Below are 60,948 nucleotides of genomic sequence, written 5' to 3' on the forward strand. Positions count from 1 at the left end.
AGATGTTGCACTGTCCCAATGCATCTTAACTACTCAGAAATCATATGAACCACTTGATCACCACCAGCCTCTGTCTCCTCTATGTAATGAGTGGTTGGACTTGCAGCCCTGCTTTTTTGTTTTTAAATGCAGTTCAGGTTGTTTATCACGTGTGCTATTTTGCTTTAGGATCTATACCTGTAAATGGTTCATCTAGTAAAATAATATAAGGATTCCACAGCATACTTATTGCAAAACATAACTTTTGCTTTATTACCAGTAGTTTCTTTATAGTTTTCTGAAGTTCTTTTAATCAAATGCATTTGTTATTTGACTTATTACTTTCACGTCACTTGCATTCATTCTTTCATAGGTCCATAAATTTCAAAACATTCTATATCTGACCATAGTGGGTTTATCTGAGGATAGTAACCTATACACTTAATCAAGTCATCATCTTCAGTTGTTTCTGAAGTATGATCTCTTAGAAACACCTGGCCTGAGTTGGCTAAATATTACCAATAGGAATATTAATAATTGGGCTTTTTTTTTGCCTGCATCATTTGGATCCAACAGCCCAAAGAGTTCTTCCTCTTTTTTTTTCTCCCACACAGAAAGAGATGTACTTAGTTGACAGTTTCTTTATTTTTCTTAGATTAAAAAAAATCTTTCTTGTCGTTATACTGAGCATGATGATTGGTTTCTCCTCACAATACTGGCAACTCATTAGCTCTTTGATCTTTAGTCTTTCAGCTTTGATATTTTTATCTTCATCCATATTATTTGGTGGTTCTGGAAAATTCTTGGTTTTGAACTTTGTTGAAAAGGTCCTGAGAAAGGGATCTTTTCTATTGATTTGCCCCTGTGCTTTTTCTCATAGTACTGTAAGAGGAAATCCACAATACCTACTGCAGGTAAGGTGTTATATCAGTCCCTAAAAGCCTATCCTATGGATTGTGTACATTGTCATTTTTTTGTATATTCTTCCCAGAAACCTTTATGAAGGAAATCAGTCAAGCTGGGCACAGTGGCACATGCCTTTAGTAATCCCAGCAGCTTGGGAGGCTGAGGCAGTAGGATCACGAGTTCAAAACCAGCCTCAGCAAAAGTGAAGTGCTAAGCAACTCAGTTTCTAAATAAAAATTTTTTTATTTTATACAAAATAGGACTGGGGGTGTGGCTCAGTGGCCAAGTGCCTCTGTCTGAGTTCAATCCCCAGTACCTCCTGCATCCCCACCAAAAAAAAAAAAAAAAAAAAAAAAAAAAAAAAAAAAAAAAGAAAGAAATCAGTGAAACTAGAACTGTTTAGACTGGAATGGCTATGCAAAAGGTATGATGAAAAATGGCTATAACTGTGTATCACATAGAAAAAGTTATTTTAGTGATTATAATACAAGCCAATGCTGTCACAGAATAGATAAGTAACAAATTTCTTTGGTATTTCAAGTTTTCTAAAAGGTGAATGAAGTAATATAAGTGAACAGAATAACTGATGGAACATAACCAATAGGGCAAAAAGCCACAACAAGGAATTTTACAGCATAACAATATAATCCATAGTGCAATGCAAACAGACTTCTTAGCATCAAAATAAGAACAATAAACAAATCAGGGGTATTAACAATAGCTTGTCCAATTCAGTATATGGATGGTAAAAGACCTGAAAGTTTGACTATAAGCTTTGATCTTATGATTCACTGCATTTTACACACACATACATATACATATATGTGTTTATACACACACACACACACACACACACACACACACATATATATATATATATATATGTATATATATATATTTAGTTGGACACAATACCTTCATTTTATTTATTTATCTTTATGTGGTGCTGAGGATTGAATCCAGTGCCTTGTACTTGCTAGGCGAGCGCTCTATCATTGAGCCACAACCCCAGCCTGTCACTGCATTTTTTACAGCAATATAAGGTAGAATTGCAGTAAATAATGCCAAGCACAGTTGCTTGAAAATACAGCTCAGTTTTAAACATGATGTCAGTAATTTGTTGAAATATTAGGATACTCCAGATATGGATGGTTTCAGTCACATTTAAATGAGAGAGATAATAGTTATAAATGATGTTCATCAATACAGGTAAAAAATAAACCATAGTGCTATTTAAAACAGCTGAAAAACAGTCATTTCTGAATGTACCACATTTAAGTCTTCGCTAGAGGGCGCAGCAGATACACAGTCACTGTCATGAAACATTGTCACTGTTCTGTTGAGATGTGTGAAAAAGTTAATAAAATCACTGATACTGGAATCAGTAGAATTTTGAAGAACCAGTCTTGTTTTGTATTTATGAAGTTTACCTCCAGGTTTTAGAAAATATAAGTTTGGAAAAGTTTGGTGGAAACCACAACATTTTTTAAAAAACATTTATTTTTTCATTGTAGGTGGAGACAATACCTTTATTTTTATTTTTATGTAGTGCTGAGAATCTAACCCAGTGCCTTATGCATGCTAGGTGAGCACTCAACCTCTGAGCACTTGGAGGTTGAGCACTGCCAGACATTTTTCATTAATTTTAATTCTTTTAAAACTGTGTGTGTTGTCATTATTTCTGAAACATACTAAGGTTATACAGCCAAGGAATAGGAAAACATAATATTCAGTTAAATATTATCATTTAATAATTCATTTCTTCAGTTCTAATTATGGTTATTGGTAACCCACCATCAATTTTGCCTGGTTATGAGTAGTAAGGTTGAAGGAAAACAAAGGGATTGCACTGATGTTGTACCGTCACTCTGTGGCCCTCACATCCATGGATGCCTGGTAGTATCATTGATTGATGCATCATGTCACTCAATTTTTAGTTGTAGCAAAATTGTTGTAAATTGTTGGTAGTATCCAAAATCTCTTTTGTAGTTTAAAATAGCAGCTCTCGGTTAGCTTTTTCTAAAACAATAATCTTCATTATAAATAATATCAAACAAATGTAAATGAATGAGAAATAAGAATGACAAATTCCCAAGTTTTTTGAGGGTCAGGAGGGAAGGGGTATGAAAAATGCATTCTTTAGTCTATCCACAATGAAATTTTGTGTCATTTTCATAGGCTCAGGAAATGATAAAGCAGCAAGAAATCTTACAGATTTTCTATTAGTTGTGGATCTTCCTTGATACTTCCCTACTTTTTTAGAAAATAAAAGGCTATTTCACCCAATTTTTACTCTCTGCATCACATAGCAAAAAACTGATAGAACAATTTCTGGATTACTTTTATATGCATGTCAAATATATTGGCTGCATCATAATTATTTAGGATCAAATTTCTCCCTCTCGTACCACTAAACACTAATTGTGCAATTTATAAAGTATAAGAACACAATCAAATAACTGAATTTCTTGATCGTTCATAACACTTGCAATTGGACATGTATCCTGCCAGTACAATTTTTACAGTTTTGGACATCAAAAATTTAATTATGAACTGTGAATGAAGTTGAATAAATATATTTGTTTTGTAAGTGAAAAACAACTTTAAAGTCTAAAAGTTTAATGAGATAATATATTTATATACATATAAATATATAGTATAATTTAAGTTTATATATTATATATACATTTTTATATATTTAATAATATTTGAATATATATTTAAATTTTATATAATATATGTAAATTTAAATTAATATAAATACATTTAAATATATACTATATATAATATCATTTAAATTAATTATAATTTTACTTTATCAAATGTTCTTCATACTAAAGTTTTTTTTTCATACTAAAATTTAACATGCTTAAATCTCTTGTGTTTACTTTAAGACTTTCTTTTCAGTTAAAAAATATTAAAGAATACATAGATAGCATTTATGCCAATTGAAGTAAGGTTTTCTTTGATTGTTCTTAACATGAATCTATGCTTCTGTAAATGCAATGAAAATTAAACAATAATGTTTTATAATTGGAGGCCATTTTATGGTGGGAACCACAACATTTTTAAGAGTGATGTACCAAAAACATAAAAATCTGGACTGCAGGAAAAAAAAAAAAAAAGAAAAAAAGAAAGTAGGAACAACACTGATTTAGTGTCGTGTTTCAAGGTAAGGAAATGAAGCTTTGCTATTGTAGACACCTGCTATTTCCAAAGGCTCATGGTGCTCATTAGGGAAGCTTTGGTTTTGGAAAAAGTAAGCTCTGTTCCATTGTCATCAAAAAATTCAAATTCATTTCTTCCTCTGGAGGGTAGTTTTAGTGAAATTATTGTAATTGTGTTATAAATTGTGTAAATACACTGTAATCTGCTTGATCAATTTCTGCTTCATCTTCTAGTTTTTAAAATATATCTTCCAAAGATGTCTAGAAACATCGTAAGGAGTAACACCCAAATTTGAATGAATGTCTAGAGCAGGAAACAAACCTGAAAATTTGTTCATGTCTTTCAAAGGCAAGCAATATACCAGCCGTTGTTCATTCTGTTGTAGTAAAGTAGCTCCAGGTATATGTTGTTTAACCCCTGAAGAAAGAGATCATAAGGCACAAAATCCGTCTATGTGCATGACCATGTGCTAGCTGCTCCTGCATTTACTTTCAAAAAAATTTGAAGAACCAATACATCACAATATTCCTTGTGATATGACAGTTTTCCTATTAGAAGGATGTCAGCTTCATCCATGAAGTGAATATTAAACACTGTCACCTGATTGGCTTCTCTGTATTTTAAAAGATTCTAAATAATATGATAAGAACAGGGATTCATTCCAGCTGTTGGTTCATCTAGCAGTGACCACTTTTTTTTTCTGCTACAATATTAATTGCAAAAAATATCCAAAAGATGAAAATGCTATAACTAGGTATATTAAAACTACTTCTCCGAGGAAAGGTATCTATTTCTGCAACAATAATTTCTCTCATAATCACAGTTTTCATTGACTCCAGCTCCTACTAAAGAGAAACACTGGTCTTAAACTGTATGATGGCAGCATCTATGGTTGCCTGTTAAATTTGTGAACCCTGAGGACCAGTACTGAGCAGCCTCACATGATTTTGAACAGCCAGCTCTTGGATGCATACAAATAGAAGTTAATAGAATCAAATCAGGAAAAAAAAGAGTTTCATAAGACATGAAGTCTTTCAAAACTGCACCATCAGGAATGATGACACTCTTTTCATGATATTGCTTGTAATATTAGTCATTGGAGCATACTCAAGAATTAGGTTAGAAAAAATAGATTTGTCCTTAGGATTAGGATCTGTATCAGGTGCTTCTTCACATTTCTTATCTGGATGCATTATGCTAGTTAATTTAACCAAAATAAAGCCCATGTGCTCTTTTGTGGAGATCTGGTGAGTGACAGAGGTCTGAAGTGTGTGTGAGAGCCCAGTTCCCAGAGCATGCCTGGGCATAGGCAGGTGGGCAGCATGCCCAGGAGCGGCATGCATGGTGCTAAACTTCCAAGTTGGATAATATAAACTTAGTTTCATTAGCATAAAGACACTGCTTTTATAAATCTCCTTACCTTTATGTTATTACGTTTTGAATCATTTATTGTATTTTGTATTCTATTATTTTTATACATTGTGTATCCATTAACATAGATTTATGATTTTCATTTTTACATTTGCCCTTCAAATTATACAGGAAGGAAAATGATTATAAACCAAAACTAAAATAATATTGGCCTTTACAGTTTTCTGTGTAATTTTACTTATTCATATAGCTTCAAATTACTATTTGAAGGTATGAAGACATGAATTGATGTGAACATACTTTATATACAACCTGAGATGAAAAATTGTGCTGAACATGTGTAATAAGAATTGAAATGCATTCTGCTGTCATTTAAAAAAAATAATAAAAAATAAAAAATATTACTATTTGAAGTACCCTTTCATCTCAGCCTGAAGGACTCCTTTTAGCATTTCTTATAGGGCAGAATACTGGAAGCCTTGGGGGAGCAGTGGAGCAGCTGAGCATCAGAGTGGCTGCTCAGACGGACTGCAGCATGAGTGGCAAGCATAGCCCATGGCCAGAGGAACCTGCCATGCAGGCGTGGCAGGTCTGAGGCATGGTGGTGGGGCTAGTGCCTATGTGATCCAGGGCAAGCAGATCTGTCACCCCATGACAGCCCAGCTTACACCCAATGAAGATGCCTACTGCGAAAGCACATTCTGTGCAGGCTGCAGCTCCAGACACACCGTTGAGCATGCACAATTCAAGTACTTCAATCTCTTTAGATGTAACCTGTTGTTTTTCTCAAGCAGCCTTTTAATTTTTATCCTTATTCTGAATATTGGACATTTTTATAATAATGTGCCTTGGTGTGGGTCTATTGTAATTTTGTATATTTGGGGTCCTGAAAGCCACCTGTATTTGATTTTCCATTTCATTATTTAGGTTTGGGAAATTTTCTGCTTATTATTTCATTGAAAAAGTTGGGCATTCCTTTGGTTTGTATCTCTGAGCCTTCATCTATCCTGATAAAATCTTAAATTTGGTCTTTTTTGTGTTATACTATATTTCTTGAAGGTTCTGTTCATGTTACTTAACATCTTTTCTTCATGATAAACTTTGTTTTCAAGGTTATTTATTTGTCTTCATTGCCTGAAACTATCTTCCAAGTGTTCTAGTCTGCTGGTGATGCTTTCCGTTGAATTTTTAATTTGGTTTATTAATTCCTTTATTTTAAGAATTTGATTCTTCTTCAGGATTTCTGTATCCTTATTGAAGTAGTATTTCACTTCTTGGGATTTCCTCTCTGATTTCGCATCTTACATCATCTTTTACTTCATAGATCAATTTAATTATGAACTTTCTCATTTCCTTCTATGATATTTCTTTTACTGTGATATCATTGGGTTCTGTTAATGAGTTGTTTTGATTTGTTTATGATGGTTTGTTCCCTTGCTTTTTCATGTTTGTATGTCTACCCATTTATCAGTAGAATCTGAGATGGCAGAGCTTCATTCTATGATTTCAGTATGAAATCCTTGCCCTCTTGCCTGGTCACACTCCATGGAGCCATTTGGAAAGTAACCTTTTTTATTCTGTCATCTTGCTTTTTTCGCTAAAACTTTTTTTTTAAATAAGTAAATAAACATCCAGTGTATAGATCAATAATCCAGTCTGTGTATCTGTATTCTAGGGGCTGGAATAAGGAATTTTTGGACCTTGAGAGGCAAATAAAACAATAAAACAACAACAACAAAAGACAAAAATGAAAACCCAAATTCAGGACTTATGATTTGATTCTAAAGGTTGAAGTACTTATGCCAACATGTTTGTGTCAGTTTTCTATTATTGATTAAAAGATTGCCATTCTGATTGAAGTGAGGTGAAATCTTAGAGTAGTTTTGATTTGCATTTCTATAATTGCTAGAGATGTTGAACATTTTTTCATATATTTATTGATTGATTGTATATCATCTTCTGATAAGTGTCTGTTTAGTTCCTTGGCCCATTTATTGATTGGGTTATTTATTTTTTTGGTGTTTAGCTTTTTGAGTTCTTTATAAAGCCTAGAGATTAGTGCTCTATCTGATGTGCAGGTGGTAAAAATTTGCTCCCAAGCTGTAGGCTTTCTATTCATCTCACTAATTGTTCCTTTTGCTGAGAAGCTTTTTAGTTTGAATCCATCCCATTTATTAATTCTTGATTTTAATTCTTGCATTATAGGAGTCTTATTAAGGAAGTTGGGGCCTAATGTGACATGATGGAGATTTGGGCCTATTTTTTCTTCTATTAGGCACAGGGTCTCTGGCTTAATTCCTAGGTCCTTGATCCACTTTGAGCTTAGTTTTGTGATGTAGAGAGAGAGGGATTTAATTTCATTTTGTTGCATATGGATTTTCAGTTTTCCCAGCACCATTTGTTGAAGAGTCTATCTTTTCTCCAATGTATGTTTTTGGCACCTTTGTCTAATATAAGATAACTGTAATTATGTGGGTTAGTCTCTGTGACTTCTGTTCTGTACCATTGGTCTTCCAGTCTGTTTTGGTGCCAATACCAGAGTGTTTTTGTTACTATTGCTCTGTAGTATAGTTTAAGATCTGGTATAGTGATGCCAACTGCTTTGCTCTTCCTGCTATGTGTTGCTTTAGCTATTCTGGGTCTCTTATTTTTCCAGATGAATTTCATGATAGCTTTTTCTATTTCTATGAGGAATGCCATTGGTATTTTGATTGGAATTGCATGAAATCTGTATAGTGCTTTTGGTAGTATGGTCATTTTGACAATATTAATTCTGCCTATCCAAGAACAAGGTAGATCTTTCCATCTTCTAAGGTCTTCTTTAATTCCTTTCTTTAGTGTTCTGTAGTTTTAATTGTAGAGGTCTTTCATCTCTTTTGTTAAGTTGATTCCCAAGTATTTTGTTTTTTTGAGGCTATTATAAATGTGATAGTTTTCCTTGTTTCCTTTTCAGAGGATTTGTCACTGATATACAGAAATGCCTTTGACTTATGGGTGTTGATTTTATATCCTGCTACTTTGCTGAATTAATTTACTAGTTCTAGAAGTTTTCTGGTGGAATTTTTTGGGTCTTCTTGGTAAAAATCGTTTCATTGGCAAATAGTGCCAATTTGAGTTTTTCTTTTCCTATGTGTATCCCTTTAATTTCATTTTGTCTGTCTAATTGCTCTGGCCAGTGTTTCAAGAACTATGTTAAATAGAAATGGTTAAAGAGAGCATCCCTGCCTTGTTACAATTTTTAGAGGGAATGCCTTCAATTTTTCTCCATTTAGAATGATGTTGGCCTGGGGCTTAGCATAGATAGCATAGATAGCTTTGACACTGTTGAGATATGTTCCTGTTATCCCTAGTTTTTCTAGTGTTTTGAACATGAACGGGTGCTGTATTTTGTCAAATGTTCACTCCAGTCAGAATGGCACCTATTAAGAATACAGACAACAATAAGTGTTGGTGAGGATATGGGGGGAATGTCCACTCACACATTGCTTGGTTGGACTGCAAAATGGTGCAGCCAATGTGGAAAGCAGTATGGAGATTCTTTGGAAAACTGGGAATGGAACCACCATTTGACCCAGCTATCCCACTCCTTGGTCTACACCCAAAAGATTTAAAAAGAGCATACTACAGGGACATAGCCATGTCAATGTTTAATGCAGCACAATTCACAATAGCTTAACTGTGGAACCAACCTAGATGCCGTTCAGATGAATGGATAAAGGAAATGTGGTATATATACACAATGGAATATTATTCAGCATTAAAAGAGAATAAAATCATGGCATTTGCAGGTAAATGGTGTTGGAGAAGATAATGTTAGTGAAATTAGTCAATCCCCAAAAACCAAATGCCGAATTTTTTTTTTTTTTTAATATATATAAGGCGGCTGATTCATAGTGAGGTTGGGAGCATGGGAGGATTAGAAGAACTCTAGATAGGGCAAAGGAGTGAGAGGGGAAGGGAGGGGGCATGGGGGTAGGAAAGATGGTGGAATGAGATGGACATCATTACCCTAAGTACACGTATGAAGACATGAATTGTGTGAGCTCTCAGGCGTCCAGCGAGGAGGATCACAGAACAGGGTGGAGGAGAGTGTGGCTGCGGGGTCACTAATTAAGACCTCTGGAGACCAAGCAGGAAGCAGGTCTGATTTTATTGCGCAGTTACCATGTATATATACTCAGGTGTAGCTAAGCAGATTACAGGCAGCCACCAATATAATTTCTGGCTAGCTGTCCTTGCAGTGACCAATGGAAGAGTGGGCCATGGGGGAAGCACAGGGACTGCAACACGCAGCTCACGCCCACGGCGGTGTCTACGGGTGGCAGGCTGCCACTCACACGCCTAGCACGAGGGGAGTCGCCTGCCACTGAGATGTCCTTAATGTATGCCATGTATGCAGTACTCCATGCACTTGTCCCCACAATGAATAGTGTGACTATACTTTGTATGCAATCAGAGATATGAAAAATTGTGCTCTATATGTATAATATGAATTGTAATGCATTCTGATGTCATATATAACAAATTAGAATAATATTTTTAAAAATTATGTGCTTAAAACAGCAAGCACTTATCCAACATAGAGATTTGACACAATGTGACTGAATTCACTTTACTAGGGTTTAGTAAAATATTCACTTTACTAGGGTCTACTTGGGCTATGGTTTCTAGTTTCTAGCTGCTTGTAGTTATCTTTTAATCTCTTTGGTTGTTGGTAGAACTTAGTTTCTTGCTGTTTAAGAACTGAGGTCACTGCTTTCTTGACATATATTTCCTTTTATCCTTAAGTCAACAACATGTCCAGTCTTTTTTGTGCGTCAAATCTCTCTGACTTTCCAATTAGTGAATCTCTCTATCTTCTAATGGCTCATGTGATTGCACTGGATTCTCTTGGATAATACACAACATTTTCCCTGTTTAAGATCCAACTGCAAAATTTCTTTTGCCCCGTAGTGTAATATATTCATTGTAAGGAATGAGGGTATAGGGCCTACTGCCTATCACAACCATATAAAGAAACCATGTAAAGGAATCACCAGTGGAATGAGATAAATTCTACTTTTTTATTTTGGCTCAGTCTGGAAACAGAACTAAATATTGCTTGAACTTCAGAGTTCTTTGAAGTTCTTAGGGAATATTACCTACACCTTCTGCCAAACTCAATATTTTCAGTTTAGTGCCAAATGAAAGCTTGGATTCTAGGACTGCCCCTAGAAAGTATCATGCTCGGAATCTCCCTTCTTACCTTCTTTTTCACTCTTTCTGTACAATTACTGGAAGCTTCTGCTTCTACTTTCATATAATATTTTAGTATTGACTGCAAAGGAAATAAGATATCTTAAAAAAACATGAGATTTTGGATTTTGGGAGCTCTGATTTTTGTATCTAAACATCTTTGTACCCCAACACTTTGTATCTATGCTTTAATCCTGACTCAAAGTTCCAGAAGAAGGCCTAATATAGTACTCCTATTTGACTTTGTACCATAACATATATATTCTCTTTTCTGAGAAAACTTGCTTATACATGTATCACTTCAACATTTTTAGTCTGTTGTCCATTATTGAATCTGATACCCAAAGCTGGTCACCCTTAGCAGTTGGCAGATTCTGGTCTAATTTAGGACATATAACCCCCAAGCAGGTCAGGATCTGATTTGTTATGCTGCTTTCCAATATAACCTACCCAATTTTGTATTTTACTTACTTCCCTTTAAAAAGTCTCCTTTAGTCAAGTCTATCTTTTTATTTTCTCATAAAAATACACTCATTGTTTTTTCCTTCAGGCATTTCTATAACCAAACACACTATAAATTCTCCTCATATATAATCCAACGCTTTTTTTCTTTCTCCTCTGTGAAGCTTACTCAGACCAACATTGCTAAGTTTTTTCATATTCTGAACTCATTCAGCCATCGATTGCTGTTAATTTTTGTCTCAGGTTTCTATTTGGAATCATAGAAAAGGGAGAAATGATTATTGAATGAATGAGGAAGCAATGAAAGAAACTGATAAGAAAAAAAGGTTTATTTATCAAATCTTTGAAGATGCAAGAAGAGTTTCTTTTCTGTGAAGTCCTGTGAGCAGAGACTATATAGCAAAGTATTTTTTGTTCACGTAGTTCTCAGGCATTTCCATGATCTGTGATAGTGGAAAGAAAAGGAAATTAAGATAAACTTGGATTTCCATGAAGAGAAAACATTCCTTTCCTTAAATTTGAACATCATAGTGCCTAAGGAAACCCAATTAGTAGGAAATGAAATCTATTATATATAATTATCCTATAAGCAGCCTTCTAAGCCATCTGAGATTTGACAGAGTCCTTGGTTCTTCTCAAATGCATGTTTTTCTGCAACAATACACAGTGTGAGCAATATAATACCTATGAAGAATATTTAGCCAGAATTTTATGAAGGAAGAGATTTGGGAGACAAACCAGAGAAATTCTGACTTCATTTTGAAGGAGTATGAATCATTTACCTTTGCTGCAAGGAGCACTGTACTCAGCAATTGCAAACTCATCTGAAAAAACAAATATGAAGTCAGTGAAAGAATCTTTGCTGTTTGAAGAACTTCATTGTATCAGAAATGTCAATGTCATTCACTTGATGCACTACTTACTACCTTATATTTTGTATGTATCAAAGACAAAAAGGGGAGAATCAAACTTGGAGACAAAATGAAGTGATAAAGAGAATTTAATGTAATAAATCACCCCTATACATTTTTTAAACCTATGTTTCTGATGAGGAATTTTAATTTCTATGTGAAAGTTGCCCACACTTACCTGTCTCATAGTAATCATAGACTTTCACTATGGCTGGTTTCAGATCTCTTACTGTAATATCTTGCAGAACTGTGAAGGACAAGCTCAGTGTCTGATTTGACACCTATAAAGCAAAAGAGAGTTAAATGGACTTTCCAGGAAGCTTTCTTTTCTCCTTGGATGAATAAGCATTCATCTGCTTTTTTTTGGGGGAAAAAACCCTTTATCAACTAACTGCATACTACAAGGTCCTTAAATTGTACAAAAGTCCTTAGACTAGAAGGGAAATTTGCCAAAACATTTCTTAAATAATGAACACAATTTATATAACTTCCATCAGTGCCATCTTGTGGCTCTGTGCATGGGGGAAATTCTATATGCTTTTTGTTGGTTAACTGGCTATGTCCTTTCTTTTTTTTTTAACTATTCAAAGATTTGGTATAGTTTTGCTTTTCCATTTTGTGGAAGTACTTGTGTAGACTTGAAGAGGTATGTAAATGACATACCACTGCTGGTTTGTTTAAGTTTGTTTTTGTTTTTAATAGTGATTTTGCAAAGTGTGATTCCTATCAATATAGGCATGCATAAACTATGTTGCCATACCTATCTATAAAATCACATTGATTTATTGGTGAACTGATTATCATTGGTGAACTGATTATCATTATCTTTATTATTATTGGTTTTTATTATTTTATGATCCAAGTCTAGCTGAGATTGACAGTGTTTTCCCCTTTTATATTGTTGATGGGGATGCTGATATAATAATTGACTAATTGCAATTGGTTACTTCCTTACATTATCCAGTATCTTCAAAATAACTTGTGGACATAATGAAAACATTTTGTAGAAAATCTCTTGCTTATAGGGTTCAAGAAATATTTATATCCAAATATTAGAATAAGCTACTTCTACTCATAATCCCAGGTTTAAATAAAAGAGAAGAAAAACATTCATTGGAGTTCTCAGATTTCTAGTTTAGAAGGGATGTCTACAAAGTGCATGAACTTACTTCCAAGGCAACATCTTTAGAAGGATTTTTATCTATATTTTTTTCAGCTACACTGGCAGGGCTCTCACCTTATCCAGGTAAATCAAGACATGATTGTTGCTGACTTCAGTCCGGTTCACATGGTTCAGTCCTTCAAGCTGAAGAAAATTAAAATAACACAATGTTAATAAAATAAATGAGACCCCTAGAGGATCCAGAGGGGGGAAAATTCTTATTCCCAATTCCTTCAAATGCTTTTTGTAAGTAAAAACATGTAGGAAAAATAAAAGTTAAAGGTAATTTGGATGAAGAGTTTAGTAGTAGTATGGCACATGACCCATGGTAAAATTGATTTATCTGAAAGGAACTAAATAGCCTAAACTTGGGAATTACTCCTATTTCATATTGTTTATTTGTGATGGAAATTTTTTGTTTTATTTGACTTAGAGCAATCTCTTCTCTTAACTTCTGTAATACTTATGATAGTTCATGTCAGTCATTTTCATGTTTTTTCATGCGTTTATGTTCATGTGCATTAAGATTCTAAGCTCTGTGCAAGCAGGAACCTATGATATTTTTTACCTTAGCCATCATGACTTCTGACAGAATACTCTGCACTTGGTGGGAACTCATACAAACATGCCAAATTGTAATTGTGAGTCTGGAAATAATATAAATCATTGATAGAGGTTGATTTAATATTGTTTTAATAACAGTATTTTCTTAGTGTAGGGATACATAAAACATTAAATAGAACAGAGTATCCTGGGCTTATAATAAACCTACCATTTTCACTGTTGGCTTCAGGGGGATGAAGCCAGAAACCATCTTTATATCAGCAATGACCATGTTGGAGACAGGACGACTCCCAGTGTATCTAAGAACCCAGCAAAGGAAGGGATTAGGGTTTTCTATGTTATTAAATATTCCCGTTTTTCTATGTCATATTAAGTACTCTACAAAGTACACATTAAATCCTCCCAAATATGCCATCCCAATGGTTAGAAAAGTGGTAGTGCATAAGAATTTTTAATAGGACCTGTTATAGCTATAGAGACCAGCCCTACTCCAGAACTGATTGAATCAGAATTTCAAATGTGTGGATTCTGAGGATCTGTGTTTTAAGAAAGCACCACAAGTGGTTCTCTGACTGGGGGCCTCTAATCTATGCCAGATGTTTATTACGTACACTTATCTTAATCTTTTCCCAGCCAAATTATAATATTCTTACAGACAGATACTTTTTTTGTGAGGCCGGTAGCTATTTAAATGTATATAAATATATTTCCCTCCCAAATTGATTGTATTGTATGTAACTTGAGATTTATTTATTGCCCGTTGGAATTACAACCAAAGATTCACTCTTTTCTCCTATTCAAGCTTTGCAAGAATTCTCTCTTTGCCATAACTATATCAAGTACAATAGGATTTCAGGATTTCATTAGATTGAAGGAATTCAGTAACTTTTAAGTAACATTAGACAATAATAGGTCCTAGAGGCAGGGGATGGACAATTTAAACTTCATCACCAAGAAATTCTATTGCATCAATATGAAAGAATACATTACCTTTTAAATAAATGCAGTGTGAGCACTTACTGTCACAATGTTTAGCTTGATGAGGAGTCCAAGTAAGAAGACTGGTTGTTACTCCTAGATTTAGGTGATATAGTCAAAAAATCTTACCTGATATTCATGGAGATCTGGAAGGTGGTGTGGCTTTTGGGTCCATCACAAGTTTGGGGAAGAGTCAGTACCTCTAAAGCAAATGGGAAGTCTTCCTTGTCTGGGAGAATATTGTATTTCAAGGATGTCTGTGGAATATTAAAGACAGAATCTCTTTTTTCCTCTTATTCTTCCTCAGTTCTGATTTGCCTCCATGGTTTGCTGAGCTAGGATTTTTGGGTGATAACAGATACTGTGTAAACCCTTGTCTTCCTTTACCCTGAGAGTCTCACCTGGAGATAGACACATCCTTCTCCCGTCACTCTTGCACTGTATTCCCCAGGCACTGTTGGTAAGGAGACCTGCTGTAGTAACAGGCGGTTGTTGTTGTCCACTTGGAATTTTGAGGAAAATTTCCCTGAAGACTGGATGGTGACCTGTGCACCTTTCCCAGTCCTAGTAAAAGTAGCTGCTCCATATTTGGATAAAGCATGGAGAGTCACCACTGTGTCCTGAAAGAGGAGTGGGAGAACCCACTTAGATATTGCAATGGTTTGGAAATGGTTTGTCCTTTTGGGTTCACGTGTTGAATGTCTGGTCCTCAGAGTGGTGAAATTGAGAGGTGGTGGAATCTTTTAAAAGATGAGGCCTAGTGGGAGGTCCTTAAGTCATTGAGGGCACTGCCCTTGGAAGGGATGAAGGTAGTTCTTATAGGACCCCTTGGTAGTTCTTGTAAGGTGGGTATTATTAAAAAAAAAAAAAGAAGCCTAGCCCCATCCAGATATATGGCTTCCTTGTTTTGAGATGTTATCTCATCTTCATGTTTAGATACATGGTTATATAGTTAGACTTAGGAAGTTGGATGGGTAAAAACAATTCCTTATGCTTCTAAGAATGAATGTGTACTAAGAGGCAGATGGGGGCCATGAAATGTGTCAGAGGACCTGAGAATGGAGATTCTCAAGGCAAGATGATTGTATTTAGAGTTCCCGTGAACAGTTGTGAAGGGATTCCTAAAACTGGAGAAGAGCTGGTAGGAGACTTCCTCCTTGTTCTGCTGATGCCACACCACTACTTTAGGGAGGCAGAGTTTTGAAAACAGGAGACTGTGATAGCACAGGGACAGGGTGCCAGAATTCTATGCATTTTCTTTTTAGTCATCTTTGATTTATATAATTATCCCTAGATACTGACAATCTTTCAAGGTATTTTCATTTTCATTTTTTTCTCCTGTGTTTGTCTTTATCTACTTGAAGGTTAATTGAAGATTCTGGCAAATAACCAACCTGGGTGGAGGAGAAACCACCATGGGAATTCTGTTGCTTTGTGATCCACTTTACAATGGGCACTGCAGAAGTCAGGTCCTCTGAGGTCGGGGCCGGCTGGACTGTGAGGAGAGTGAGGAGCACATAGGCCGTCATCTCCACCTCAGCAGAGGGAGCCTGGGGTTGGTACAAAAGTCCCTGTGGTGCCTTGGGTTTCTGAGGCCGTGTCCAGTGGATAGTATTATCTGGGTGGGAGAAATAGATACTCATAAGTGACTAAATATTCATATTTATTTTAAGATGAAAGTATCCAAATTGGAGCTGAAGAGAGGGTTTCTTTCTGATTGTAATATTTAAAACCTCATAGAGACACGTTCCCCTCAATGAAAATATGAACTTGGTGTATTTCATCCAAGTTAAGGCAGCTAATGTTGCCAGAGTCAGAACCTTTTGCCATCTGTACTTTGAAATAGTTACTACAGTTGGGATGGCAGAGCAAGTTCTCTCACTGGTCGCGGCTATTTCCTATTTCTGATGTTGTTTAAACCATATCTAGAATATGTCAAGATTTTTGTCAGGCCTGTCCTTAGAGGTTTCTTGTGAGTATCACAGATCACATGAAATAATACACTTTACACTCATTAGATTTAAAAAGAAAAAAAATTAATCCTTAAAATACTAAAAATTGAACTACTACATGAAATACCACATGGGTGTGAAACATTGGGAGCAGTGGGAGCTGATGTTCACTACTATGAGATGTCGACTGCTCCTTTGGAGCAATTTGGCAATATTCAGAAATGGAGAAAGTGTGTTTAGCTTATGATCAAAGTATAATTTTTGGAAACACATGTACAATGAGATAAACACCTGAATATTTACTGTAGTGTTGTTTGTAATAGCAAAAGGTAACAAAGGATTCATGAGGAGAAACTCAACATATAAATTATAACCTAATTATATATTATAATATATTGTACAGCAGTGAAAAGTAATGAACTAAAGTTACAGGGACATGTGTGGAGATTGACATTAGTATAATGTTGAACTTAAAAAATAAAAGATGAACAAACATAAATGTAATACTGCATATCTAAAGGTGTGAAATGTGAAAATTATAATATTACTTAGGAATATGTAGCAGAAATATAAAGAAATCCATGAAAATTGTAATGAAAAATTCAGGATAATGACAACCTCTGATAGTAGAAGTGGTAACATAGGGATTTTTTTTTCTGCATTGGTAATACTTTATTTCTTACACTGGGAGAGAGTTATATGGGTGTTTCTAAATATTCTTTATGCTTTTCTTGGTATATCTGAAACATTTACCAAATATTAAAGTACACTGCTAAAAGACAAAGGTAGAATACATTTTACTGGCCATTTAATATCTGCATTTTATTTTCTATTTCTTTAATACCTCATATAGACCACAGTATATGTAGAAGAATTTTGTGAATATGAATAGATTGGTCAACATTATTGGTATTGTGAAATCAGATTAAAATATCAGAATTTGTTCATGGGGCAAGTCCATGAATCTTTTCTTATGTTTAAGATGATATGATGGCATTGTGTAAGGGTTGGGTATAAGGAACTGATATCTTTGTAATAATAGCTAGTACTTTTATAGAATTCTCTTGGCCATATATTCTACTAGTGTTTTCCATGTATTCATTTATTTACTACAACAATCTTATGAGATAAATTATATTATTAGCCTCATTCTACTGATGAAGGAACTGAAACAGACAAGTTGCTGACTTGCCCATGATCACATACATAAGATACTTTGAAGCTAGTCTCCAGAGGCCAAACTTCTCACTACTAAATCTATCATCTCTTATATTTTGATGTCTGATTTTATTAAGGTATCCTGAATCTTATAAAAATATGATGTGGAATATATATAAATATGATGTGGAATATATATGTATATATATATTTATATTTATATATAGTGTAGATAAAAGAAGAGGGGATAAGGATCATAAGAGGTAGGAGTAGGGAAGTTTTGTAATGTAGTTCTTGATACAGAGAATGTGGGATGAGAGAAAGATATCAGGTGTTCTCTCACCTTCTTTTACAGCTTCCTCATCAAGTGAGTTCAATATTTCTTTCCTCTTGTCCTGGTTACCTGCCAGGGCAAATGCATAGGCCAACAGTGTCTTGGTGTAGACATGGGTGCCATGGGCTCCTTCCTTTGCCGACTTCCAGGCTGAATCCAGGCAAAACAAGGCATTGCGGACAACAGGATGCTGTGATAGGAGAACAAAAAGTAAAACTAAGCTATGTGAACAGGGGTGCCAGCATTCCCAGGTTATCACACAGTTTATGAAACAGGAGATAAAGAAGTTTTTTGAATACATTTGTTCATCTGTTCCTCATTCTAATGGATATTGAAAGAATAGATTTTGCTCTGCCATTCTCATATACACACATATACACATATACATTTTTTGTGGTACTGAGGATTGAACTCAGGGTGTTTGACCACTGAACTACAGCCCCAAGATTTAAAAATTGTTTTGTTTTGAGACAGGGTCTTGCTGATTTGCCTAGCCTGTCCTGAAACTTATGATCCTCCTGCCTCCACTCCTAAGTAGCTGGGATTACAGGCATGTGTGACTGTGCAGGGTGCTATTCTTACCTATGCAAGCCCAGAAACATAGACCATATCTTTAGGATTCTCTGGAGAAAAATCCTAAAGGGGGATATAGCCCAGAGGCATGACTGGGAAAGTACAAGTGTGTCTTAATAGATTGGCCAAATTCTCTATTGGTCTAGAAGTCATTGACACTGCTTAGATGAAAGGCTGACAGTTGGGTTTCGGTAGGTTAGTGTTTCAGAGAGCAGGTAAGGGGTTTTGTTGCATGCAGAACTACTCTTTACCAGGGAAATGAGGTGGTACCTACAGTGACTGAGAGTGGAATCTCCAGAAGGGCTATGGTGATATAGGCAGAGAGGGTGACTTCATCTTTTACTCCTCCCTGTGAATATGGAAAAGGAAAAGACTTGAATAATTTAACTTTTCAGAATCTCATTGAACAGCTTGTTCTACTGAGCTGTGTCATGGAATTTATTTTTATTCATATCCATCCCCAATGACCTAAAGTATCACAAAAATTCTAAGTTCCATTCCCTCTTTCTTGGTGTTATCCAGGTTTTATTTTCCTTGGATGACTTCTGCCAGGAATTTCTACATTGTCACTTCTTTTCTTCATCCTTATAGATATCCTAATGGACACATCAAAACTAGCCCTGGAATGATTCACCTTTATGGCATTGTTGAGCAGTGACCCAGAGCTCCTGAAGCAGCCATTGTCCTTCTGCTTCTGGGAGAGCCAGGTGAGGGCTTGGGTAATGTGTGTTTCATCAATGAAGATATATTTTCGAGCCTGGGCAAAAGTCTTCAGTACAAAGGCTGTGAGCCTGTCGGGGAGCAAGTGATGATGATGTTATATTGTCAGGAGGATTTTATAAACACATACCAGCAATAGGCTTCCTATGACACTTCTCTACGTAGAAGAGTAACATAACAGGAATTTTTGTGTATTTAGAATTCCTCTCTCCTTTAGTCTCCTTGTATATGTAGGTCTCATTTTTTTCCTATAGGTCTGGTATTTGCCACAGGAAGTCTAAGCATTTCTAACTTACTTATTTTTCTTAGTTATTTCAGGAGGAAAGGTTTTAGATCTCTCTTTTCTTCAGAGATTTTCTTCTATACCTGACAGAATCTTCTATAATCAGCTTTTTAATGTAATAACTTTTAACTGGTTTTTGCCTGAGGGATTTAAAGCATAATGTCTCATATCACAGTGTCCTTAATTCTTTTCTCCTTTTAGTGATATTTTTCTCAGTCAAGACAAGCATGATCTAAGAAAACAATAAAAATTGAGTTAACATGGTTTATCTGGAAGTAATATGTTCACTGACAATGTCATTTAAAAACTCATGGTTATGGGAGCCAATTTAGAAAAAAACACTATGTATATTATCAACAGGGTAAATTTGGGGAACAAGTCTAACACATTGTATTTAAACATCAGATTTTTGGCTTGTTACTTTGCTAATTTTTCTGTATTTATCTAGCTAGTATATGTCTAGAGTTTCTGTGAATACAAATGTGGTAATATATGAAAAAAATTGGTACAGAAATGAGAGTTCATAAAATTGCCCTTCACTTACCAGGTGTTGCCCTGCTTCCTGCCATATTTCTCCCCAAAGGTGCTATAAGAGCCATCGTGGTGCTTGTAGTTTAACTGTCTTTGGTAACCTGGAATGGAAGGTTAGTGAAACAATATGACAGATAAATGTGTATTCACAGGCTAGAGACATTATTAAAATGCTTTGGCCTCTCTTGTACCTTTTGCTGAATATTTCTGTCATACTTTAGAAGGTTTTGAGTGCTAAAAATTTTATTGGAGATTGGATAGTTTTTGTGAAATTAACCATCAGAGTATTCATACCATAGTAGCAATCATGGTAGGATAAACTGATGTATAATACATAGCATTGATAATTAATTCAAGCGTACTGGGAAATAAACTGAAATAATATTGTCAGCTTTCCACTCACTCATTCAGTAACTCACCAGTGTTGAGATAGCCAATGGCTTTGGATTTGATCTCTGGAGTCAGCTGCTGTGTTTCATTTAGATAATCCAGAACATAGATGTTAGGAGCAAAGAGAACCATATTCTGTTCTCCACAACCATAAGGCATCTGGAGGAGATTCTGTGTGTTTTGCATTGCAGAGCCCAATATATCTCCTATGAAATGGGAGAGAGGGAAGTCATAAAGTTTAGAGATTATACTCTATCTGAAGTATTAAAAGGAAAACAGTAATTAGCTGTGCTTGAAAATAATTAGGATTTTTAGGAAGGTGTATTTCATAGATAGAAGTATGATCGGAAGCAATAAACAAACCCAAAGAGGGAAAGAAGAAAAACATTAAAATTATATCTGTTAATTTAAATAAATATTTATGGAAAAGAAATATAGTAGAAGCTGTTAATATCCAAGTTCACTTAGGGACTGGAAACTCACCCAAGACTGAGACAGAGGCTCGGGCAGATTCCTCTACTACATTTGGTGGCAACTTCAGGGATAATTGTTCAGATACCTCAGTGCCTAAGGGAAGAAACAAATCAGTCATAGGGAAACTATTTCTGCAATATATGTTTCTGAAGATGCAATATATATATTTTATGATCCCTCAGTTAAAATTATGACTTACTCCTAAATTATTCCTGAAAAGTTGGTCTTCTTTTTTGTAGAACAGTTTTCTTTAACATCTTATACATGGCTATTGGGATTCTAAGATATTCTGAATTTCATCCCTCAATACATTTTTTCCCCTGTATATAGAGTTTCATTTCAAAACAGATTGATAAGACCCTTGTAATGTTGTGGTTCAGTTGCGTTCATCCTATGGCTAGGATAAGATCATCTATTTTATTTTTGGCTGCCTTCACTCTCCTTAATCAATAATGCATTGTATAAGGAAAAAAATCCCCCAACAAAACCTGTATATATACATAAGCAAAGGAAAATTCCCCCAAAGCACTCAAATTCTACAATAATCTTATATTCTTTCTTCAATTTTCACCTTAATGATTATAGTATTTTTATGAAGACCTAAAAATGGGTATGAGGAGATGAAGATGAATAGCATTTGACTTCTTGAAAATAAAATAATTACTAAAGATGGATATATGTTTCTGTTTAAATGTTGGTGGATTATGTGAAGATGAAAATAAGAGAAGTATAGTATTTGCTTTCATATTGCATCCCTTATCATAAAGTTAATATTGAAAATTTTGTAAGTCAACAAACATCATTAGCAAACTGAAAAGAAAAATAACCAAGAGCAGGACAACATTTTGACTCATTTAAAATTAAATAATTGCTAGTGATGAACATATATCTAATGCTGTTTTTAATCTTGGTGAAGTACAAGAAGAAGAAAATTAGAGAAGTGTGGTATATATCTTCTCTTATTCATAATATTTAAGGCGTATATAAGAAATAAGATATCATAAGAAAAATTTTAAAAATAGCCACATAAATGAAAATATATGCAATATAGTCAACTGATAAAAAATCCAGTGTCATGCAAGTAAGGCTAAAAAATTAAAATATTCAAAACACAAATGGTCAAGTGATGTAAAGGCAATTTATAAACATGCAAAACTAAGCTTATGTTCACTTGTGATTAGGGAAATATAATTTAAAACCACAACAAAATATTTTTAATACAACTTTTTTTTGCAAAAAGGTGGTAATTAATGATTAAGTATACATTATGGAAATGTATACTGTTGGAAGTATAAATGTAAACTAAAGAAGGGATTGCTTTAGTTCCATTAAAACTAAGACTATAGCATATATCCACCTTTTCCATAGAAAGTTGAACTAGCAGATATCTGGAGACAAGAACAGCTTTTTGAAACCTCTGATACTTGGAAATAAGTCTGAGAAAACTGTGTGGTCCAAAGAATTGAATTAAAACCAAATTAGAAGGATAAGACGAATTATCTCACTTTAACCACATCAACTCACTCCTCCAGGTAGATACAATACTAGAGGAGAAGTTTTCCCTGAGTCCGTGGTTTCTACAGGAGGAAAAGAATCAGAGGCAGTTATCCAGCTCCCTTGGCATTCCAAGATGCTTTCCAGGGAGCCCACTCTGGCTTCACCTCCCTGGGAATTCAGGGGATAATATTACAGCTGGACCACATGAGTCAGGCAGAAATTAAAAAAAAAAAAAAGAGAGAGAACTCATGGTGAAAAGCATATGGATCTTGGTGCCACGTATGTGTTTCTGTTCCAAAAGCTTTTTATGCGACAGCACTACCCATACCAGAAAGAGGTATTACAAGAAAAGAAAATTATAAGCCAATATCTTTTATGAACATAGATGTAACAATCCTCAAAAATCTACTAGCAAATTGAATTCAACAACTCATTAACAGTATCATTTGCCATGATCAAGTGCGATTTATCTCTAAGTATATTTTAACAAAAACAAATCAATAAATGTTACATATCACTTTAATAAAAGGGAGAACAAACACATGATCATTTCATTGGATGAAGTAAAAGCTTTGACAAAATTCAACATCCTTTCATGAAAAAACTCTCATCAGATTAAGTACAGCAGGAATATACTTCAGCAAAATAAAGGCAATGTGCCATAATCAGCAAGGCCAGACTTGTGGTTGCAGCAAAGGGCGATGGAGGATTAGAAAATAAAAGACTCACACATGCAGAGTTTGAAATAAAGCTGGGATCAGGTGGAGTGCTGCCCTCTGATGGAGAAGCAGATCTAAAAAGTTATGCCAGCCATCTTTATATATATCTCAGTATCAGGTTAAAGACTATGCAAGCATTAATCTTTGTACTTAGGAAAGTTACAGAATTAGAAACTTTATCAGGTATTACCTCACAGTGAAAGGGACAAAATATACAAAAATTCTTTGGACTTCAAACATTATACAAGCTGTATTTAGTGCTATTTTAATCAAAATAGTTGACTCTTACCTGAGGGACAAAGGAGTGAGTTGAATGTTACTTCCTTCTCTAGTCCTTCAGGCTTTAGGGAAAAGAAAAAGAAGTTAGAGATAATCATAAACTGACTCTCAGAGCATGTGTACTGATAAACAACAGAATTTTGAATACTAAAGAGAAGGATTTGAACTGCATTATATTATCAAGTTAAATATAAGCATTATGAAGGAGACATGTTGATAGGTGACAGCATGAGGGAAAAATACAGAAAACATGTCATGAGAGAGAGACAGACAGACACACACACACACACACACACACACACATACACATACATGAGACAGAGTCTGAGATGGGGATGATAGGTAGATAGGAATAGAGAAGAAAAATTTTAAGAAACCATCATATATTATTATTGTAATTATTAATTATATCCAAATATGTGTAGTATGAATGTTATTATGGATTATATATTATCCATCTCTTCTTCCCTAACCTGATTCAGTGCTGTTTTTGTATGACTTATCAAATGGACAGGTTTACTTACTTCAACCAACAGTAGCTTGATGATTGTGTCTTTCTTTCCATATTTAGGGACCATAGCCACTTCACTCCCACAGAGCTCCTGAGACTCCAGTGCTTCTGCACTCACAGTGAAATTCACATTTCCTAAAAAAGCAAAAACAAAAAAGCAGTAGAGATAAGTACCATCTTTCTTTTCCTCTGTGCTTCTGATTTCAAGATTTATAAATGTTTAATGCTCTGTAGGCTTATATTTCATAAAAAACATAAGAGCAGAAATAAAGCAACATAACCTAGAGGCCTCTGATACTGAGAATATAAGGTGGAGATGGAGGTGAGGAAGTGAGGGTATTCTTCTAGGAATCCTAGAATTACAGACCTCCTACCATCTGGAGGTCTTGGCTTGAGGAAAGTAACACTGAGACACACAATCCTTGAGTAGAGAATTAGAGACTCCAGGAGTCTGTTCCTCACCTAATGACTTTGGAGTTACTTCCCAGGACACAGTGTGCCGCCCATCACCACAGACGCAATGAGACCCTTGCCCCTTTTCCACTGGGACAGCTAGGAATGTGGGGGAGGTTTCCAGCTGTATGCGGACCTGAAACCACACAACAGACAAAAAGTTTATAAGTAGGAGACCAGAAGGATAATGGTATTGAAATAAAGAATATTGAGGGAATGGTTAGGTGTTGGGGTACTTAGGCTTAAAGATTTTATCAGTGAGCACTGAATAACTTTAGAACCTGAGTCAACTTAATCTTAGTAATGTTGGTTGATCTCAGTATTCTAGGGGAGCCTCTTCTTCCAGATGGTGGGACCAAAGGTGAGGCAAGGTAATGCTGGCTCCTTGTCTGTATGAGCTCTGCTTCTGTGATCTGGAAGCTTGGTCATTTTTCTAAGCTCTCCCAGCAGAGTTTACAAGTCTATAAATAGTTATGGTTTCAGCACAGGTAATGTGCTCACAAAGAACTTTTAAAATGAGGTTGAGCATAATGAATAAAGTTAACTATGTAGGAATATAGAAGGTGAATCTTAGAAAATCTGACATGAGCAGGAACAGCATTGGTATTTGTTGTCTATGTCAGAAATCTCCACCCCCGCCAAGTGTTGGAAATAGAATTCAGAACTTTGTACATGGTAGCAAGTACTTGACCACTCAGCTACACTTCAGCCCACCTCAAAATCATTATATTGCCCAAACTATCTAGCTTTAAAGGGTTATAATAAGGGTTAGAAACTTGTTTTTGCAATTCAGTACTTAGAGATAATAGCAATTATAATATATATATAAGATATGAATATCTCTCTGATGGTATTCACTTTCTGTTGATCACATCTTGTATAAAAGAGTTTGTCAGTATTCCTAGAAATGCAATTTTTAATTTACTTGACTGCTGCCTTATATTCAATTTAGAAAAGACATCCTTACCCGGATGCATTTGGGAAGGTAGTTCAACACAGTGGCCTTGAGTGTGAAGGCCTCTCCACGGACCACAGAGTAGGGCATTGTGAGCTCCACAAAGAAGGGCTGGAAGACTCGGAGAGAGGCAGTGGGAGAGAGACCAAGCCCAGTGTCATTGGACAGGCAGAGGGCCCCTGCCTTCCACTCAGTGATGGTGTCAGGGACAGTTCCTCCTACTTCAGCTACACCCGATGAGCTGGGAGGAAGGTAATGTGAAGAGCAGGAAATAAGTGAAATAAATTCTTCAAGGAAGAGAGGTCTTAAAAAATGATTCTGTTATCATGATTTGAATGCATTTAATAGAAATACCAATAATGAAGAGCATAATTCAGACCACGCATTGAAAAATATAAGGCTTTTCTTCCAACCCTGTTTTTTTCAAGGCTTGTCTCTATCAGAACCTCCTATAGATATATCATTGTAATATACTTTTTATAGACAATATAATTATAGATTAAATAAGTAATTGAAAAGTATCGTTAAATTTTTTTCTATAAAATGCAGGTTCAGCATGGGCAGATTTATCATTTTTTATTTCTGCTATTACTGTGCCTATTTGGCCTGATTTTGTACTTAACCTAAGATTGCTGACCAATAAAGGATCTCATAATTGTTAATCCGCTCAATGCTTGGTTATATTTAGAACCATTCCTTTTTTTCTGTAAATCCTAGAATTAAATTTTTGTAAAATTTCTTAGTTTTGATTTAATTATACCAATGATACTTTATAACATAGTATGTTAAACCTCTCCTGAAAACAGCAATAAGCTTAAAAGTGCTTGGATTTTGAAAAGTTAGCTGAAAGTTCCTACTTCTCCCTAAAATGGGTCTATCTACATGCTTTCCCAGTTATTCCTGAGGGTTGGGTTTCTAATTGGCCTTGTTTGGGAGAGAAGGGACAGGTTAACAGTAGACTTCTGGAGTACAAAATTAGAGTGTGGGCACTTCCCATGCCTTCCACTCCTGGCTTGCTTTAGTGATAAAACTGGGTCTCCAGCTTCTTCCTGGAAGAAATTGTTCAACACATCAAGCACCCCAACTTTTACAGCTCCTATCCAAGTGTCTGGCTCCTAAATCATCTACCTCTAGATGATTCTAGGATTGGATGGGTCTTTCATTCTCAAGTACTCTGAAACCACAGAGAACAAAAAGGTGGTTTTAAATGGGGTACATGAGCACTTTCAGCAGCTCTTTCCTAGGGCTCAGTGCAAAGTGAGCAGGTAAAAACTTTTCAGCACCCAGCTTTTCCCTGGAGAAGGCTTGACTACATACTTAATGCCTCAACTTTCCCAGAGGCTCTCTGTGGATCAGGCCTTCAATTAGCCTGCATTTAGTAGCCGAAGGATCAGGCAGTCAGTCTGTCTCTAGGGACATGAATGAGTATGTGGTTCCTTCCAATAACTCTTCTGATTGGCTGGCTCCCAAGATAAAGCTAAGTGTCTAGCTAACTTGCCTGTCTCAGGGAGCAAAAAATAAAGAACAAAGCATTAAGTTGAATATATGTGTAGTATGAATAAGAATGGAAGCATTTGCCACAGATCCTCTTCCCAGCTTTGAATAGAGTGAATGAAAGATATATTCTAACTCCCAGCTTCTCCTTGAGGATCAATGTAATTAAAGTATCTACCTAATATGCTAACTTTTTCTGCTGCAGTTCAAGAAATTAGCTTCTGTCTTGCTAATCTCAAGACATTGACAGACTTTGTTATACTTTAATCTCCTTGGGTCCATTAAGAATAAGACAATATGGATAAATACAAACGTTTAAGAGGCACCTAGAATATCTGGTTGGGCTTATTAGTGAGGTCCTTCTGCTACATGAGGCCACTTTGACAAAAGTGAGGTATGGTTGCTTTTCCTAATACAGAGAAACCAATATAGAGGGTCAGTGAAAAGGAAGAAACAGGAAAAATTTCAAACAAAAGAAAAAGATGAATCTCCAGAAAGTGACTTTAATGAAATAGAGGCAGATGATACACTCAACAGAGAATTTTAAAGAATAGTCATAAAGCTATTAATTGAGATTGGAAGATAAATGCATAAACAAAGTAAGAATTCCAACAAAGAAAAATATAAAAACTACTAAGTAGAAATCTGGTATCTGAAGAATACAATAATTGAACTTAAAAATTAATTAGAGGGCTTCAACATCAGACTGTATCAAATAAAAAAAAAGGACTTCACGCAAACTTGAAGTCAGGTCTTGTGAAATCATTTGATCTGAGGAGCAAAAGAAAGAATGAAAAGATAGTTTAAGGGAGCTGTGGGACACCATCAAGAAAATAATGTATACATTACTGGAATCTCAAGAGAAGAAATGAGAAAGTGATAGAAAGTTCAACAAATATATAAAAAATGCTCATCATCTCTAGAAATCAGAGAAACGCAAATCAAAACTATTCTAAGATATCATCTCACTCCAGTCAGAATGGCAGCTATTATGCATACAAAAAACAATAAGTGTTGGCGGGGATGTGGGGGAAAAGGTATACACTGCTGGTGGGACTGCAAATTGGTACAGCCAATATGGAAAGCAGTATGGAGATTCTTTGGAAATATGGGAATGGAACCACCATTTGACCCAGCTATCCTTCTCCTTGGACTAAACCAAAAGGACTTAAAAACAGCATACTACAGGGACATAGCCACATCAATATTTATAGCAGCACAATTAATAATAGCTACATTGTGGAACCAACCTAGATGCCCTTCAGTAGATGAATGGATAAAAAAAGTGTGGCATATATACACAATGGAATTTTACTCAGTATTAAAAGGGAATAAAATCATGGCATTTGAATGGATGGTGTTGGAGAAGATAATGCTAAGTGAAGTTAGACAATCCCAAAAAACAAATGCCGAATGTTTTCTCTGATATAAGGAGGCTGACTCATAGTGGGGTGTGTGGGTGGGGGGTGTATGGGAGGATTAGATGAATTCTAGATAGTGAAGAGGGTAGGAGGGAAAGAAAGGGGGGCAGGGGATTGGCGAGGATGGTGGAATGTGATCGACATCATTATCCAAAGTACATATACGAAGACTCGAATTGGGTGTCAACATACTTTATATATAAACAGAGAATGAAAAATTATGGTATATATGTGTAATAAGAATTGCAATGCAAAAAAAGAGAAAAAAACAAAGCACATGTATAAAGGCATGAATTGGCATGAACATATTCTATATACAAAGATATGAAAAATTGTACTCTATATGTGTAACGAGAACTGTAATGCATTCCGCTGTTGTGTATTTAAAAATAAAATCAATTTTTAAAAAAGAAGTAAATAGAAAACTGGATATAAGAGATCTGGAGAACACCAAATAAAATGAATCCAGAGATCCACACTGATACACATTATAAAATTGACAAAATTTGGATAAAAATATTTTTGAAAGGAACAAGAAAATTTCATTTGTTACATAGAAGGAACTTTCTATAAGACTATTAGGATTTCTAGCAGAAACTTGGATGTCCAGAAATAAGTGCAGTCTTTTAATAAATCTTTGCATGTATATTGCTTTTGACATGTCCTGAAATTGTTTTTAGTGCTGTAAGAACCTACCCTGACTGAGTGGAGGTTCCACTGCCCACTTGGAGAGACCTATCCAGGGATACTTCTAACCAAGGAATATATAGGTTCACTATAATCTTTATCAAAATTCTGGATATGTTTGGTGAAATAAGCCAGGCATAAAATGATCTCACTCATGTGAAATATAAAAAGTTGATTTTATAGGAAAAAAGAGTAAAATAATGGTTATTAGAGATTAGAAACGGTGGTGGGTAGAGATGACTGGTGCCCATTTTCTAACCTCTACCTAAGGAGTTAGTTCTAGTATTCTATAGCATAATAATTTATAATTGCAGTCTACAACAGTACATGATGGGTTTCAAAAAAATTAGAAGAGTCCAAAATTTGCCAACACATAGATTTATCTCAGGAGGTGTAAATACTATCATGGTTTGATCATCACACATTGTATACATATATCAAATCATTGTACTATATTTCATAAATATGTAAACATATTGTGTATTAAAAAAGAAAAAGTTGGAGGAATCACACTTCCTGATTTCAAGCTATATTACAAAGTCATAATAATAAATAGTATGATTCTGGCATGAAATAAGATGTATAGAATAATGAAAAGGACAATAGCACAGAAATAAACTCAACCATATATGATTAACTAATTTTCAATAGGCCTCCAAGAAGAAACAATGGAAAAGGAAAGTCTCTTTAATAAATGATACTGGAAAAACTGGAGAGAGTGTGCATGCAGAAGAGTGCAATTGGGTCTTTATCTGATCGTAAACAAAAATCATGTCAAAATTGATTAAAGATCTGAAAGTAAGATCTGAAACTATAAAATTCATGTAAAAACATAGAGAAAATCTTGGCATTGGTCTGGGCAGTGATTTTTTGAATATGACACCAAGAGCACAGCCAACAGAAGCAAAAATAGACAAATGGGATTATGTAAACTAGAAAGCCTTTCACAGCAAAGGAAAGAGTTAACAAAATGAAAAATCAGCCCATGGATTAATAAAATAAGTGTGAACCATATATATGATAAGGGATTAATACTGAAAATGTATAAAGAACTCACACAGCTCAAAAGCAAAACTCCAATGATCAGAAAGTTGGCAAGTTATTAGATAGACTTTTTTTTTTCAAAGAAGACAGAATAGCTTAGAGACCTAAGAAAAAGTTCTTAACATTACTAAACACCAGGGGAAAACATATCAAAACCACAAGAAGTTATCACCTCACATCTATTATCACCTCACACCTGTTAGGATGACTTATCAAAAAGATAAGAGATTAAAAAGTTGGGGAGGACGTAAAGAAAGGGAATCTTTGTGTACTATTAGGGGAACTGTAAGTTAGTACAATCATTATGCAAAGCAGTATGGAGTTTACACACACACAACACCCCAACTATATGATCTTGAAATTCCTCTTCAAGGTATCTACTCAAAGGAATTGAAATCATCACCTCATAGAGATACATGTGCCCCTATGTTTATTACAGTGTTATTCATAATAGCTGAGATTTGAAAACAACCAGAATGTCTGTTGATGAATGAATGGATAAAGAAATTGTGGTACATATATAAAATGCAGTATTTTTCAGCCTTAAGAAAAGGGTAATACTGCCTACCACTTGTGACAATCTGGATGAACCTTGAGGTCATGATGCTAAATGAAGTAAGACACAAAAACACCTGTATGGAGAATTTAAGAGAGTTGAATACATAGAAACAGACTATAGAATGGTGATTAATGTAGGGGTGAGTAAGGAGAGACAAGTGAATGGGTACAACATCACAGTTATGTAGGAGGAATAAATTTAGAGATCTAATTGGCAGCATGAAGACCATGGTTAAAGGCAATATATAATATACTGGAAATTTGCCAAGAGAATAGATTTTAGATTCTCTTACCCCCACCCCCAAGGCAACAACAAGAAATGATGTGTTAATTTACTTGACTGTCATAATAATTTCACTATGTGTGTGTGTATATATATATATATATATATATATATATATATATATCAAAACATCATGTTGTACATTTAAAACTATTTACAATAAAAAGAGGAATTAGCCCAGAAGTAAAAATTGTAAGGAATCTATATTGTTGCATTTACAGATAAAGGAAGTTACTTACTCTACCACCACCAAGTCCCAGATCCATGTCTCAGGGAAGTACTTTCTTACAGTCTCTTTGTGAGATACTGGCGCATCTATCTCCTGAATTTGGTGTATGTAAAGTGGTCCTATGGTGGTGAGAGAAAAGACAATAAATGTAAAGGTAAAGCTTCTGAGAGATTGTAATAAGTGCTACTGAATAAATAGGGCCATAAAATAAAGAGGAACCGGGAGGAGACACTTACATAGTTGGGGGAAATTTGTTTGAGGTGATATTTTAGTCAAATATGAAGTATTAGAATAAATTGAGCTAGAGGAAGAGAATCACAGAGAACACAGTGACCTTTGTAGAAAGCCTTGAATTGTTCTGGAGCAGAAAGACTCTGCGGAGTCCTATGAGACTACTACCCATTGTGCTAAATGGAGACCTATGGCACAGGAGGTGGCCAGGAGGCCAAACTGCCATTGGTGTGTTCCTCTGTGGAGCAAAGAAAAATTGTAATAGATATAGAGTTTTGAGAAATAGTTGATAAGTATGAAAGCGTCAGGATAAAAAGGCTTTTTATTTCATTGTATGTAAGCAGGTCAGAGTTAGGTACAAGTACAAGTAAATATTTAGTAGCCAGTTTTTTTTTTTTTTTTTTTTTTTTTTGCTTTTGTACTGTGGGCACATAACCACTAAGCCACATCCCCAGCTCTTTTTATTTATTTTAGTTTAAGATAAGGCCTAGCTAAGTTGCTGAGGCTGTCTTTGAACTCATGATCTTTCTGCCTCAGCCTCCCCAGATGCTGGTATTACAGGTGTGAACCACCACACCTGGCTAACAGCCAGTTCTTTGCAGAAAATTTGCATAAGTATACTTGTACTTACACAATTTTAGTATAAATCTTACTGGTAATTTATAAATAATACAATCTTTAAATTCCACAAAGAAAATTGATTCAGTATTTTTGAAAGTCAAAGTATTTTTGACTTTCTTTTTTATGTCCTAAACTTATCTTCAACCTTATTTTTACAATATAAGATTACAAATAAATCCTTGATTATTATTACCGATTCACCAACGAAATAGCTTACATCATTGATGAATGTGTGTTTCCACATGAACATTGGCTGATGTTTTGGGAAAGCTGACGAGCTTCTTTACTTGACTGATGAGAATATAGTCTTGTGAGCATTTCTATTTCTGTTTACACTGATCTTATGCCTGGAAACTTTCTCTTCCCTTTCAACCCCATACATCTCCATTTACCAGAAGCAGATTATTCATGAAAGATTTCCTTAATCAGAGCTAATCTTGCCTTTATTTTGCATATCTATACCTGTCTTATAGCATTTTACATAGTCTTCCTTGTGTTCCTTTCAGATTTGCATTTGTGGGAGATCTGAGATAATCTCATTTGGGCTTGTGTTGTTATGTAACCTTCGGCAAAAACTATAGTATATCTGAATCACAAGTTATTTTTTTCTTTTTTAAATGTTTATCACATATTGTCTTAGAAACAATACTTTTATTGGATTTAATACTTTAGGCAAATTAAATCATTTAATTTTTTACCGTCATATGCTGAAAATCTTGCTTGATACGCTGTAGTCTGTGTACATACTTTTGGTTTATGAATCTTTGAGTTTGTGAATACTCTTAAGCCCATATCCTATAAAGAAAATGATCACCTGATTAGTACATAACACACACATATATATTGAATTCAACAAATAGTACAAGTAGCTTAATATTAAAATTTTAATGGTCATATTTGTAGAAGGAATATTAGTATACTTATAATTTCATTTTGTATTAAACAGTAATTATTTTATATAAAGGAAATTTATAAATATCACAAAGCATGAGCTAGGTTGTGGCTCAGTGGTAGAAATGTTTGCCTTGCATATGTGAAGCACTGGGTTCAATCCTTAGCACCACATAAAAATAAATAAAACAAATGAATTGTGTCCATATACATCTAAAAAATTAAAAAAAGCAATGAACTTTAATAAAAAAGGAAACTTGATTAAGAGTCCAGAAGTTCCAGTCCTGGTTCTGTTGCTTTTAGCAGAGCTACTGCTGTTATTGACTTTGGAGGAAGTCATTTGATATTTCTGTTCCATTAACCTCAACCATGATAAAAGGCATTAAAGTGAATAATTTCTCTATATGTGATATTATAAGAACCTTAAGGATTCTCTGCAACATCAGAAATTTACCTGTAGGAAGCTATACATATCTTTTTCATTTGTATTTGACACTGGGGAATACAGGATTCCATTAATATAGACATTATCACGATTGAGACACTCTCCTTGATCTTCGGCCTCATTCAAACTTTCAGGGAAGCCAGTGAGGTCCTTCACTGGTAGAAGCTTATAAACCTGTGCAAACACAAAGGACATGGGGGCTAACATACTTTTTTAGAGCAAGGATAAAAGAAAAAGAATAATTACCACTCAGTATTTAACAGTACAAATAGCATAATATTAAACTTTTAATGGTCATATTTATACACACTAAACAGGCACACACACACTAAACAGGCATATGACTAAGTATTGTGTGCATCTTCTATATAAGACAGGATAATATTTTCTAAGGTATTATTTATAGAAGCAAAATGCTCCAGATTCACACAAGACATAAATCTGCAAAATACTGAAAACCACACTTTCAGATTCATTTGAAGGGTAGAAGTAAGACAGACATAAAAGTGCTGATAGGTGCATGGCACGATATTTATAGAAGCTTGAAACTGAATAGATGGGCAAAGTACGTGTTGTGATGAACTTAGACAGTTTCTCAAAGGCAGCTCTCTTAACATTCCCCCTTGCCCCTTCCTGCTTTTATTTCTCTCCAAAGTATATATTGTCGTCTCATCTCTGAAAATGTAAATCATATATATATAACATACACACACATATAGATACATATATATTTTTGTACTGGAGATTGAACTCAAGGGCACTTAACTACTGAGCCACATCCCCAGCCCCCCCCCCCCTTTTTTATTTTGAGACAGGATCTTGCTAAGTTGCTTAGGGCCTTGCCAAATTGCTGAGTCTATCTTTGAACTTGTGATCCTCCTGCTTCAGCCTCCTGAGCTGCTGGAGTTACATACAGTGGTGGACACTGTATCTGGCCAGACCTGTTTTTTTAATCTTTCTGGTAGTTCACTACCAGACTCGCAGCATTTAATGTAGTGTCTTGAACACAGTAGGTATTAAATATGTGTTAAATGAATGACTTATTAGTAGTAGGAGCAAAGTATTTCATTAATAAAACACTAATCACGGATTGAGAAGAACTAGCATCCTAATAATACTTGAAAGCTTCTGTGTTATTATTAATAATTTAATAATAAAGAGTTGTTACAGTTTGGGTTGGGGTCACTCAGCACTTGCCTAGCATGTGTGAGGCACTGGTTTGATTCTCAGCACCACATATAAACAAACAAATAAAGGTCCATTGACAACTAAAAAAAAAAAAAACATTAAAAAAAGAGTTGTACAGTTTAAAAAAACCTTTGAGAACTTAAAATTGTTATGCAAACATAAAACATTAATTTTTCCATATATACTTATGTTTCCACTATTGCAATATACTTTTAATTCTTCCTTTAAAAATACCTAATAGCTTCAACTAAAATCCCACTTAGAAGAACCAAAAAAGTAAGAAATATATCCTCATAAGTTTCTATTTTAGGGAATTAAAAATATAAAATTTTCCTTTGTAAATTTTTGATAGAAAAAAACTTCAATAAGCTGTTTTTCCAGTTTGTCTCATATTGAAAATTTGAAGATATGAGCAGCAACCTGTGCATGTTATTAAGTAGTTAAGTGAAATAGCATACCATTTTGCTATTTCTTTTATTAACACTGTATTTAAAAATATCTGACTTATCAATGTCATTTAGCAGTTCACTTTTGGTAATTTTTAATCATCAGAGACTATATATAATTTTTTAGAAATTATTGAGATAGTCATCAGCTTGAGATAGTCATCATTTCAACAGATTTAATTATAGAAACATGAATCTGAAATTTCATCTAGTCTGTGCAGTCTTAATGCAGGAAAATGTATCACTTTCATTAGGATTTTCAGAATGTTAAAACTATTATTGGTTTCACGAAGCTGAGGGAATTCAGAGGCTTTGTGTAGTACATGGTCTCTTCTACATTAATAAATATAATTTACAAATAACTTTTCTGATTCCTCAGAGTTACTTTCTTTATTTGTGTATCTGTCCTTTTCTTTTTGCAACCTGCCCTGTATTCTCATAGCATTTCTTATATAGATGGTCTTATACAATCATATTTGGGTTTGTATTGCCATGTGACGTAGAGCAAGAACTTTACTATATCTGAATCATAAGTCCATTTTTGGTTAATTTTTATTATATTTTATGTTTTTAAAAATTCTTTTATTTGGTTCAGTACATGGTGCAACAAATTTTTATTAATTCTTTTGAGCTGCAGAAGCTAGTTTTGTATGTGTGTGTGTGTACAGAGAGAGAGAGAAAGAGAACATGAGAAATTATGTACAATTATCTTTCACATATGAAAGAGCTCAAAATTATTAACTGATAGATAGATATAATTTTAATAGATCCTGTCCGACTCAAGCATTTCTTTCTGATCTAAGCCCGTTGCACAGTCCTTCGTGATCTCTGAGGCTGTCAGGAACTCACCGATGATGCAGAGAGCTCAGCCTCGGGCCTCACGAGCAGCACACTTTGGTCCACGGCTCGGAGAGCACAGAGGGACTGAGGAGAAGCTGTGACTCGCAGGTGGGCATGTGAGGCTGGAAGAGTTTGTACTGGTCTGAAGCTCAAATCCACCTGTGAATTTGGTGCAGATGTCAGAAAAGCAAATTTCCAGATTAACCATGGGTTCACTTGCATTTCCTGAGTGTTCCTCAATTTAATGCGTAACTACTTTGTTTGCCTTCCTGGTGACTGGTATTTTGTAAGTACTAAGGCTTTTTGTCTTCTGTACTTTACTTTGAATCTCAAGATTCAGTAGAGGCATTGAAATGACTTATGATTTATAAACTACTAATTTTGAGGTGTCATTTTTTATTCTTTCATACACAATGAGGTGCTTATTAATTTAGGATGGAATGCAAATGAGTCTAAGTGCTCCTGTTTTTTTGTTTTGGATATTTGTGGTCTTAAAAACTTGGTTGCATACTTCCCAATATTTCTTCATAAAAAAAGGGAGCAAGGTACTTTGAGCTGTGACATGTTAAAGACAATGGTATATATAGAATTTTGCAGAGTTAGTCAACTGACATGGCTTCTTAATCTGATTCTGTTGTTACTTTGCTGGTTGTCTCTGGGGAATTCATTTAAACCCTTTGGCCTCAATGCTCACACTTATGAAGTAATTCATAATTATAATAACTATCAATTTTGAATGTTGAAATTTTATGGTTTGAAGCACCCACCTTGTTTGCCAGACAATTTTCAATCTCATATTTTGCAGAATCTCCAACCATTTCCCCATCAGGTAAAATGGCATAGATCAGCAATCGAGCAAACGGAGCCAAGTCTGACTCCACAAGGAAGGTCACGGAAAAATGGCCTTTCACTGGAACAGAGAGAATGAGAGGATCAGTCATGTGTTATACATCTCCCCAAAGCTGAAATAAAATCATTGTGTCACACAGCCATTTTAGGAGCTTGGTCTGGTTAATAACTGCTTCTATGAGTAGATATAATAAACAGTACATGTTAATAAGAATCCTAACTTTTGAAAATCTTCCTCTCCTACATAATTCACATGTTGATTTCTCACCAATTTTAGCTTTAGCTCACTTACATAAGACTCTGAACTAAAGGTGTGGATACATCTAACTTTGGTACCATTTGATGTAGACCTCACACTAGGAGGTCTAGATCAAAGGGAAATAGAAACTGAAATTATGCTAAGAGTTTAGCACATTGTATTTATACTCATATCTTCTCTCCCCTTCTATGAAAACAAATATTTCGTCCTTTTATCAGAGGAAGACTATGTTCCTTTGGAAGTTTTTTTTTAATGCCTCTGTAGATTATTTAGAGGTTGCATTAAACATTCCTAAGTTGGTGCTTTGTGTTGGTTCAGAGATGTCAAAAGAGTAGTTCATTTATAGTTTTCCAGTAACTCATTGCTTAGATTCCTTAGAATAGGAGAAAACCTCAAAGATTTATATTGTTCCATATTTGTTTATGGTGAGAGGCCCATTCAACCATGGAAGTACTCAATTTAAAATTTGAAAATCATAACTACCTTCAAAGGAGAAATAAGATACGTATTAAGATATCAATGATTTCGAACAAGACCTGGAATATAGAAGGACTCCCAGAACTTTCCTGTCCTCCTCCCCGTTCTTTATGCAATGCTAAAATGTCTCTCATTTTGAGAAGAGATCCATAAATATTTGCAGTTAAGTATATGGTATGCACAATAACATCAATAGTTTAAATAATTAAACAGAATACACTGGAAGAAAAAGAAAACAAATATATGATAAAGGGAGAAAATAAGAAATATTGCTTTCCTTCCTTCAACTTCCTCTTTTTACAGAGATTAGATGGAAATTATCTGTATTTGAAAATATTTCTGCAGTGTAGGTTGAATGGGTCAGAATAGGGCAGAAATATGGACATTTTGGAAATACATACTGTCTCCCTGCTCCACAGGCAGGACATGAGTCCCAGTTCGGACAATTCCTCCCTTTGCCATTATCTGCATAAAGAAAATAAAAAAGGAAATTTAGTTTGCCCAAAAGAGATTTTCCTCCATCTTGCCTTCCATGCCATATGCTTGCTTTATTTAGCCCCTGCTCTCAATAATTTGCCACAAGAAAAGTCAAACTTTCAAAATGAACATGGATAAGAAGTCAAAATAGTGGTGTTGAAAGAGCTATATAATTACATGCCCCACAGAGAGCTCCTTCTATAGACGAGTCAATGCAGGGACCTCCCTTCTTACCAGATAATAGAAGACGAGCTGCTTCAGCTCCTGTAGGACCTGTTCATTTAGAAGGTAATGTGCCTGGACTGTCTGAGATTGGCCACATGGCAGTTTACCAGGAATAGGTTCAAGGTGGATAAAGCTTTTGCTCAGGGAGAATACAACATTGGCAGTGTGATATGCATTCTCATTTTCCTCTGAGAGCCACTGGTGGTTATAGCAGGGGCTGTGATCCTTGTGTTTGACCTAATGAATAAAAAACAATGTTATTTTATAGATTATGTATCAAGGATCAATGTTCTCACAGAACCGTGTAAGTTTACTCTTGTACCTTAACTAGTAGTTAGAAATATTTTGCTCTACAGTAAGAGATGAGAAAGATTTGTATCAAATGCAGGCATGGTTTATGCTTTTACATTACAGAGCATCCTGGGTTTGGTATTTATATATCTGAAGCGCATAAAAGGAAGCATTCTTTGCTCTGAATAGTTGCTTGAAATTTGGATACTTTACTATGCAGGTAGACGCACTGGGCTGTGAAACCTGATTGAAGAGGGTAAATATTCTCTAGAAATTGAAGAGTTGTGCTTTATAAAGCAGTTGCTTCTTTTATGATGGGGTTTAAGTGAGTATTACGAATAAAGGAAATATTGCAACCTTTGGGGTCTGAAAAAACTTTCTGTAAAAAGCATTATTCATTTGTTTATTTTATTTTTTTCTTTCCACACTTTTAATACTTTTTAAAATTATTGTTTTTATTCTTTTGCTACCAGGGATTAAACCCAAGGGACTCAACCGCTGAGCCAAATCCCCAGCCCGATTTTGTGTTTTATTTAGAGACAGGGTCTCACCGAGTTGCGCAGAGCCTCGATAAGTTGCTAAGCCTGGCTTTGAGTTTGTGATCCTCCTGTCTCAAGCTCCTGAGCCGCTGGGACTACAGGTGTGTACCCTGCACCCAGTTTCCAAGTTTTAAAATTGGTGCATTATAGTCATAAAAAGGATTATTTAAAGAGTTGGTGAATTAGTGGAAGCCTGTCTTTCCAGGACTATCTTAAGTTGATTATTTTTAATGCTTCTAGTGATTCTGGATTCTTATGCTTCATAGCTCAATTTCAGTTGTATTTTCAACTTCTTTTCATGCAGATCTTGCTCCTTGGCTCTTTCCAAGCTTCCTCAAGGTCCCAAGTAGCATGAATGAATCTTTATGCCAGCAAAATGCTTTGTTCATATTATATCTCTATGATATTTTCTAGTGATAATATATGAGAGCATCAAAAGAGGGAAAATTTTAAAATATTTTGTCAGAACTAGTACAGTGGCATGTAGAAAGCATTCAGGATACTTCTGACTTGATAAATGAGCAAATATTCAAGTTTTAGTTGTTAGCAATTTTTATGTGATCCATTTAAAGCTGAATCAGTAAAATATACACTTTATCCTTTCTTTGTACACCAACATGAAACCTTCTAAAAGGCAGAGCGTTTTATCACTATAACTGTGCAATATTTATTGTGTAGCCACATTTACATCTATTAATGAATAGACTGCATGCTATATAAAACAAGTTAAATGGGTAGAAATAGACCACCTGGGAAAATAGCAGGACAAAAGCAAAGTAAGACAATTTATCGAGGGCGTATTTCTGAAACTAAATGCTAATTATGTTAGGGCATTTATAGAGTAAAAGTATGTAACAGTTAAAGGGAGCATCACTAAGTACTTTAAGGTGCACTAGGTCATTTAATCTCACAGCCACCCTAAGAACTAGATCATATTTTACCTATTGTACAGCTGAAGGAATGAAACATAAATGTTTGTCCAGTTATTTGCCCTTATTGTAGGGTTGAGTCAGTATTTATATCCAGTTTATTTGATTTTCACTTTAGAACCCACACTTTAAGAAAAAATTGTGGTTAAAATCACAACATAAAATTATTGTTTTAATCATGTTTTAGTGTACAGTTTAGTAGTGTTAAGTATATCTATTGTGCAAAGTATCTTCAGAATTTTTCAAGTTAACAAACTAAACCTCTACATCCACTAAACAGCAACTAGCCATTTCTCTCTCTGTCCAGCCCCTGGCAACCACTATTCATTCTATTTTCTGTTTTTATGACATTGACTATATTAGAGACCATGGAAGTAGAATCATGTAGTATTTGTCTTTTTTTGTGACCATCTTATTTTTATTTAGCATAATGTCCTCAAAGTTTACTGATATTGTAGCATGTGATAGAATTTTTAAGATTGAAAAATCTTTTGTTGGATATATATACTGCATTTTAAAACATTTATCCATTCATAGGTTGATGAATATTTGGTTAGTTTCTGCTCCTGGGCCATGGTGAATCCCTACTATAAACAATGGGTGTGCACAGTGAAATTTTACTCAGTAATAAAAGAGAATAAAATCATGGCATTTGCAGGTAAATGGATGGTGTTGGAGAAGATAATGCTAAGTGAAGTTAGCCAAGCCCCCAAAACAAATGCTAATGTTTTCTTTGATATAAGGAGACTGACTCATAGTGGGATAGGATGGAGGGGAGCATGGGAAGAATAGATGAATTCTAGATAGGGCAGAGGGGTGGGAGGGATAGGGAGGGGACAGGGGATTAGCAAGGATGGTGGAATGTGATAGACATCATTATCCCATGTACATGTATGAAGACACAAATTGGTATCAACATACTTTATATACAATCAGAGATATGAAAAATTGTGCTGTATATGTGTAATAAGAATTGTAATGCATTCTGCTGTCATTTATTTAAAAAAATCACTAAAAAAGAATTTAAAAAATGGGTGTGCAAATATCTCTTTTGAAAGCCTACTCTCAAGTCTTTGACTAAGTTTAATTAAAAAAATTTAGCTCATACATAAATATGAAATAATTGTGCATATTTATGGGGCACCATGTGATGTTTTGATATATATATACATTGTGTAACATTTAGATCAGTTTAAACATATCTATCCAAATATTTTTCATGTTTTTTATGGTGGAAAATTAGAAATCCTTTCTTACATATTTTCCAAATGTATAATAGATTATTATTATTTATTGTAACCCAAGTGTGGAATAGGGTCATCACCAATACACTCACACACACACATGCATATATATATATATATATATATATATATATATATATATATACACACACACACTAGTATTTATGGTAATATATTTATATATATTATTATATTCATATATGTAATTTCTATTTTTTAATTTTTTGAGGAATTGTCACACTATTTGGCATAGTAGCTGTACCATTTTACATTCCACAAATGTTGCTAAAGTAGAACCCACACTTTTCTTTTTCAAATGGCACAATTTTATGTATAGAAAATATTTTTTCAAGTTATAGACAAACTATTATCTTTTGGTTAAAACATTTTAAATTTACATAGTAATTTCTTTTCCTCCATATAGATTATAGTGAATATAATTATTTAATACCAAAACATTTGGGAATTTTATATTTATCTTTTTGTTAACAATTTACAGTTCTAATTCCTTGATGGTCAGAAAACATCTTTGATATGATTTTTTAAATCCAGAAATTACTGTTTCTTGTTTTAAGGACCAGTATATAGTTAATTTTAGAAAATTTTCTATATAAATTTAAAAAATGTGACTTTAGGAATTATTTGACATTCATAGAATCAGTTACTTATATTTATTAATTATTTTGTTCACATATTTTGTCACTTTTCTGAAGTTTTCCCATTTTTTCCACCCTTTATTGGAAACATGCATCATGGACTTTATGATTGTGGATTTTCCCATTTCTCTCTCAGTTTCTGTCAGTATTTGCTTTATACATGTTGAAACCATATAATTAGGTGAATATAAATTTAGAATGTTTGTATTTTCCAGGTGAAAAGATCCAGACATTTTGCAATGAATCTTCTTATCATGCATAATATTCCTTGCCTTCAATTATATTGGCTGATATTAATGTAGCCTCACCAGATTTTGTTTGTGTTGGTTGGGATAGAGGGAGTAAAAGCAGGCAGAAAACCCACACTTTTAACCACAACAATATATTAATTTTTTTCACAAAATTTTTAAAAGTTGACCTTAAATTGGTTTCTAATTTCTAGTTTGTTTCTTTTTATATGATTAAACACAATTTGTAAATTTCATCTCTTCTAGGTTGCAACTTTTTTTCAAGGACACTTCATGTCATTGGTAACTTATTTCCAAACTTACCATGATACTAAGAGAGGTATCTATAATGTTGGTGGTGTTGATGGAGAACTGCACCAGGCCATCCTCATTCGTGGTAGCATTTGAGTGATAGTTAGCTTCATTTGCTGTGATGAAGATGATTTTATTTGGCATAGGGATGCCTTTCGCATCCACAAGGCGCACCTGAAGATTAAAAACAGGAAACATATTCATTTCATCACAAATAATTTTTGAATGCCTCCTATATGTTGCACATAGTTTTCAGGTATTGAGGATATAGCAGTGAGCAAGAAAGAGTTCTTTCACCACAGAGCTTATGGTCAAGTAAAAGAGACATACGTTAAATACATTCAAAAATAATATACACTTATTTAGTAGTAATCAATTCTACAAAGAAAACTAAGGCAGAGTGAAGGAATAGAAAGTGACAAGAATAATAGGGATGATCTGAAGAATGTATTCTGGGTATTTTAGAAACACTGAGAATTTTTATAACTCTTGGAGAGTTACAGGGCACCAGAATAATATAGTAACAGAAAATTTTAATCCAGGAGTCAAATTTATTTGAGACTTGAACACTTATTTTCAGGTAGATTATTAGCTTTTACAATTAGTGTCATAAAGTATCATAAGTACATAACCGAGGAATGGCTAATACACTATCCTGTGTGCTTTTCTAGGTAGTTTATATATGGTATCGTCTTCTCAACCTAGATTTTTCCATCTTTTGGAAAGTAGGCAGATTTTATGATGCACTTCCCGTATTAAAAATATAAAAGTGAAGTGATGCACAAAGTATTAGTGAGGTAAAGCCAAATTACCTCCTCCTGAGTAGTACAGGAGAAGTGTAGCACAGTTCTTATTTTCCACAAGGTGACTTTGTTTTTCACAATGAAGTACTTCAAAAGTTTTTATTTTTAATTGACATAGTAATTGTAAATATTTATGGGGCACAATATGACATTTCATTACATGTTACAATGTGTAATGATCAAATCAGGGTAATCAGCATATGTATCACCCCAGACAATTATTATTTCTTTGTGGTGGGAACATTCAAAATCCTTTTTTAATTTAAGCTACTTTTGGTTGCAACAAGCAAAATACACTGACTTGGGTCAGTATTCATAATTGATTAACAAAATCTTAAAAGTTTGTCAATAAAATATCAGTTGCATGTACAAACATAAGAATAGGTACAAAATTCCAATTCTTTATTTTCAAATAAATGTATTTGAAAATGATATATTTTTTAAACACAAGTAAACATTTTTAAAAGTATAATTTTTTAAAAGTAAAAATAATTTTTTTTGATTTGTGAGAAAATTTATACTTTTAAAATCTGGGAACCTTAAATAGAACTTTATTCCTGTTTAATATTTTTAAAATATACTTTTAATAGAAAATTAATGTAAATATATTTACAAGTGAAATATTAGGAATAACAGAATCTTGGATACTTCCAAACAAAAAATATAAGCACCAGTAGGTGATCATCCATTTCTATACAAAGTTAGTGTTAGCAGGATAATGTAATGGGTCATCCTGAATTTCTAGATTCTTGTGAGAAAGTAGACTAAAAATTTGAGATTGCTTGACAAATCAAGAAAAGGAGACCAAGTGACATCCTACATTGCTGTTCCAAAAGAGAGAGAAAAAACTTTAAATTTTGATAGAATTTTAGAATGATTTTATAGATTTTTGTATACAAATTTAAGATGAGTAGATGTATTTTTATGTGGTTGTTTGCTTTTGGTTATATTTCCTACTGTGGTTGATTGATAACAAATTAAGTATAACTTGATCAGAAACCATATGTGGTTTGACTAGTGAACTGCAAAATACTCCACCTGTCCAAAGAAGGGGATCCCTTGTCTAACATGTGAGTCCACTGTCACAAATGAGAGCTTGGTTATGGTGTTTGTGATTTCACTGGACCCTCTTCCTGTTACTTCCACACCTGGAAAAAAATGATTTATTGAAGGATGATGTCCCTGAACTTCTTATACTACCCTTCCCTTAATTCATTATTTGGCTAAGGAAATGAATAAATGCTCATTGTCATTCTTCCATATCCACACGGTACACAAACCAGTTCCTTCTTCTTGGATCTTGGCCTCCACCTGCAGTTGCATTTCATACCCTGTCTTCTTCAGGTGGAAGAGAGTGGTTTTTACTTGTTGGAAGAAGCAGCCATGGCTGTTGAGCTAAGAGCAGAGAAAATAAAATACAAAAACATGTGTAACTGTTCTGGACAGGTCAGTGCTCAGTTAATGGATTTTTTGAGACAACTTAATCTAGGCATTTTCTATGATAAGTACAACATATATACTATCTAGGAACTAATTATTGTATTTCACAATGACATCTTATCTATATCCTTATACATAATATAAAAATATCTTAAATTCTTACATATATTCTTTGGTATCTGAAATTCTCTAGAGACAATGAGATAGAATGCATTAAAATTTGGGGGATAATCTTACTATGGTATAAAGCTAACTCTTCACCACAGTTTGGGTTCTCCTCTCATAGTTGACAGTTGTGGCTGGGAATTGGCTGCCCATCTGAAGACTTTCCTACCTCCCTGGGATCTAGATGGGGCCATGTAACAGGTTCTTGCTTATAGAAAGAGAGCAGAACCTGTTCAGCAAAGGTAATTAAAAAGATGTATGTTTTTTTCCTCCTTTCATAGAAGTAAATGCCCAAAGAGTTTGGAGGACTCCTACATTCTAGAGCATTCAAGTGGGCAATTACAAAAGATAATTCCTATTGTGCTAAGTCACTGATTTAGAGAAAATTATAATATCTAGCATGGAATTCTCTTCTAGATTGTTCTTCCCAAGTTAACATCATGCTGTTATTCACTGCTTATCAATATGCCTTTATTGTTAGTCCCCTAAGAGGCAGTGTTTTCAACCTACCTTCTGGCTGAATTTCTCACAGAAAGCTTCTGACTCTTCACCAAAACAGTCAGAAGGATTATTATACTTTCTGCAAATTCTCATAGTCACATGTCCTGGGACAGGCTTCCCATATGTGTATCTGCCATGAGAACATTGCAAATGAGTCAAAGCAGACACGGAACACCTCTATTTCTTACCTGAAACTTCTCTTAGCTACAGTATATTCACCCTCTGTACTTCACTCTGCTTCTGAAGGGCTCAAAACCTGTTGAGGGCAAGCAAACTGAGCACTTACTCTTCTCTTTTAGAAAATCTTCAGTGGAATTTGCAGAAATTCACTATATTATTCTTTCATTGTGTTTTTTGACACAATCATCCATGTACCTAGGGTAATGATGTCCTTCTCATTCCACCATGTTTCCTACCCCCATGTTCCCTCTCCTTTCTCCTCCAAGAGCTAAAAATACTCTTAAGAGAAAAAGCAATACCAATAAAAACAAAACAAAGAAAATAAAATCAAATAGAAGTATTGAGCACCTGAAAATTACATAGGAATCTAAACTATTAGTATGATGATGTTTCCTCAGTATAAACCTATGTTTATATTGCATTTTATTTGCTTTTATAAAAGTGGGATTGGGCATAAATATATGATAGGTGATTACTGTGTTTTTCTGGGCATTTTTTCCTTCCCTATTTAGAGTATTTTCTATATTGCTATTTGCAAGAGAATTAGCTCATAAGTTATGTGGGATTGGGCACTTGGTGACCATTACCTTTAAATAGCACAGGCAGAGGGGCCCAGTTGAATAGTAGGTGCCATACATGAGTACTCTTTAGGCTTTAGGACCTATCTCTTCACTTAGCCTATTTTTTTTTTTTTGTGCTACTGTGGGGCTACCATGGATGGGGATCTAAGACCTTGGAAACATGAATTTTTAAGGTTGGGAAGAACTATGCTGAGCTATTGTGTTCAGTTATCTCAGTAAAAATGGCTACAGAAAGATATGTGACATGCTTTAGGTAGACTGCTGAGCTAGATGAGATTTTGGTTACATGATTATCTCTATACATTCTGAATCTAGTCTTGTTTTCTCACTGTGCTTTCCAGGGCGGATAAATGATCTTGATGATAGAATTTTCTTTATAACCATGTATTGATTATTTCCCACATAGATGTTTTGTTATTTCTGGTTAAGGTAAAGTCACTACGCTTCAACACTATTCTGTGTGTGTGCACACACTCATGTGTGGGTGCGTGCCACTTTCAGTCATTCCTAGCAGAATAGCCTCTCTGGAAACAGTTCTCCACCCCATGATAGTTACAGTAATTCTGAAAAAGACATGAAAGGAAATAGGAAGAGTAGAAAAACAACAAGAGAACATTCTAGAGATGGGGATGCTTCCAGAGTACTGAAAGTATTTGTATTGAGGCTACTGCTAGAGAAACAAGCCAAAATATCTCAAGTGGTGAATCTCCTTTAAATAATTTCCCTTAAAAGATTAAAAAAATCAACTCACAGGCCACACACTGACACGTTCACCTCTTCTTCCATGATAGTGATTATCTTTGGCATTGTTACTTGCACTTCAAACTTGGGAAGCACTGTTAATTGGTAAAAAAGGAGGTTGAAGATTGTTAACTCTTGGGGCATTCATATTTTCAGATTCTCAGTAACAATTCTCTAGTGATACTTTGGGGCGTTGAAAAAGGTAGCTTTATTCTCTAATACATCTGTTATCTATTTTACTCTCAAATGAAGATTTTGGTTGAGGGACTATGACAGATCCCTGAACCTTAGTGAATTATGAATGCTTCTACAAAAATAAAGATGTTTTATTTTGGATATTAAACTGTACTGCAAAATTAACCAAGCTATATGAAGAGCTATTCAAAGATCATTGAAGTCCTTGGATGTCATTAGTTCTACTCCAAGCCCAGCTTCACCCATGGGAAGTGGAAGGACTATAAATAAGTTTAAATTTTAGTCCCTAAAAGTTTAAATATGAAGAAAAATGTTCCATGACTTTCCATGATCCATACCAAATTCCGCCACAGCAAAGGGGTGTTCTGTTGTTCCACTTGATTCCTTCTGTACCACAACATTGTAGATGCCCTGAAGGGGCTCTGATGAGAGGGGAAAGGACAGCTGTTTGAGACCACTCTCCAGCTTGAGTTTCTGCCATTGCATAATGCGATTTCCTTTGGGATCCTGTGGATAAATTAGTTATCATTTACAAAATTGCTTAGAACATCAGAGATAAACAAAGGAATCTATAAATCTACCTTATATTCATTTTTCACAAAGAGGAAAAATGGGGTAGTAGTGAGGGGTTTGGATGGGAGATGAGTTATAACCAAGTAGCCTTGTGTGAATTTGGAGGCATCTCCCTTAATGACAAATTTCTGAGATATTGTAAGAACCTGTCCGATAAGAATATTTTCCCTGAATTTATTTTTTCCTTCTAATAATGGAATATTTCATGCTACTTACCTGAATATATAGTAGTGGTATCTGAAATACAAAAAGAAAAGAAAGAAGTTGATAATAGTTCCCAAATATTCCCTATTCTCATTTCTATGGGGTAATTCCATGTAAATGAAGAATAGCACACTCTATAATAAATCATGGAATGACTCCAGGTTAAATTTTATAAAACTTTTAATTAATCCATCTTAATTAATAATTGATGTTAAATACTAGACCATCAACAAATATATATGTGTATTGCCATTCATTAGGAATGGGATTTACTAACATTACTTAAGTGCGAATAGCATTCAGAATGAATTGCTACAACCTGGCCAATAATTTATCCAGAGGACCCCAAAGGAAATTGCATCATACAATGGCAGAGTAAAAACATTCTTTTGCTATTGAATTTTACAGATTGGGGAAGACATACTTATGATATCTTTATTAATTTTTAGATCCTTATCTAATCATGTTTAAGTCTAATTATTAATATGGCTAACAGAATTCTTAGGTAATTTTAAGAGCTAGAAGAAATGGAAATAGTTCTCCTAATCAATGTTTTCTTTTCATGTAATTCAATTTTTTATCCTTAGAAAGATTTAAGTGGGGGATGGGGCCGTAGCTCAGTTGTAGAGCACCTGCCCCGCATGTGTGAGGCATTGGGTTCAATCCTCAGCACTGCATAAAAATACATAAATAAAGATATTGTATCCATCTAAACTATTTAACTTTTAAAAAAAGATTTAAGGGCATATAAAATAAGACTAGGCTTCTATAAATAAGAAATCATAGAAATATTGTAAATTAAAAAAGAGAAAGCTAAATGGGATAACACGTCTGAGTATTCATTTTTTAAAACTAATATTTATTATGTACTTACTCATGTGTTTGTATCATTCTATATGTTGAGAATATAGCAAAGCATAAAAGAACAATATATCTACTCTTATGAAGCTTACATTTCAATAATGTAAGCTTATTATGGATGGATAAAAACGAGCTTTTATATATATCATTCATATACATATATAATATAGATATAAGTGCCAAGAAGAAAGAACAAAGAAGTATAAAGCTGATAGAATAATGGATGTGGTATTTGATTTTGTATATAAGAGTGAAGGTAGAGCTTGGGAGGTGAGTTTCAAAGTAATTGCAATGAACTTGTTTACAGATGGTATTGGCCTGGTTGTTACAATTCAGGTAGTGAGAAGTAGTCTGGATGTATTTTAAGCCAATGATTTCCTGGTGAAGGGGAAGTGGATGTGAGAAAGAGAAGCAAGGATTATTTCATCATCTTTTGTCGTAGGAGCTAGAAGAGAAGAATTTTTTTTTGAGATGAAAAAATGTGAAGTTGTCAATTTGAGAGAGAAAAATGAAGAATCTGGTTTGATATCTACACTATAATAGAAAGAGTTATTTCCTATCACAAATTCTGAAGCTTCAATACTGAGGAACACATTGATTACCTTCATATTCCTTCACAGAGATTTTGGTAAATGTGTTTAGAAAAACGTTAAATCTCTGAGAAGTCAATTTGAACTTAGGCTTTTTGACAGTTTTTCTGCATCCGTTGTTTAATAATTTTTTTTAAAGAGAGAGTGAGAGAGGAGAGAGAGTGAGAGAGAGAGAATTTTTAATATTTATTTTTTAGTTCTCGGCGGACACAACATCTTTGTTGGTATGTGGTGCTGAAGATCGAACCCGGGCCGCACGCATGCCAGGTGAGCGAGCTACTGCTTGAGCCACATCCCCAGCCTCTTAATAATTTTTTTCTAATTTTCCTAGCTGGAATCTAAAGAGTAAGTATTTGACAACTGATTATCAGACCAAGACATAAACTGTGTACTCATGACCTGGGATAATGTTTTCTTTTTTTTTTTTTTTCAGGGTTTCTCAACATTATTTATTTGTGTACATGTGGGATTATGGTATGCATGCCACTAAATTTTTTTCTTTTTTTTTTTCTTTTATTTATTTTTTATTGGTTGTTCACAACATTACAAAGCTCTTGACATATCATATTTCATATATTAGATTGAAGTGGGTTATGAACCCCCAATTTTACCCCAAATGCAGATTGCAGAATCACGTCGGTTACACATCCACAATTTTACATAATGCCCTATTAGTAATTGTTGTATTCTGCTACCTTTCCTATCCCCTACTATCCCCCCTCCCCTCCCCTCCCATCTTCTCTCTCTACCCCATCTACTGTAATTCATTTCTCTCCTTGTTTATTTTCCCATTCCCCTCACAACCTCTTATATGTAATTTTGTATAACAATGAGGGTCTCCCTTCATTTTCATGCAATTTCCCTTTTCTCTCCCTTTCCCTCCCATCTCATGTCTCTGTTTAATGTTACTCTTTTCTTCCTACTCTTCCTCCCTGCTGGGATAATGTTTTCAATGAGGATCTTGTGCTATTCTAACATCAGAAATTAGTGATATCAGATTCTTTCTTTCCCTGGTTATCATTTCAACACAAAAAAGAGGTTCCCATCCAGTTTATACAAATAATAGTGACTATACATAAATATTAGCAGGAGACTCACCAACTCATTCAGGGGGTGAAAGTTTTCATCCAATGAGACAACGCGAAACTTCACTGAAACGAAAGTATTTTCCGTGAGCTTCCCAAACCCTGGACTGGGCTCATAGCTTAGTGTAAGACAAGCTATTAAGGCACCAGGATTTTAGGGATTTGGGGTACTAGGCAGGGGAGGAAGATTTTTCCTTTTTGATGCTGTCTCGACTGTAAATCTCTTCATACCTGTCTGTCCTGGTTTGTAGACAGGTTTATCTGTTTGGACAAAGACCAGACTCTCTTGGTTTTTAACCACCACTGTGTTCCGCTTCCTGAATTCTTGAGTTGGTCCTTTCACTTGGACAGTGAGGAACATTATCTCCTCACTGGATGAAGACTGTGGAACCTGAAATACAGACGAGATCCTGGGAACCCATTCAGCCTCTCAAGTCTTCTCCATTTCCTGTTCCACTCCTGTCTGAAGATCTTTCCCTTTTCACTTAATTTCATTCCCTCATTCCCATCTGGGAAAGTTGGCATAGACAGGAAGTGCTTCTCCTTTTTTTTTTTTTCAATTGGAAAGACATAACACAAGGTTTTCAAAAAGTAGATTATTAAGAAAAGTTATAACTGAGAATCATATCTTCATAGAGCTCATACCAAACAATTTTGATTCATTTATACACTAAGCTTTACAAAATTGATGGTTTATGCTAAAATGGCATGGTAGAAGCATGTCTTAATGTTGTGAAAATAAAGCATGATGATATTTCATTGGCACTAGGTTGCAAGTATCCTTATGTAGTTGACTCTAAAGAGATATTGGGTATTTGCTCAGGGTAATTATTTTAGAGTTCTTTTTTTTTTTTTTTTTTTTTTGTGGGAGAGAGTAACTGGGGATTGAACCCAGGGGTAATTTATCACTGAGTGACATTCCCAGCTCTTTTTATTTTATTTTTTTCAGATAGGGCCTTGATAAGTTGCTCAGGGTCTTGCTAAGTTGCTGAGGCTGGCCTTGAATTTGCAGTTCTCCTGCTTCAATCCCCCACCACCTGAGTTACTGGGATTATAGGACTGCACCACGATGCCTGGCTTACAATTTTTATTATTAGAAAAAGTGTGATGTTTTCCTGTTAAGTCCACTACTGGTAGCTTGTGTTGAACCATGACCTGGTTTGTTTTGTAAATGTTTTCTCCATTTGAATTTTAAGAAGTCACATTTTTTTCCTTTGTCTACAGCATACTTCTTTCCCTGGTTAATATAATTTTTCCTTGACCATTAAATTAATTTTCAACATGCCTATAAATATTTGTCTCTTATGGTTGGAAATTTATGCACTGCTCTGTAATTCCTACACTTAGTTTCTCCTTTAGAGTCCTTCCTGAAGTTCTTGCTAGCCTCCCAAAGCCTTTTCTTGACAATATTAGATCCCCAGACCCTGACCAATAGAACTGAGTATATTTGAACAGACACACTCACAGTGAAGGAGATGCAGTGGAATAAGTCCTTCTGTGCCACCAGGTCAGTGAAAAGGCTCCTGTTTTCCCTTAGAGCCTCCAAGGAGACACTTACAGTCACTGTTTCATTCAGGTTGCTCAGAAGTATACAGGCCTTCTCAGAGGTCCCACTGTGGAGCAGGGAGGGGACCAGCACCATATATTGTCTGGGAATGGGGAAGTCCAGTTAGAAGAGAATGAAATAAGGGAGACATTGCTACAGCACTATGTTCCTTCAGGATTGTTGTTATCATCATTAGTTTTATACTAAGAAGAACGTATTCATGAATATGAAACTGTTGTTGAATGGCATGCATAAGAATTATTTCCCCTCTCCATTATACACCATGGCAGTGAATACTTTATTTGAGGTGGGCCTCAAGCAGATTAAACTTTATAAGTACCTCACTTTAAGAAACACAAAAATGTACACATCTGAAATCTGAATAAAAATGTTAGTTATATTTACTTATGTTGTAAATCTGTTATACTTTAGGATCGCTATAAAAGGCAAGCAAGCTCTCAGGCATTTGAGCACCAGAAAAACCATTCAAAGCATAGTACTTTTGTGAAATGTGTGTAAGTGTGGATTCAGCAACTCTGAAAATTACATGGCAAGTATTTGCTTTCACATTATGAATATGGAAACTGAGGCTCAAAGAAAGTGAGTCATTAAAATCTTAGTTGTGGAAAGCAGCTTATGAAATCTTGGTACTTTCCTTAGCCACAGTCATTTTAATTTTAAATATTTGCTTTTCAACTCATGACTAGAGGATGGCTCCATCCAAAAATGGTCCTCTAGTGATGAATGTAGATCTTGGTAATTTATGAACAGGACAGAAAATTTCTCAATACCCATAAATATAATGTAAGGTTGATTCTGTAGTTTTAAAACAGTTTTTCTTATAGAACTCCTAAAATAATTTTTAGACATTGTGCAACCTCTTAAATACTTTCAAGTAAGCATCTGTTTTCATCACAATTTTATTTTTATATTTATTTAAAATTTTTTACATGACAGTAGAATATATTTTGAAATATTATACATATAGAATAAGTGTAATTTGTTCTAATTAGGATCCCAATATTGTGGTTGTACATGATGTGGCATTACGTTGGTTATGTATTCATATATGAGGATAGGAAAGTTATGTCTCATTCATATTGTCTTTCCTATTCCCATCCACCCTCCCTTCCCTTAATTCCTCTTTGACTAGTTTGCCTGTAAATGTTTGGAACTGGAGAATATCATGATAAGTGAAATAAGTCAGTCCCAAAAAACCCAAGGCAGAATGTTCTCTCTGATATGTGGATACTAACCCACAACAAAGGAGGAGAAGATTATTTTTATCACATTTTTAAATGATAGCGAAGCATATTATTTTGCTATTTCAATTAATATTTACATTATATTCACAAGTTTCCCATAGAACCTTAAATATTATAGAGATAATATACCCAATATCATTTACTTAAAAGTAAGAATTTCTTTTTATGATCAAAAATTTAAGATCTTTCCTTTTCATTCTTATTCTTGAACTTTAATTTTCAGGCCACTTATCCACACAGAAGTTTATTCTAAGATTTTTATGCTTTAAAATTTTTTATACATCACTCTTACATTTTACATATATGTATGCATATGTATACACATAAATTTATACGAGTTTATATATATACAATATTTTATGTGGGTATAGAAATTTAACTTTAACTTTTAAATATAACGCCACTATAAACTTGTAAGTACTAAATTTGTTCTTCTGATTGAATTATTTTCAAAAGTTGTAGTGTACGACTGATAAAAATAAAATAAATATCTTACAAATTATGATTTACACATCTTAGACATAAAATTAAAATTCTTTGGAAGCACATATTCAGTGAGAATGATGAACTTTTTCCTTCAAGTGAATTTATATATCTATCTTTAGATATTTCTTATTTTAAGAAATAAATAAGGGCTGACATTACTTTGGTTACTACTTTGGTTTATGTAGATATAAAGAATTGGTCCCAGAAAAGTAAGTAAATGTCAGATTAAAAAAAAAATCATGTCATTGCCATTACTTCCTGCAACTCTGTATTATGACCCAAATCACCCAGTACTGTATTACTAAGAATAGTTTCTCATCATCTGTCAGGTGGTATTTCCTTTAATTCTTTTTTCACTTTTGGTGAAACAAAGACTACATTACCATGTGCTCTGATTCTGTCAGGAAGAGTCCTTTACTTTTGCAACATTGATACCTGTATTTCACCTGTTCGTTTATTTGGAACCCTAGAGGTTTTTTTTTTTTCCCCCCCCAGGGCCTATTGAACACATCCAGTGCTTTTCAATTTTTATTTTATTTATTTATTTGTTTATTTTTTTAGTTGTAGATGGACTCAATACCTTTATTTTGTTTATTAATTTTTATGTGGTGCTGAGATCAAACCCAGTGCCTCAGACATGCTAGGCAAGCACTCCACCACTGAGCCATGACGACCCCAGCCCCTTTAATTTTTATTTTGAAACAGGATCTCACTAAGTTCCCAAGGTGGGCCTAGAATTTGTGGTCCGCTGGCATCAGCCTCCCTGGTCACTGGGAATACCAGTGCACCCTAGAGAGTTTTTATAGCCCAGGACAATGCTCCATGGTCAGGTCTGGTTAGGGAAAGTTTTGTCCTTATTTTATGACGTAGAAGATAGGAAATTAAGAAAGGGAAATAAGAAAAAAAATAGCATGTCCTCATCAGATCCATAGGAACAAGAGTATCTTAATATTGATTTATTTTAAAAGTATCAATTTCTGATGTTCCTTAAGCTTTGCATGTCGTTGGGGGAGGTTAGAGATTTAGAGATCCAGTGAGTTAGAGAAAGATAACTAAGACTTAAGTGAAAAATAAATACACCAAATTTACAAAATCTCATGGTTGGAAGGAAACTTAGAGATGATAATGGGGACAGTTTCAGAGGAAAGATGAATGAAGTAAAGGAGAATCTGAAATAAAGGAAAAAATTATTTAAGTTCCGTTGTCAGGCTGTCTGAGGAACTCACGGTTTTCCAGAGATGGAGGCATCTGTGGGCAGGAGGATCAGGAAGAGGAGAACAAGACTTGGTTGAAGAAGTTTGCTCTTCCTCATGCTGCAGGGAGAAAGGCCCAGAGGAGAACAAACTCTGTCTTGGACCCTACTCCCTCCAATCGATCTGGTCCTAAACACTGCAAAGCAATGGGACTTTATGCTGCTCTCTGTGCAAACTTCCTGTTTGCACAGCATAAAGTTCTCTAAACAAAGTTGAGGTCTCTGAATGTTCTCTGAAAGGGTCATTGATGGTCTAATTTCAGTCAAGGTTAATCCCTGGCAGGCTAAATAGAATTCTTGGAGGGATAAAACCATATTCCCGTTAATGCTCACTTTCTCTAGCTTTTACAGTAAAGCAGCTAATCAGCTTTTCAACTACTTCTCTCTCTGTCCCCACCACCTTCCATAGTGCCTTTTACAACTCTTCTTGTGTGTCTTGTATGAATTGTTGGCAAGGAAGTTTTGCCGTTTAAGTAATACTGGGAAGGCTCAAAATAGTTCACTTTAAACTGATGTGATTCTGCAATCTGTATACAGGGTAAAAATGGGAGTTCATAACCCATTTGAATCAAATGTATAAAATATGATATGTCAAGAGCTTTGTAATGTTTTGAACAACCAATTAAAAAATAAATGGCGTTTTAGAACTATTGCATTCAAACTTAAACAAATAAAGACATTGTAGAATGACTCGGAATAAATAATCCATGATGCTTTTGAAAATGGAATTCAGTACCCCTAATTTTAATGTAACTTTTATAGCTTTGTTGAGAGAAAATTTAGAACTCATAGCACTGATTTTATAGTAAATCTCCTGGGAAAGGGCAGTTTCTGCAATTGACAACTTTGTAAGACTCTTAGAATCTGGCAGTATTCAAGAGAGAGCAATAAAACACAGGACAGACATTTATCATAAATAAAATAAAAGCCAATAACTCATTACTAAAAAAAAATAGTTCACTTTAAGTCAGTGTGCCTCCATCTGATAACGCCTTCTTTCAATGCTGAAGCTGTTTCAGAGCTCAGTGGTCCTCTGTGGAAACAATATTAGATCAAGATAGTAGGTTTTGACCTTAGTGATCTTACTAGGCCACAAATGAAAATCCAGGCACTGGAAGAATGATAACAGAAAATGGGGTTTCATTTATTAAGAGAATGAAAAGAGGAGAAGTAACAGGACCTTAATAACAAGTTTCAACCCACTGTAACTAACAAAGATCTCAACTACTCCTAACATCTACATTTGAATTTCCTGTCTTCTAAGTATGACAGACCTATTTTTAAGTTATATATAACAATTTTATTAATTCGTTCACCCGTCCATTCATTGATGTGGCTATTTGGTTATTTTGTAAGCACTTATTGATCTTACTAGAGCTAGATACCATGCAAGATCCTAGAGATAGAATGGCCAAATATAAAGGGGCATACAACCCAAACTTGGGGCCTTGGAAAGGAAATTTAGGGGAGATAAAAATGTAAATTGAGTTTTGCAGTATGAGTGGTGTTTGTGAGATGAAGGAGATGAAGAGAGAATTCTAAGCTTAGGAAATTATGTGTTCAAATGTTCAGGAGGTGGCAACAATTAAGGCACTTTCCGTGAGATGAGAGCTATTTAGTATACTTAGAAATGTGGTCAAGAAAGCTGGCTTCAAATCAGGAAGGAATTAGCAATGTTAAGGTTTTTGGGGAGTAATCAGTGGATTGACTTCAGATTTGTTTTCTGGAGAGATGGCTCTTCCTGAAATTTGGGAGACTGACTGAGGAGGTGCTGTGGGAGGCAGGGAGACCAGCTGGGAATTGGTGTGATTATATTGGTGAGAGCTGATGGCATTTGAAACTAGGGTGATTCATGATAGATTTGGAAAAATATTGCAAAATATTGCAAATTTATATAATCTTCAAGGGAACAAAAAAATGTGCCTTTTAAATTTCCAGCTGCTTACTGAGTAAAGGATGTTGCTTTTAACTTAGTGGGTAAAACAGAGGAAACAAATTGGGAAGAACAGAAGGAATGACAGAGGCCTGGGGAATAGTAAAGAGCATAGTTTTAGAAAGTGCTTGTGTGATATTAACATGCATAAGGAGTTTAGCATTTGACCATAAAATGGAAATCATGTGTCCAGAAAGGCAGAACAGTAAGACACCATGGAAGTGAGCAGATTTTCTCCATCAGGTGCTCCCTAATGCAAAGTTCTGCCTTACCTCAGGCCCAAAGCAATGAGGCCAAGCAACCAGAGGCTGAAACCTTTGAAACCATGAACTGAAATAAACCTTTCCTTCTTAAGTTTATCTACCTCAGGTATTTTGTCATAGCAACAGAAAACTGATGAACATAAGTTTTGTCATTGTGATGTGTAGAAACATGCAAATGAAACAAATGGGTCAGTTTGGGGAGAAATACAGGAGAGTGGGATTTCTGAGTTCCTACGAAGAGGATCATTTTAACAAAATAATAATCAACAGAAGATTTTTTTACTAGGTCAGAGTAATTGTGACTATGCCAACACACCATTATTAATAGAATACTAAATTAAAAATTATAAACAATTGTATAATTTTATAGAGTATTTATTTAAAAATAACAGAATTTAAACTGTCTTTAAGAAGCTAGAAATAACTGAACACTTACTTGTAAGATTAACTACTTCAAATAGGAGGGATTAATAGCATTGATTTGATGACTCATAAGTTGCCAAGATGATATAAATTATTATTGCTAAATTCTTGGTTATTCCTTCAAGTGCCACTGTGAAATCAAATTATGTATTGATAATTTTTCTGCTGGAGTTAGAGACAAAAACAATGTGATCCAGTTATTTCAGTGTCTCTATAGAGCAGATGCTTGATTGTAGCTTCCTAAGGAATGTGAAACTGTGAGAAACAGGCTTTGGCTTATGTGAAGGGGAGAAAAACGATAGGGCAGTATTTATTAGAGATGCGGGCTGAAAGGAAGATCTATTTAGAAGGAGAGATACTTGAACAAGTTTAAAGGAAATGTTGCTTCTACAAATGCTGAGTGGGAGGAGCAGATAAAAAGTAGGCAGCGGAACCATCTATAATAAAAAGGGATAATCCCAGAGTGAGGCCTTTGAGGATGCAATGAACAGATGTATTAGAGAATGTGTATACAGTGGAGTATTATTCTGCTATAAAGAATGAAATCCTGTCATTTGGAGCAAAATGGATGGAACTGGAGGACTCTATGTTAAGTGAAATAAACCAGACACACAAAGACAAGTATGGAAGTTTTTCCTCTCAATAAGGAAAATAAAAATATTCAACCTGGAAATAGAATAGTGATCCCTAGAGACTTGGAAGGGTGCATGTGTGGGGGTGGGTGTCAGAAGGAAGGTTGGATTTGATCAATGCACACTTATATGTGTGTATGGAAATACCACACTCAAACCCTTTAATATGTAAGTTAATATATGTTAATAAAAAGTTTTTAAAAAAGAATGTGTATGGAGAAATTATCTTTGGGAGGAGGGACTCCACTTTCTGTATATTTGTAAAAAGAAAAGTTTTATGAAAATTCCCTTTCACCAAAGGGAAAAATTTGGAAGGAAAAAAAATAAAAATGACTGGACCAGTCAGTTACCAGAACACCTAAGTTGTAGCTTTGACTGAACTGTGTAGTTTTGGATTAGTTAATGGTTCTGAGCTTCAGTTTCCTTGTCAGTAAATTTTGTGGTAATAATATCTGTGTCATCAACTCTGTGGGAGTAGTTTATATAAAGTGGTATATGTAGCAGAGCTTTAAAGTTGTGAACTTTAGTGTACCAGTATAGATTTTTTTTTTTTTAGTAGTGAACATTTTATTACGAAAGATTCAGTAGATTACATTCATGACTGAAATTACTTTAGAAAAGCTTTGATATGGCTGCCACTATTTACAGTATGTGAAAGATGAGACAATGTTTAACATTCCTTCTATCAGCAAGTGAAAAGTATCCATGTTAGTCAGGTTTCTGTTACTGTGACAAAATACTGATAAAATGAACTTATAAGAACTTATAAAGAGAAAAGATTTGTTTTGGCTCAGGGTTTCAGAGGCTTCAGTCTATGGTCAGTTGGCCCCAGTGATTTGGGCCTGTGACAAAGTGGTACATTATGGCAGAGAGTATATAATGGAGCAGAGCTACCCACTGCATGAGGAGCTGGAAGCAAAAAGAAAGAGCCCAAGGTTCCAATATCCCCTTCAAGGACTTGTCCCTAACAACTTTTTTTCTTTTCTTTTTTTTTTTTTTAATTATTTTATTGTTGGTTGTTCAAAACATTACATAGTTCTTATTATACCATATTTCACAGATTGATTCAAGTGGGTTATGAACTCCCATTTTTACCCCGTATACAGATTGCTGTGTCACATCAGTTACATTTCCATTGATTTACAAATTGCCTTTCTAGTGACTGATGTATTCTGCTGTCTATCCCATTCTCCACTGTCCCCTCACCCCTCCCCTCCCCTCCCCTCCCCTACTCTCTCTCCAGATTTTTATTTTGCATTATAATGACTAAGAAAGAGGTCATTTCATATCTGCTCTGGGATTTGCTGTAGGACTAGCATCCAACAGCCATTCTAGGAAAAAAAATGCTTTAGGCTATTAGAGTAGCAAGTCTTTGACAGAAAATAGTGCATCTGACTTGGACAAGTTCTTCACAGCTTTTGAAAACTAAGCAAATATTTATTGCTAGAAAGCTGAGGCAAAACAAGAAGAGAAAAGAAAGGGGAAAATTTTAAGGAAAAGAAAGTAGTGGAGCAAAGTACAGAAAAACACATGGCATTAAGAACAAAGGAGGAGGGCTGGGGTTGTGGTTCAGTGGTAGAGCGCTTGCCTAGCACATGTGAGGCCCTGAGTTCAATCCTAAGCACCACATACAAATAAATAAAATAAAGGTATTGTGTCCACCTACAACTAAAAAAAAAATTAAAAAAAAAGAACAAAGGAGGAATATTGGGGCATTGAGAAAAATTAGGAGGTAGATGGGCCTTCATAAAAATAGATAAGAAAAATATTTTCTCCTTGGATCACAATGTCCTTGCTAGGGATTGAATGTGACTTATCTAATCATACCAGCATACACTTACTTAGTCTACTTTGCCTGAGAAAATAGAACATTTATGGTTCATCTATTTCCTGTCAGTGATGACAAGGACATTTCAGCTGGTTGCATATTAACTACCTTCAAAATCAGATTATTCAGTTGGTGACATAACTATATTAAGCTATCAGAGAGTGTATTGGCTTTATTTTTGCATATTATCTTGGACAAAACCTGGAGTTAGGGGAGCAAAATGTATCAACAGAGATGTTCTCAAAGATCAGAGTGTTCTCATTTGTTTATCTCATTAGCATTGTTTTCCTCTTTTTTTCCCCTTAGCTTTTAATAAGAATAATATTTTCATGTACAAATTCAAAATTATAATAAACTCTCAAATTATTTTTCTCTTAACAATATGCTTGCCATAGTTTCGAAAATCTTCAGAATATTAGTAAGTGTTTTATCCTTTCAATTAAAATTCTATTTGCTCTTTGTTTTTTTAAGAGGATTGGTGTTACTGGAGTCGACATTGTGATACAAGGGAACTAGAAGTTTATACAACTGATGAAATCTAATGACTATCCTGTATATACATACTTTTGAATGGGTAGAGGTATTTTGATTCATCTGTGCTGTGGAACTTGCAAAGTCAAAGAGCATACATATGTTTAAAAATTTTTAGATGTGCTGTCATGTCACCTTTCTTAAAATGACTTTGTGAATTTACCTTCTTACCATCAATTCTTAAGAGTATGTATTTCTCCACAACTTGTCTTTTAAAGTTTTTATAATTATATATAATCAAGTTTGTGATTATGATGCTTAAGATCATTGTTAGTTTTAGGAGCTCTGTTTGTTGCTTGCCCTTTATCTTGTTTAGGAGGTTTATTTTCTGATTAGGAAGTCCTTCTGTACACATAGCATATAAAAATGTTCTCTTGTATTTTTTCCTGTTAAATGTTTGTGTAGAAACTCTTATCTTCAACTGTCTGCAGTTTACTTTTGA

The 60,948-nt window shown here is 34.6% G+C and overlaps 1 protein-coding gene across 1 annotated transcript; it reads right to left on the reverse strand.

Moving 5' to 3' along the window:
• Nucleotides 1–11,895: 11,895 nt before the first annotated feature.
• On the reverse strand, nt 11,896–54,962 carry LOC308658617 (alpha-2-macroglobulin-like; the record flags this gene model as incomplete). The annotated part of the gene is made up of 35 exons (XM_081311437.1): nt 54,871–54,962; nt 51,813–51,996; nt 50,579–50,738; nt 50,361–50,413; nt 47,824–47,844; nt 47,373–47,541; nt 46,850–46,934; nt 45,347–45,467; nt 44,512–44,626; nt 44,270–44,379; nt 42,441–42,602; nt 38,240–38,467; nt 37,930–37,993; nt 36,711–36,853; nt 35,953–36,102; nt 33,479–33,643; nt 32,832–32,928; nt 31,292–31,400; nt 25,578–25,806; nt 24,620–24,746; nt 24,171–24,292; nt 23,657–23,708; nt 21,161–21,244; nt 20,707–20,883; nt 20,301–20,388; nt 19,388–19,544; nt 19,028–19,102; nt 18,190–18,370; nt 16,131–16,354; nt 15,138–15,356; nt 14,866–14,993; nt 13,967–14,057; nt 13,270–13,338; nt 12,211–12,313; nt 11,896–11,945 (listed from the first exon to the last, which is right to left on the reverse strand). Exons 1-35 carry the CDS (start codon nt 54,954–54,956, stop codon nt 11,896–11,898), a joined length of 4,398 nt encoding a protein of 1,465 aa, XP_081167563.1. The 5' UTR covers nt 54,957–54,962.
• Nucleotides 54,963–60,948: the final 5,986 nt, after the last annotated feature.

Source organism: Spermophilus citellus (assembly GCF_964194105.1).
Source record: "Spermophilus citellus genome assembly, chromosome: 10".
Taxonomy (NCBI): domain Eukaryota; kingdom Metazoa; phylum Chordata; class Mammalia; order Rodentia; family Sciuridae; genus Spermophilus; species Spermophilus citellus.